The following is a 60,948-nucleotide window of genomic DNA, read 5'->3' on the forward strand; positions in this document are numbered from 1 at the left end:
AATGGGATGCTGCAGCAAATGGCTAAAACCCACATGAGTGTACAGATGATCCTGGCTTTGACCAGAGTTCGTTTGTTTTGAGCCCAAACAATCACCCAGGTGGACAGGCATCGGTCCAGACTGATTGCAGTGAGCAAAAAAATGCTGGCAAACATGTTTAGAACTGACACGAAGGTTAGAACTTTGCACATGAAGTCACCAAAGAGCCAAACCCTCTTGTTAAAGGCATGAACTATGTTGAGGATGATAACTAAGATGAAGATGAAGTCTGCAATCGCCAAGCTGAGAAACCAAATGGAGTTGACGGTCGTCTTCATTTTGTAGCCAGTCACATATATGACAAGCCCGTTTCCAACAAAACCCAGAGCAAGGACGACAAAGTATATGAATATATTGAAAATTTCCATGTTTGAAAACTCTGAGTTGTTGAGCTGTGGACCTGTTATATTCTCAAATCCCGAACTGTTGTTTGCTACACAGAGAAAAGAGAAAGACAATGGTTTATGAGAGAAGTAACATTTCTGATTCTTTTCTTTTGAGTTTTGAACTGAAAATTTAATCTACTAGAAGGATTTGTTGACAAATTCAACTGAGCTCACTCAGTCATCCTGTTAGTGGTTAACTAGGCCCATTACGGCCAACAAATGAAATAAAAATAATTGCAACTTTTTAATCTCACGATTTGTTTGTTGACTTGTTTTTCTTGCAATTCTAAGAAAGAAATCGGAATTTTCAAGATATATAATTGTGAGATATAAACTCAGAACTCCATGAAATAAAAACAAAATTGCATCTTGTAATTTTCTGCCGCGGACTAAAAAAGAATGCAACTGCAATCTAATATATTATTGTGACGAGTGGGGCGGGGCCGAGAGACGTGGGAACAGGAGCGAAGCGACCCACCGGTCTCGAGTCCCACGGAGGAGATGGAAGGATATAAAACTGGAGCGACGACGGTGAAGGACGAGAGAGGACCAGGCCTGGGCTTTAGTTTGTGTTTGCTTTTTATTTGTGTGCGACAGTCATCCGCGAGGGGCTGTTGCGCTGTTTTTTGTGTTTATTTTGTTATTAAAGTTTCTGTTTGATTGTCTGCCGGTTCCCGCCTCCTTCTTCCCTATGATTATGGAGGTTTTATTGCTACAGTGGTGCCGAAGCCCGGGAGAAGGAGGGACGCGCTGCTGAAGATCCCTCGCCGCTGTGTAGAATCCGCGGTGCCATCGAGCAGTGTGCCGCCCTGGACACTCAAGGCGGTGGGCTGGAGTGAGTTTCCGGGGACAGGCGAGCTTGCTGCCGGCTGTCCGGGAGCGGGAGCGGAGGAGCTGGCGCCATTCGCCAGGGAGCCGTAGCCTGCTGCCATCCACTGGAATGGGGAGAAGCAGGGAACGGGGGACTCCTGCCGGCTGCCCAAAACCGGAGGAGCCGTCGCTGTCCACCGGGCGGTGGAGGAGTGTCGTGCCGTCCACCGATGGCCGTCCAGTGCCACCGCCAGGCACCACAGAGGAGATCACCCAGCTGGTGGAGGGCCAAGCGGCAGTGCGTCTGGGAACCGGATTTTTTATTTTATTTTTCTCCTCTCTCCCCTCTCTCGTCTCTGTCACTCCTCCTTCCATCTCCTTTTCTCTCGCCTCATCTGTCCTACCCCCAGGTTCCTGCAGGTCCCCCCCAGAGGGAGGGGGGATGGGGAGTAGAGCGTAGTCTCGTGAGTAACCCCCCGGCCTGCTGAATTTGTTGACGTCTCGCAATTCTAACTTTTTTTTTTCACAGAATTGTGATTTGTTTAAATTTTACAATTCTCAGTTTATATCTCGCAATTTTGTATTTTGTTCTCAATATTCCAAGGACAAAAGCCAGAACTGTGCGATAAAAAGTAGCAATTGCCTTTATAATTTCTTTTTTTTTTATTTTTTTTTTATCCTGTGGCAGAAACAAGCTACCATTGTCAACAGCTCACTGGAAGGAAATAAAATGTTAGTAATGATTTTAATTTCTGCATAAAGCTGTTGTATGACTTCAAAATATGTTTTCATTTTATTATTATTATTATTATTATTATTACAGCTTTGATTTTTTGTATGAATCTTATTATTGTTCAGTTTAACACTTTATTATTGTTCAGAAATCTTACAAATTTCTTGTCATTGTAAACCATGCTCAAGATAAAATCATCTATTTCTCAAAATGATGGGGAACAAATGTTTGCAAATTGAAAGTTTATAATACGAGGAGATACTCATTCTTACACCAGGGGGCATCATGTCCTATTTAATTAAATTACATGTAAAATACATAGTTTATTTTGTAAATCATTTTGTTTTAAAGCAAAAGCATACTTTTTCTCAAATCTTCCACTTTTAACCCAACATAAGTATTATTATTATTATTATTTTAATTATTTTGCTGTCTACAGTTTAAATTACAGATGTTAGATTAAAAAGACTGTCAGCAAAATCTTGCTGCACAATTCACATTAACCGTAAGACTACAAAACACTAGCCAGTATAGAACAGGCAAGACTCTAACTCATAAACAATATTTTATTGATGTTCTGAATGCAATACTGCTTGCAGCCAGTTCTGCATGTAAGCAAATAGTTTTTTGCATTAATACAGTTGCCAAATGTTGCATCCTGTATGACCATAGCATTTTTAACCACTACTGCCTAGCATGGCACACACTGCATGTTACAAAATTTTCAGAAATATTTTGTTTGTCATTTCATCTTAAAATAGGGTTTTACATTAAGGAACAACAACAGGTAAAGATGAGATGGTTTTTAGATGTCAGTTGGATTAGAGTCTAAGCTTTCAACTCCATTGAAGTCTGAATGCTGCTTAATCTTGATCAAATCAACCATTCAGAAGTATTTGAGATAAAGAAACCAAACCAAAGGTTTGGAGTAATCAAAAGATGCATGCCATTTAAAAAATAAATAAATAAATAAATAAAAAAACAGCATTAAAACAAACATAAAATCCCCACATCGGCCGGTTCTTATTTTAAAGAGCGTCACATCTGTCTCAGTAAAACCTAAATTTGCCTGCTATATAGGTTTAAAAAGTGTATCAAACAGGAATATTGCATAGATAAAGGTTCTTACCCATTTTAGTCCTTCCCGTCTGTTCTCCCTTCAAGTGTGTTATCAAAGCTCCTAACGTCTTTGCACGAACAACTGGTGGTTAGTTCCCCTCAACTTATTGAAAGAGAGAGTGGGGAGGAGTGATGATGCAACAAGGGAACTATGCTTCTGTAGAAAGCAATTTTTAAAATCAGCTTTCAAAGGAAAAATCTTCAAAGGGAATCCAGAACAGAAACATGATTATAACTGTTTATTAACACAATAATACAAAAATGAATAAATAAATAAAAAAAATACTTATAACAACAGCGACCAAAATGAAAGGGACAGTAGATAATTCATTCTGCATTTTGGCTCTGGTGTTTTGAGCCTGAAATGCAAATTTGACTGACCACATTTATTTATAATATACATTAGTTTATCTTTATTTTTTAATGTTTAAAGCAGCACAGATAGCGCCATCTAGATGCATTATTTTCTTTCTCCTTATTTGTAATTCAAATTGGATAAAAGCATCTGCTAAATTAATAAATGTGGACCTATGAAAGGGGTGAGCTTTTAAGTCATTCAGGCCAGTTTTTCATCTAATCATATTCAAAATGGACTAAAAGCACCTTAATGGATCCATATGGTTCACTAATAGTCATCGTAAGTCACATGGTATGGATACAGGTATTTGTATTATGATAATACAAGTAAAAACCTGGTTTGTATTCAGGAAAAAAGTTATATGCCCCTGACTAAGACCTGAGGACAGGTGAGGTGATTGATGGCCAGAGCGAGGTTTAATATCATTAAACATTATACATATCTTTAATAAGTTGCTTTCAAGAATTTAATTTTCATTTTCTTATTGTTTAAAGTTATCTAAGTGTTCTAACTTGGAACTTCGGAACACAAAGTTTGTTGCATCAATGACTCATTCTTGAATGCTCACAAAAGAGTTCCAGTCCACAGTCCACTAGAGCATAAATAGTAATGTAATTTCTAGTTTCGTCATGCATATATACAGTCGTGGGCAAAAATATCAGCACCCTTGGTAAATATGATCAAAGAAGGCTTTGAAAATTAATCTGCATTGACATCTTTTACTAATAGAAAAAGTACAAAATGTGAGTATATATATATATATATATATATAATATATATATATATATATATATATATATATATATATATATATATATATATATATATTGTGACGAGCACTCCCAGAGGAATCAGCGTCACCCTGGCAACCAGCAGAAAGCACCTGCATGTCCTCGTCACCGGCTGATTGGTCACAGCTGCTCCCCATCAGCCTGCACACTCTTAAGCAGCACACGCTGCACTCAAACAACAGTCTCGAATCGAATGCAACTCTGGTCTAATCCCTCTCTCATTTCTTCGCAGAAATCAGCCAGTGACCGACAGCCCACTCACTTTGGAGCACATCAGGACACCCACTTTCACCTTGATTGGCACCGAAGAGCATGGAGAGCACACGGGAAGCACCAGCCACCAGAAAGCAGATCGGCACACTTAACCAGGCACCCTACACTTATCAATAAATCCACCCTCCGGGGAATTTCACGCACCTCTTGTCGAGTGATTCTTCACCCCGTGACAGTGGTGGAGAATGCGGGCGCAACAGTGAAGAATTACCAACAAGATCACCGCCCCAACTCCTAATTTTTTTTCCTCTTTCCCTGTTTGTGTCACCAGCACCACGGAAGGTGGCGCGCACGTCCCCGCGATGGAGGACGTCTTACAACGCCTCGCTGAAGTGAGCATCCACCAGCAGCAAATAGTGGAACACCTCGCCACTTGCCTGGGCAGGACCGAGGATGAACTCGCTGCCGTCCGGGCCACCGCAGCCCAGCGCGTTCCGCTACCTGAGCCTCAGGCACAAGCTACCCGCCTGTTACCCAAGATGACAGCCGATGACGACGTGGAGGCCTTCCTTCAGGTCTTCGAAAACACCGCCCACCGTGAGGGATGGCCCGAGGACGAATGGGCACGTGCGCTGGCACCCCTCTTCACCGGTGCAGCACAGAGGGCTTACTTCTCGCTCCCCTTGACGACCGCCGACAACTATGCTGAAGTTAAGCGAGAGATCCTGGCGAGGCTTGGCCTCTCCCCTGTGTGCGCCGCCCAGCAGTTCCACGAATGAGAATACAAGCCCCGGGTGCCAGTCCATGCCGAACTCAGCCGCATCGCCCAGCATTGGTTGCTGGAGGGAGACCCAGGTACTAACACAGGTAGCAGAATGAGTGGTTGTCGATCGCCTCCTTCGCGCACTACCTCGCGCCCACTGACAGGCCGTCTGCATGAGGAACCCAAGTAACGTCCGGGAACTAGTGGAGGCGATTGAGCTGGCGGATGCTGTCCATCACAGCGGGGCAGGCTGCCGCCATTCCCCCGGCGGGTGGTCCAGGAGCCACGCCCACTCAAAGGCACCGCGCGACCAGTCAGCAGGCCAACGGTTCCCCCACCGCAAGATGAGCCCATGCCTAGCGCAGATCCACCATCGCCTCCGCGAGCCTGGCTGGCAGGCTTCATCGTCCACTCAACGCATCCGCGACTGCTGCCACTGGCCGGGCCTGGAGGCCGAAGTAAAGTGGTTCTGCCAAGCCTGCCTGACCTGTCAGGCCACGTCGCCCAGGACTCCTCCCCCCAGCCCGCTCATCCCGCTGCCTATCATCGAGGTGCCCTTCGAGCGGATTGGAATGGACATAGTGGGGCCGTTGCTGAAGTCTGCCCGAGGGCATGAGCACATCCTGGTCATCGTCGACTATGCCACCCGGTACCCAGAAGCAGTCCCCCTGCGGAAGGCCACTGCGAAGTCCATCGCCTAGGAGCTGTTTCTGCTGGCCAACCAAGTCGGCCTCCCCTCGGAGATCCTGACTGACCAGGGAACCCCCTTCATGTCCCGGCTAATGGCGGACCTATTGTGTTTTTCTCTTGAAAATTTTAAATTTTAATTCAATGTATGTCTTTATATTTCTTTGTAATTAATTGGAACTGAGTTTTTTCAGTGTAATATGTGCCCATAATTGCTGTTTGTCATCCACATATGGGAAGAAATGTATGAGGTGAGATTATGTTGCATTAAAATAGCCAACAAGATTTAGCCAGAGTTTCTAAACATTTTCCCAACAGAACAAATTAGTCATAGGTTCAACATTTTCACTTGTATAATGTAGTTCATGACTATTTATACTGTTGAAGGGTGACTATAGTTTAGTTTCCCAAAAAGAGGACATGGTGTCGGCGGGACGGGGCGAGTGGTTGGTTGAGGGTTAGAGTAATGCCCAAAGTGCCCAAAGTAGTGCAATCTCAAATATCAAAACGCAAAATATGTCATTTCCATACCTAATATACATATTTTACAGTCACTGTTAAGCATATTTATCATAAACACTGCTAAAAAGCTTCCATTTTGTGTGTACTGCACTGATCTGATTGCCTATCAGCGCCTGATCTGGGCCAAAACAATTCTCAGCCTTGATTAAACCAGAATACTTGAGCCTTATATAGCCTAGCCCCAACCCAGACAGCAAGCAGTCTTGGCCCAGATCCAGCCCGAATGGATTTCACACGGGCCAGATGCGGGCCGGATCTGGGCCAACATTATATTGCTGTCTGGGAATTTTAATATTTCATATTATTAATTTGTATATTACTATGATCGCAATTATTCATTTTGTGACATGCTTTAACCCACACATCATGTAACTGTGCAATAAAAAAAAGTATTGCATTGGTTTTTCTATTTATTATTATAAAGAACAAATCAACCAATAAAGAGTGAGTGTATAAAGTATACAGTCTATAAGAGAAACTTAACAGATATCGTTAGATACATTTAACTTAATCATAATAATTTATTATAGATTTTTGTAATAATTTATTACAGATTTTTTTTTTTTTGTAACAAAAGAGCAGTACCACAGTAGTCCAAATGACGATGCATTGCAGTTGCAGTCCACTCTGGCAGAATATAATATTAGTATAAGGAGCAGGGCATAATTTAAGTTCTTAAACGCTGAAAATATTATCCCGATCCACTCCCTGAAGGCGCACGTTGCTCATTAAAAACACGCATCACTGGAAACACAGCATGTCTCAATCTCTGATGAAACCGACGAGAGCCAATGAGCGTTTGATATCGCTGCTATAGCGACAGAGGAAGGAGATACATATCGCCAAAGAATGCGGTTTGAATTTGGATCTGTTCCTCACACCAAGTATAATATGGATACAGGATTTAAATAAAAATAAAATACTTTCATGATCATTTTATTTAATGCTTGTGTATGACAGCATTCTAATAAAAATTATGTGACCCCACTCCATTATAGATCAGTGTGTGTCAACCAACTAAATATTACATGACAACGGATAAATATTCTCTCTCTTTCTCTTTCTTTTCATGTAAGGATTCTAAGATTATTTGTACCAAGAATAATAATATAACATTTAATAAAATTATAGTTAAGTACACTTTAATGCACTTGACTGATTTGCTTAATTTTTAAATGGTACGTTTCATTCTGTTTTGACTTGCCATTGCAAAGACTGCATTTTAACAATACTACACTTCATTAAAATCTATGTGATCATTTAACCCTTCTCATTCAATATTGTATTTATCTTGTTTATCATGGGTCACATAATATGCTGCCAGATCTTAGCCTGATTTGGGCCACATATCACTGGACTGATCTGGGCCACACTCCTCCCATCAACAATCGGCCCTCATGTTGTTTGCCAGATCCCCACCGTGCCATCATTACCACACATGGCCCAGCTCTGGCTGAAGGGGTACATGACATTGCCGACAGTTTAGCAGTTGCTGTTTTTTACAAGTTGCTATATAAGGACTATAAAGTATAAACATACTGTATTAGATACAGGTTCATCACTCGAGGACCAGTTTTCTACATATCTAACAACTCTGTTGGGTTTTCATGTCCTGATTGTTCTTTTGCGTCTGCCTTCGGATGTCCAGATGATCTTTGGCAAAAGCCATCTCCAGCACCAGCAGACTGTTTAAGCTTCTTCTTATTTTTATCACACATGAACACATAGAGAATGGGGTTCAGACAGCTGTCACAGTCTTCAGCTGGTGTGCCCAGGATGGCCACCAAATGACATGTCTTTCTGTGAGCACATGGCTTGTGTTGTGTTTGTTTGGTGTCATGTGCTCGCTCTTGTCTGTTGTCTGACCCCGCCCATCTTGTTACCTCATTATTGTTTTACTGTAGTTGCTCCATCTGTGTTTCTCCCTTTCTTCTGTAATCCATTCTCCTAAACTCCACTCACTTGTTCTCTCGTTACCTAATTCATTAATTACTTTGTCCCAGCTGTTCACCTGATTGCCTCTTCTTAATAAACTCCCTGCGTTTTCTTTTCTGGGCTCATATGTTTCACGTTTGTATTGTTTTGTGCCTTTGATGGCTGTATGCACTGTGCTCAGTTTTGTTTCATTGTTGAGGTTACTCTGGTATTTTCCCTCTTCGGGGTGGTTTCATTTGTGTTTTTGTTTATTTTGGTGAGTTATAAAGACTCCTCCTCTGCCTGCACTTGAGTCTTTGCCTCTTATGAGCTGTGACAGAACCAGGCATATACTGACAATCATTGCCATCTTGTATACTTTGGTACTCCTGCCATTTACTATGCTTTTAAAACAAATCTGGCAAACATGGTTTGGAAACCAACATGTGAAAAAAGACAGAATTATAGTTATGACTCTGAAAGAGCCACCCTTTTGAGGTGTTTGATTCGTTCTCCAATCGCTATGTATGAAGATGCAATGATCTTGGCTTTAAGTAAATTTTGTTTATTTTTAGCCCAAACAACCACCCATGTGCACAGGCATTGGTCTAGACCGATAACTGCAAGAAAAAAAAAAAAAAATACTAGCAAACAGATTTAGTGTTAACATTATCTGGAGAATGTATCTCGTGAAGTAAAGGTGTCATTGGCCCAAAACCGAAAGATCTGTGATAGAAGACAACACGAAGAGGAAGTCTGCAATTGCCAAGTTGAGAAACCAAATTTAAGATGATGGTTGTCTTCATTCTGCAGCCAGTCAGAAATATTACAAGCCCATTTCCAATGAGACCCAACTACAATGGTAGAAAATAAAAATATTTGAAAGATATTAATGCTCGTAAAATCCTCTTGCTGCATAGTGGTGTTATGTGTTGTGTCTGCCGTCATGTTTTCGGCTTCAGAACTTGTGTTTTCTGCACAAAAAGAAAGAGAGAGAAAACTTGTAACGACTGATGAGCACCAGCTTATCATTGTGTTTTTTTTTTTCTCATGTGCATTATGTTGTGTGCAATACCCCACACTGAATTTTTCTTTTGCATTTACTACACTCTGAAAGTTAAAACATTACAGGTGTATACTACAGTCTTTCCTGCCACACTAGAATGTTCTTGCTGTTTGATGCTGACTTGGATGGACTAAGAAGTAAAAAATAAGCATAAAAAAATATGCATGTTCACTGTTTATCTTGATATTTCAGTAGCAATACTGAGAACCGGATATTTTAAAATGTAATAATTGTGATCATTCAAAACCTACTGACATAATATATATATATATATATATATATATATATATATATATATATATATATATTAGATGTTGATCTAATTAACTTTTTCTTACATTTTTGATGTGTTAAGAAAAAAAAAGTGAAAAATATACCCACATATAGATGAAACATGTGATCGTTGCAATGCATTTAAGGCAGATCTAACACATATGTTCTGGTCATGTACCAACCTGAGACAATTTTGGTCTTCAATATTTAAAATGTTAAACTCCGCATTTAATTTAAGAATTCAGCCTAACCCAATAATGGCTTTGTTTGGAGTTACAGATGACGACATTCACATAACTAAAGATAAAGAAAATGCCTTGGCGTTTGCAACATTAATAGCTAGAAGAAGAATTCTCGTAGAGTGGAAATCACCAATGCCACCTAAATTGTCACTATGGCTTAGTGATGTAATGTTTTTTCTAAAAACTGAAAAAATTAAATATTTTCTCAGAGGATCAACCAGAACTTTTTACAAGACATGGGATCCTTTAATAATCTATATAGAGAAGAATGTACTCCTCCAACTTTGAGCCAACAACCCCCCCTACACTGAATACATTGACCCCTCCCCTTCCCCTATAGTTTTTTTTTTGTTTGTTTGTTTGTTTTAATTATTTTTTATTTATTTATTTATAAATTATTATTATTATTTTGTTTTTGTTTTTGTTTTGTTTCTTGTTCTTTATGTTGTGGGTACAAAAAGTAAAAATGAATGCCTTTGAGAGTGCCTCTGTCACTGAATACTTTCAAAAAAAAAAAAAAAAAACTCATTTTGCTCTTTATTTGTTGAAGAGGCTGAAAGAATATACACAAAAATAATTAACCAAAATGTCTTTCTGTAACTAAACGTAATCAAAATTTCAGCTTAAATCTGATTAATTTTCAACATACACAAGGTGCTTCAAGTGATGGTTAAGGGCTGTTAAAGGCATGAATTATAACCAATTTAACCCTTGTGCACTGTTCGATTTCTGTGTACACCCTTTATGGAGCGGGTCAAATTTACCCTAATTGGATTCAATACAATTCCTCAAAAATCACACTATGAAAAACAACAAAGATTCAGGTACAAACTGAAAACTTTTATTATCAACATTTGTCAAATAGTCCCCCAAAAATATATCTGAAGGTATGATTTAATGAAAATGTTTTTTAACCATTTTTAAAGATATTTTGTTTTGACAAAATTTGAATATAAACAGTATGCTGACTTGTTTTGCATATACATTTATTTTTTTTTTTTTGCTTTTGTTTTCTTAGAACATCATAATGTAGCTGTATAATGAAAATATTTATTTTCTTCAGTTGGCTGTTTTGTAAACTCATTTCATAAAGTCATGAAGTTACTTTTGACATGATGAGCACACAGCAAATGTGTGCTTTTGGCATATGAATTTCTTGCACTTCACACACATGGTGCTGGTTTTGCTGTTGCACATGAATGGGCACACCTCACATCTCTTCCATTTTTTTTCCCTATCATCTGTGTTCACTCCTTTATTTTCTGTGGGTCTGACTCCAGATGCACGTTTCTGCCCTCCATGTTCAGAATCTCTTTGGGTAGCTCAGGTTTGTCATTTGTAATTTGCCATTAATTTTGAACACCATGATTTAGCTTTTCGAAGTGTGTTTGGTTAGGGTTAGAGCACTTTTAGATACACTTACACTTTAGAACTGGAGCTGATGCCTGACATACATGAAATATTTTTTATTTTTATTTTGTGTCTGTACAGTTTCTTTTGAATGGCTGTCTATGAGGGTCAAACTGACCTACGAACATCACACAAGTAATTTTAATTTTGCGTGTATATGTAAAAAAAACCCAGCATGTTGAAACATATCCATGATGATAAATGAGAAAGAGTCACAAAATATCAATAAAAGAAAAAAAGGTTTAATATTTTTTCAGGTAGCTTGAAAAAATAAATGATAGGTAATTTTTACCATCTGTGGCTTACAAAATATTTTCTGTATTGAAATAAGTGTGGAAATCCTAATTTTTTAGCTTTAAAAAGTAGTAAAATAATAAAATAACAAAATATAACCAAGAAATGTTATTATTTTGGTTCAGTACAGTTTCCTTAGAGCGTTAAAATATGCGGGTCAAATTGACCCGCGAACATCACAAACGTAATAGTAATTTTGTTTGTTCATGTCAAAAAACACCAGCATGTTGAAACTTTGCATGCATGTTCATGATGATAAATGAGAAAAAGTCAGTAAATATCAAGAAAAAAAACATAGGTTAACCAGTATTTCCAACAACTAGAAAATCGAAAAGGGTCAAATTGACCCACAACATAACACAAGGGTTAATTAATTTGCAAAGCATCAAGGAAATAAATGTTTGAAAACTAAAGAAGCTAAGAAACAAAACAAACTCTTTAACAAAACCAAAATAATAAAAAGTTGATAAATTAATAAAAATATATTTCAAGAAATGTTAAACCTGCAAAACTTTTAAATTGAAAAGAGCTTTAAGTAAAAGGTCATTAATCTTACCGGTTTTCTGGATAGTACTGTGAGTTGATTGGACTAGTCACTACTGGTTCCTAACACTTGGTTAAATATCTTCTTAACGGTAAGAGATGATGACTTATTCATATTGACAGGAAACATAGAAATAATTTGGAGAAGTGATGCTCTCTGGAGTCTGTCCAAGGTCACTTTGTAATGAAAAAATCCATTTATCCAAAATGCATTAGTGGGACATTTAGATGTTCAGCTCATTCTCAGTAAATCATGCCATTTTATACCACGTGTTGTCGTGACTTATTATGTATATAATTATAATGAATATCTCACATTTTAATATGAGTTCTTCATGTTAGCTGCCCACTAATTAAGATATATATGTCCCCTTAATCAGTTGTAAGATAGCATCCTCAATTTAGTTTCTATTTTCCTCCACACTTTGCTTTCAACGCCTGCTTTAGCTGCACTCGCCATTAAAGGAAAAGTATTTCATTAATGTCAACTGCTCAATGCATTATTGATTTGATTACACAAACACACGTCAGCCTCTGTAATAGTGCTTTTGGCGCAGGGCTGGTATAGACAGTGACAGACAGACAGATATATATATATATATATATATATATGTATATACGGTATAGGTTTAATGTTGTGACTGTGTTTTATGTCTAATAAAGGTCAGGCAGAATTAGCATACAAATTGTATTCATAAAAAACTGAGTAAGACTGAATGTTTCAGACAGAATATCTTCAGTTTTGTTGATTAAATACACATTAGCAAAATATATTAGAGCTTTTTATTAACAGTATTACAATGTGGCTAAACTTTTGTGTAAAACAAGTCAGTGACAAGATTATGTAAAACTGAAAGATATCTTGAAAATATTTTATAATGTTAAAATATTTCTACAAAGCCACTTTAATAAGCAAAGTCAAAGTCAAGTATAAAATAAATCATTTGTAGGCTTTCCATTAAAAGCATAAACAACACAAACAATTTTCAACCAAACTAGAAGCAGCAACATTGTCCTGACCAATGGCGTGAGTTTGGGGCGTGGCTACCAGTTGTTCCAGTCAGTGGAAAATGGGGGCATGTCAGAGTCAACAATGAAAAGTCATTGTTTTTAGTTTGATGACAATGATGGCACATACATTGCAACATTTAAACCTTAAGACTGTCTTTGAAACAATATGGTTTTGAACCTCTGGAATAAGATGGCAGGCATCATCAACCGTCAACGTAATGCGGCACGAGCTTGCTAAAACACTTTCTCAGATCACTTCAGTCTAACATGGGGAATTAATATCTCTGTGACTGCTTTTCTAACAGCAAGTCTTGCTGTCCTGCCCACTGCCGCATGATGAGATGGTTGTTTCATTATTCTGTTTGAGACCTTGTGATTCTGAGAGGCGTGAACATGTGGAAGCGCGAGATGTTCGGAAAGACAGATGATCTTCAGCAAAAGCCGTCTCCAGCACCAGCAGCAGAGATTGTTTAAGCTTCATTTTAAACTCCTCGCACATGAACACATAGAGAATGGGGTTCAGACAGCTGTTGAGATGAACCAGGCAGCTAACAAATGGAGCCATTTGATTGATTACTTTTTCAGTTTCACTCCACCCATTTTCGTGTGCAATTACGAGAGACAGTTGTTGAACATGAAAAGGAAACCAGCATATGAAAAAGGCCAGGATTACAGATATAATGACCCGGAAAGGCTTTAGCTTCTTTCCTCTTTTGAGACGTTTGGCCCGCACTCCGATAGCAATGTATGAAGATGCAATGATCAGAAAGGGGATGAGAAAGCCCACTATAAACCTGTATATGAACAGAGACTTTGTGATGCTTATATTGCAAACATAGGCACATTTGTAATTCTCTCCTGAGCGGCACATGACAAATGGGATGCTGCAGCAAATGGCTAAAACCCACATGAGTGTACAGATGATCCTGGCTTTGACCAGAGTTCGTTTGTTTTGAGCCCAAACAATCACCCAGGTGGACAGGCATCGGTCCAGACTGATGGCAGTGAGCAAAAAAATGCTTGCAAACATGTTTAGCACCGTCACAAAGTTAGCAAACTTGCACATGAAGTCACCAAAGAGCCAACACTTCTTGTTAAAGGCATGAACAATGTAGAGGATGAGGATTAAGATGAAGATGAAGTCTGCAATCGCCAAGCTGAGAAACCAAATGGAGTTTACGGTCGTCTTCATTTTGTAGCCAGTCACATATATGACAAGCCCGTTTCCAACAAAACCCAGAGCAAGGACGACAAAGTATATGAATATATTGAAAATTTCCATGCTTGAAAACTCTGAGTTGTTCAACTGTGGACCAGTGATATTTTCACATCCCGAACTGTTGTTCGCTACACAGAGAAAAGAGAAAGACAATGGTTTATGAGAGAAGTAACATTTCTGATTCTTTCCTTTGAGTTTTGAACTAAAAATGTAGTCTACTAGAATGATTTGCTTGACAAATTCATCTGATATAGTTCACAAGTGTAACTCACTGAGCTCACTCAGTCATCCTGTTAATTGTTAACTATGGAGGCCCATTACGGCCAACAAATGAAATAAAAATAATTGCTACTTTTTAATCTCACAATTTGTTTGTTGACTTGTTTTTCTTTCAATTCTGAGAAAGAAATCAGAATTTTCAAGATATATAATTGTGAGATATAAACTCAGACCTGCATGATATAAAAACTAAATTGTGAGATTACATCTGGTCATTTTTCTGCCGCGGACTGAAAAATACTGCAGTTGCAATCTAATAAATTTTATCAAAAAAAAAAAAAAATCTTATTTTACAAAACCGACATTTTTAATCTGAATTTGTTGACGTCTCGCAATTCTATTTTTTTTCTTCTCAGAATTGTGAGTTTGTTTATATATTACAATTCTCAGTTTATATTTTACAATTTTGTATTTTGTTCTCAATATTCCAAAGGACAAAAGGCAGAACTGTGCGATAAAAAGTTGCAATTCCCTTTTTCATTTCTTTTTTTTCTTTCTTTTTTTTTTTTTATCCTGTGGCAGAAACAAGCTAACATTGTCAACAGCTCACTTGAAGGAATAAAAAAAAGTTAGTAATGATTTTAATTTCTGCATAAAATATGTTTTAATTTCATTATTATTATTATTATTACAGCTTTGATTTTTTATATTAATCTTATTATTGTTCAGTTTAACACTTTATTATTGTTCAGAAATTTTACACATTTCCAGTCATTGTAAACCATGCTCAAGATAAAATCATCTATTTCTCAAAATGATGGGGAACAAATGTTTGCAAATTGAGAGTTTATAATACGATGAGATACTCATCCTTACACCAGGGGGCATCATGTCCTATTTAATTAAATTACATGTAAAATACATAGTTTATATTGTAAATTACTTTGTTCTAAAACAAAATTATACTTTTTCTTAAACCTTCCACTTTTAACCCAACATAAATATTATGTAATTTAATAAGTAATTTAAATTACAGCTGTTAGATTAAAAAGACTGTCAGCAAAATCTTGCTACACAATTCACATTAACCGTAAGACCACAAAACACTAGCCAGTATAGAACAGGCAAGACTCTAACTCATAAACAATATTTTATTGATGTTCTGAATGCAATACTGCTTGCAGCCAATTTTGCATGTAAGCAAATAGTTTTTGCATTAATACAGTTGCCAAATGTTGCATCCTGTATGACCATAGCTTTTTAACCACTACTGCCTAGCATGGCACACACTGCATGTTACAAAATTTTCAGAAACTATCATTTTAAATATTTTGTTTGTCATTTCATCTTAAAATAGGGTTTTACATTAAGGAACAACAACAGGTAAAGATGAGATGGTTTTTAGATGTCAGTTGGATTAGAGTCTAAGCTTTCAACTCCATTGAAGTCTGAATGCTGCTTAATCTTGATCAAATCAACCATTCAGAAGTATTTGAGATAAAGAAACCAAACCAAAGGGTTGGAGGGATCAAAAGATGCATGCCATTAAAAAAAAAAAAAAAACAACAACAAAAAAACAGCATTAAAACAAACATAAAATCCCCACATCGGCCGGTTCTTTTTTAAAGAGCATCACATCTGTCTCAGTAAAACCTAAATTTGCCTGCTATATAGGCTTAAAAAGTGTATCAAACAGGAATATTGCATAGATAAAGGTTCTTACCCATTTTAGTCCTTCCCGTCTGTTCTCCCTTCAAGTGTGTTATCAAAGCTCCTAACGTCTTTGCACAAACAACTGGTGGTTAGTTCCCCTTTACTTATTGAAAGAGAGAGTGGGGAGGAGTGATGATGCAACAAGGGAACTATGCTTCTGTAGAAAGCAATATTTAATATCAGCTTTCAAAGGAAAAATCTTCAAAGGGAATCCGGAACAGAAACATGATTATAACTGTTTATTAACACAATAAGACAAAAATGAATAAATAAATAAAAAATACTTATGGCAACAGCAACCAAAAATGAAAGGGACAGTAGATAATTCTTTCTGCATTTTGGCACTGGTGTTTTGAGCCTGAAATGCAAATTTGACTGACCACATTTATTTATAATAAACATTAGTTTATCTTTATTTTTGAATGTTTAAAAGCAGCACAGATAGCGCCATCTAGATAACTTTTTCTTTCTCCTTATTTGTAACTCAAATTGGATAAAAGCATCTGCTAAATTAATAAATGTGGACCTATGAAAGGGGTGAGCTTTTAAATCATTCAGGCAAGTTTTTCATCTAATCATATTCAAAATGGACTAAAAGCACCTTAATGGCTCCATATGGTTCACTAATAGTCATCGTAAGTCGCATGGTATGGATACAAGTATTTTTATTATGATAATACAAGTAAAAACCTGGCTTGTATTCAGGAAAAAAATTATATGCCCTTGCCTAAGACCTGAGGACAGGTGAGGTGATTGATGGCCAGAGCGAGGTTTAATATCATTAAACGACTTACATATCTTTAATAAGTTGTTTTCAATTCATTTTTCAATTTGTGTTCTAACTTGGAACTTCGGAACACAAAGTTTGTTGCATCAATGACTCATTCTTGAATGCTCACAAAAGAATTCCAGTCCACAGTCCACTAGACTACAGCATAAATAGTAATGTATTTTTTAGTTTCGTCGTGCATATATACAGTCATGGCCAAAAATATCGGCACCCTTTTAAATATGATCAAAGAAGACTTTGAAAATGCTTCTGCATTGTTAATCCTTTTGAATTTTTATGTAAAAAAATCACAAAAATGTATCCTTTCATTGGATAATGAGAATTTCAAATGGGGGGAAATATCATTATGAAAAAAAAATATATATATATCTTATAGCCTACACATTGGCCACAATTAATGGCACCCTTTTATTCAGTACTTTTGAAACCTCCATTTGCCAGTTTAACAGGTCTAAATTTTCTCCTTTAAAGCCTGATGAGGAGACCAGAGATCATTCCTTCATCCAGAATCACTCCAGACCCTTTAAATTCCCAGCTCCATGTTGGTGCTTCTCCTCGTCAATTCCCTCCTCTGATTTTCCGTAGGGTTCAGGTCAGAGGAATGGAATGGCTATAGCAGAAGCCTAGTTTTGAGCTCAGTTACCTATTTCTGTGGTTTTTTTTATTTATTTAGGTTTGGATTATTTGGATTATTGTACGGATGGAAGATCCAAACATGGCCCATTATATGATTTCTAACAGAGTCAGTCACTTACTGATTTTGTATCTGTTGGTATTTGATAGGAATCATGATGCCATGTGTCGAAACAAGATGTCCAGGACCTCCAGCAGAAATATAGGCCCACAAAACCAAAAATACAGCAGTATATTTCATTGAACATATGGGGTACTTTTTATCTCTGTGTTTACCAAACCCATCTTGAGTGTTTGCTGCTAAAAAGCTTTTTTTTTGTTTTGTTTCATCTGATCATAGAAGCCAGTCCCATTTTAAGTTCCAGTCATGGCTGATAAGCGAATATGCTTTAGTTTGTTTTTGAATGAGGTAGGAGAATTTTTCTTGAAACCCTCCCAAACAACATGTGGTGATGTAGGTTTAAGGTTTTCTGAACCAGAGACTCAACTATTTTCTGCAATTCTCCAGCTGTGACCCTGATTCTTTAGCTACTCAAACTCTCCTTCTCACCACACATTAGGACGGTATAGAAACACGTACTCTTCCAGGCAGTTTTGTAACATTTTCTGTTGGTTGGAAACTCTTAATTATTGCCCTGATGGTGGAAATGGGATTTTTCACTGCTCCAGCTCTTTTCTTAAAGCCCCTTCACCACTTTGAGAAGCTCAATTATGTTTTGCTGCACATCAGAAACATGTTTTGTTTCTCATTGTGATGTCACGCTGCAGTGCTCAAAACTGTGAACATGAATGGTAATATACTTCAGAGATATTTTTGTGAATTTTTAAAATAAAAGATCAAAAGGATTAACAATGCAGATTAATTTTGACAGCCTTCTTTGATCATATTTACCAAGGGCGCTAATATTTTTGGCCATGTCTGTATATATATATTTTCTTCTTGAAAATTTAAAATTTTAATTCATTGTGTGTCTTTATATTTCTTTGTAATTAATTGGAACTGAGTTTTTTCAGTGTAATATGTGCCCATTACTTCTGTTTGTCATCCGCATATGGGAAAAAGGAAAATATTTGTATGATTTTTCATACCTTTATGCCATAAAATGTATGAAGTGAGATTATGTTGCATTAAAATAGCCATTAAGATTTAGCGAGAGTTTCTAAACATTTTCCCAACAGAACAAATTTAGTCATAGGTTCAACATTTTCACTTGTATAATGCAGTTCATGACTATTTATACTGTTGAAGGGTGACTATAGTTTAGTTTTCCAAAAAGAGGACATGGTGCCGGCGGGGAGGGGCAAGTGGTTGGTTGAGGGTTAGAGTAATGCCCAAAGTGCCCAAAGTAGTGCAATCTCAAATATCGAAACGCAAAATATGTAATTTCCATACCTAATATACATATTTTACAGTCACTGTTAAGCACATTTATCATAAACACTGCTAAAAAGCATCCTTGCAGTGGCCGTCCTTCACAAAACTAAACATCTAAGAAGTTTTATCATAGGCAGAATGCTAAATGTTTCAATGCAAGCATTTCTGTCAAAAGTAAATTATACAACATTTTAAACATTTAATCCATGGTGGAAAATCAAGCCATGGCAGCCCAAATCCATCGAAAAATAAAAAATACGGACTTGACAAGCCTGCATCCAACACGAGCTGCAGCAGTAAGATTTGACTGATCATGGGTTGAAATGAGAGATGGCTGACAGACCATGCTGGAGGATTTGCTGCTCAACAGATCCTGAGCTCATTGACAAATCGCATCTTCCTTTACACAGAGTGCATTTGATCTCTAAATCAAAAGTGAATGTCAACAGCAAGCAGGTATTAAAAAAAATATTATATTATGCGCATATTGATGGCGGCCCCCCATGCGCTAAATTCTATCCAATAATGTTTGTTGGAGTGGGTGGGCGCTTTTTCAGGGCTATCATACAAAAATGCACAAAATTTAAAGGCGTCTGTAGAAAGCCAATTTAAAAATCCCGGCTGGACGCATTTTTCAAGGTCCAAAAAGTGGACATGTCCAGGGAAAAGAGGACGTATGGTTACTCTACACTGTAAAAAAAAAAAGTCTGTAAAAATACAGTATAATATACCGTAATAATTTAAAGGAATTTTCCATATTTTCATTTTACAGGTATTTTTTTCCATATTTTTTATAAATAGTCTCTGTCAAAAATTTATTTTAAAGTAGGATTCTGGGTTTGGTGAAATGTTCTTAAACATCCATTGTAAATGATATTTTTTTGTTAATTGTAACAAACTGTAACTTTAACTTAGTTGCTGTCTGGCAAATGATTGTCGGAGCCATCGTATTCAACATTTTCCACATACCGTCACATCTTAACGTTTCTCGACCTGGAAGTACGTTACAGTGCTCAGTTTCAGTTTTATACATAAAAGTTTATTAACTTTTAATTTTTGTTGATGTGGTGTATTTCTTAATGAGTGTGTCATGCATCCAGCATATTAAATTTACTGAGGTGATGTTAAGCAGCTGGGATAATGTTAAATCTGAAGTGCGGTACTGCTGTGTTTAGAGCGCTTTATGCCTTCAACAGGAGCTGGCAGAGCAATTGTGTCAGATGTCCGTCAATGTGAGTCTAGTTTTATAGGGACAGCAGTTCATGACGTTCATGGTGTTTCTTTTCTTTTCTTTTCTTTTCTGACAAGTCATAATTGCTGCTGTACTGTGCATCCCAAGCATCGCCTGCATTCTTATCGTGGGTTTGTAATATGCAAAATGGCAATGCAATATGTAAAATGGCAATGTATTTATGTATTTAAATTTAAGATTTTCCATGTAATATTTAGTGCAAAATGAAAATGAAAAATCTGAAAAGGAAATTCTTTTGAAACGTCTGTAAGAGTCAATGCATTTAAGAAAAATAAAAGACATTTAAATCACCATTTTGCTACCCTTTTGCAGCACCTTTGGCTCAGAATGCATTCTATAATTCTTACTGCATTTTGCTACATTATTCACGCTGTATTATAATGAAAATGAATCCCAAGTGTCATACTCCTAAGACTAAATGCATTTAGGAAAAATAGCAATTAAATTATAATTTTGCTACAGGTTTTGCTTGGACATGTCAAAAATATCTAATCAATTTGAGAAATAAATTTTCATTTTAATTTAGAAACTTATAAAGTGTTAAAACTATTTGCATATTAAAACAAGTGTAAAAAATGGCAAATGTGAATTATGTAACAATTTTAGTTTTGAACAAAATTTTGGACACCTTTATGGTAAAATGTAAATTACAATACAGAACTACGTTACCATTTTACGTATTGCATTGCCATTTTGCATATTTTAAATTAAAAGTAAACAAAAATAACAACTTTATTCAATGATTTCTCCTCTCCTGGGAGAGTCTGCTAACATTAATGAAAGTACCATGACACATGCATTTGCATTAATTTGCCTGTAAACAAAGTGCAGCACATGCGGAGTCTATCAAGAGCACCACACGCATTCAACGTGGGTTAGAGAGCTCTCTAATTTTATCAGAAATATCTTACTTTCTGTTCTGAAAATGAACAAAGATCTTACGGGTTTGGAATGACATGAGGGACAGTTATTGACAATATTCATTTTTTTGGGTGCACTATCGTTTAAGTTTATCATAAAACATTGTTGACAAGATCATGTGACCGATGCAATTGGAGAACACTGGAAATGCAAGTTTAGCTTTTTAGAACTTAAAATGGTAGTTGCATGGGCAGTCGATGGAGGGACAGAAAGCACAGGGATTTCATTAAAAATACTCTTCATTTGTGTTCCAAAGATGAATGAAAATTCTATGCATGTGTAACGTTATGAGGGAGAGTGACTGATGTCAGTATTCACATTTTTGTGTGAACCGTCCTTTTAAATAATGTTGTGTTCTATAGGAAAATGGTTTCATATTACTTGACTATTGACTATATGAACATTTTTTTAATCTGTTGTCTTTGTGACTACTATTTGGTGCAACAAAAATATTGTAAAGTAGGCCTACCTGCTCATGTTTTCTTTACTCTGCATGTAGTTGTTTAAAACTAAAAAGTGTTCTACAATGAAAGCATTTTCAATTTCAATTTTCATAAGAGTGCGGCCATCAAGGTAGAAACATGGTTTTTCATCCTTGCATCTGGCAGGTGTAGAGATAGTAATGTCTTTTGTTTGCTTTGATTCCAGATTATCCTCTGTGAAAGCCGTCTCTAGCAGCAGATACTGTTTGAGCTTCTTCTTATCACACATGAACACATAGAGAATGGGGTTCAGACAGCTGTTTAAAAAATACCAGACAGTTTACTACAGTTTCTTTTTTAATAAAACCTCTTTCGCCGACTCACTCCATTGATTCTCCTGTGCACTTATGTAATAAAACTCGTGGATATGATAAGGAAGCCATGAAAAAGGACCACAGCTATAATAACCTGGTACAGTATGACCTGAGCTTCTCCGCCTTTTTGAGGATTTTGACTCGCACTCTGATAGCTATGAAAATCATAACAATGATCAAAAAGGGAATGATGAAGCCCACCTTTTCAATTGATAGTGAACGATTGATGATAATTTCCCCTTTACTTATTATGATGTGTGATGGTGGGATGGAGTAGGTAGATACATACACTGTTAAAAAATTACTGTAAATTTTACAGTAAAATACTGGCAGCAGGGTTGCCAGCCAGTTACTGTAAATTTTACAGTAGTCGTACTGTAATTTAATTTACAGATTTTTACTGTATTCTCAATTACAGTAAAATTCTGTAAATTAAATTACAGTATGACTACTGTAAAATTTACAGTAACTGGCTGGCAACCCTGCTGCCAGTATTTTACTGTAAAATTTACAGTAATTTTTTATATTTTGTATACTGCATTTCTACAAAAAATATATTATATACTGCATTTTTAATACATTGTATATGGCATTTAACAATTATTTAAATAGCAAATGCACACATTCAAGTAGTTTACTGTGCTATTACGCCCCACGCCTAAGGGTAGTAGAAAACTCTAAATAGGGCATAATAAGACTGGGTTGTGGTGATGGAATCCCAAGAACGAGTCACTCCGGTCGATAATCAAACAGGTACAAGATGTTAATCAGTATAAGTTATTAGATTTATTAAAAGTTAACAAGTGAAACAAAGAGCATCTCTCCAGGGTGTCCCAAAGGCCAAAATAACAAACAAAACAAATCTAGAAAGGAAAAGAGTAATAACTAACCTCAAATAATAAAAGTAAAATACATCTTACTTCCCTAACTTCCTAACACAAAACAGAACCCAAACAAGATAGCCAAAACAAATCGGCGGGACACCCCTTTGCTCCACGTTCTTAACACACAAGGTTGAAAAGGCAAGAACGTGATCACTAGCATTTACTTCACACTCGAAAGTGACAAATTTGATCATCGGCCGGAGAAGGGATCCAGGAGCTCTCAACCCAACCGCGTCCGAACCAATAATGAGCTCCCTGTTGAATGCCGGCAGCGTCCTTTTTAAAGTCCACGCCTTGTCTCCACCACCAATGGCGATCGTACATCCAATCAGTAGGCATCCTATCAGAAACCAGAGAGAGTAAGAGGGAGGAGAAAGTACACACACACACAGCAAGAAAATCAGGTCGTAACAGTGCAAAGCAATTCTTTGAAAAAAGCATATGTGTATTTGCTATATTTAAAGTATGTAAAATGACAGCATACAATATATTTTCCCTATTGCTGACTTAACTTTAACTGCATAAAGTGTTATATAATGCATAACTTAATTCACCAAAAAAATACAAAAAATAACATTTTTAAAATCTAAAAAAAAACTGGTCAAAATGTTATATATCACTTTCAAATTTACATGAAAGAATGACATAAAAAGTATATTATTTTGAACTCATTTTTATTTATTTTAAAATTATTTAATTTTTTTAAATGGATATGAAATTTTGGCATGATTTCTTTTTTATTACTTGGAACATATTGGCCATCATGGACCTAGACACAAATAAATATTCAAACTGCGTTATAACTGAAACATGACCAACATGGTCATATTAAAACAGTTCACCCAAAAGTGAAAATTCTGTCATTTCTCACCCTCATGTCATTTCACACCCTTAAGACCTTTGTTCATCTTCACAACACACATTAAGATATTTTTTATAAAACCTGATGGCCCTGTGATGCCTACATTGCTAGCAAGATCATTTCCTTTTCCAATGCCCAGAAACGTACTAAAAACATATTTAAAACAGTTGATGTGACTACAGTGGTTCAACCTTAGTGTAATGAAGCAATGAAAATACTTTTTGTGTGCCAAAAAACAAAATAATGTCTATTCAACAATATCTTGTGATGGATGACACTGCTTCATGAAGCTTCAAAGCTTTATTAATCTTTCAGTTCAAATCAGAGCATATCAAACTGCCAAAGTCACATGATTTCAGTAAATGAGGCTTCGTTACATCATAAGTGTTTTGAAATTTCAATGGTTCATGTGACTTTTGCAGTTTGATACACGTTCTGAGCAAATGATTTGAAACAAAAGATTCGTAAAGCTTCTAAGCTTCATGAAGCAGTGTTTTGAGATCGCCCATCACTAGATATGGTTGAATAAAATTGTTGTTTTTGGGGGTGGTGGGGGGGGTTTGGCAAAAAAAGTATTCTCGTCGCTTTATAATATTTAGGTTGAACAACTGTAGTCACATGAATTGTTTTAAATGTTTTAGAGGCTTTCTGGGCATTGAAAAAAGAAATGATCTTGCTAGAAATGCAGGCTTCACTGAGCCACATCTTAATGTGTGTTGTGAGGATGAACGAAGATCTTACGGCCGTGGAACGACATAAGTAAATATAGACTTAATTTTCATTTTTGGGTAAACTAATCCTTTAAAAACCACAAAGACATTTTCAGATAGCTTTCATCATTAAAGAATAGACCAATATGGCCAAACAAGTCATACAAAAAAAAGTGCTGCATGACTCACCGGAAGGAGCCGCGCACTTGCAGAAGTCATACAAACTTTCCATCAAACAGATAAAAATCAACCAAATAACAATTATGCTCCAGATGAAGTTCCATCCCAGGATTCAAAGTGTGACTAGAAATATTGAAAAGATTAAAGAGGACAATACATTAGATATATTACAAAACATAATAATACTTTCAGAAACAAATAGGGGGAGGACAGATACAGTTAGTGACAGATACAGGGATGAGAGGTACAGTCAGAGAGAGACAGAGGGATGAGAGGTACAGTCAAAGGCAGATAGAGAACAATAAAAGGAAGACACAATCTTGGTGTGTGTGTGTATCCTTACATTTCAGAAATTCCATTGGAATTTGCACAGAAGAGTGGCAACATGTGGGTTGACTGCCACACATTTTCTTCTGTATCACTTCTCCTGTTTTTATTTCGATGGCACTTTTCCCTTGGCTTTGGATCCTCTCTCTGGATTTATGCCCACAAAGCACCTAAAGGGTCATGAAACAGACAATATGTAATTAAGAGCGGTTTTAGGACCTCCAAGAAAGTTGGAGATGTCCACTAATAAAAAAAAAAAAAAAACATTTAACTCAATAGCTTGCTGGTGTTAAATAGGGAGACAAATATATTCTCTTCTCGAGTTAAGACACATTTTTTTAAAGGCCCCAACAGAAATAACACTTATAACATAACATTATTAAAAGGAATGTTCTGATATACTGTAACTTATCTATAAAATGCTGGTTCTGAAGTTGTTAGAATTCAACCATTACCTTTGAATGAACTCCAAGGTACACACTGCTTCCTCCTGGTACTCAAGATTAAACTAGTAATAAGCAGCAAACAGAGTGGCAAGGCCGGACAGGAAACTGGGCTGAGTGCCCTCACACACCACCTCGCCTTCAATACTCAGCATCCAGTGCCCACTTGTCAAAGTGTCTCCTAAAACAATCAATATCACAATAGTAATTAATACCTATACGATTTTTTTTTTTTTTTTTTTGTATTTCAGATTTTTACATTTACATTATATACTATATTTAGTAGGGGTGGGATAAAAATGTGATTCTTAAATGTATCGCAATGCAAAAGCAGACGATTCTTAATTGATTCACAAATGTCAAAAATAAATTTTCTAAACGTTAATTAATGTAATGTTGACGGAAAGTAAAAGGCGGATCTCTGAAACGCGGAAGTGCATGCCCAGACAGTCTGTGACATGCACATATTTCTTTTACTGTCTATGGTGTGTATCCACTAGCCTGACTACGTCAGACTTCCTACTTCCGCTTAATTTCATTTCGCTTCTGTACTCAGTCTGATACAGCGTCAGAGCTTTCTGTTTGCCACCAGTCTGGAAACAGCCGGGCCAATCAACGAGCAGAGGGCGGGCTGAGAGCCGTGACGTAGATGCTAAGCGCCGAGTTTTACATTGTAGGTTAGAGAAATCGAAAACCGAAACGACCACGGAAATGGGAAACGAGACACGGGATGCAATTCGCTCTGTTATGGAGAACATTCAGCTCTTTTTCAAACTGCAAGTCGTTTACAGCCATGTTCACTCCGGTATTTCGCTCATCATCATGTGTTTACAACAGGTTTACAGTGGAAGTTCAATCATAGATTTGAGTTCGATGCATGATGTCTGTGCTTCGATGCGGCTGTACAGGCGAATAACATACGTCATAACTAAACGTATCTGATTGGCTTACGGGTAACCAATGATTTTAAACTTCAGACAAGCGCCCCCTAGCGAGAGAGAAAACACTTCTCTATTATGCCATTCCAGACTCTGTCTACGAAGCAAAGTGAAGTAGCAGAGTCTGGTATTACCAGGCTATGTATCCACTGGCGCAGAGCAAGCGTTTTGAGACCTATAACGTTACTTGAGCGTTTTCAGTCCATTTAATGGAAGTTGAGCTTCCATAGTTGCATATGGTTTGTGGTGGATCGATTATGCAGCATAATGCCTCCTAATGTGAAACAGACTGCAAGCACTTTGTTTTTTTCTTCCTGAACCTTCTGGTTGTTCGTTCATTTGAAATGACTCGAAAAAAGATTCGTTCATGTTGCTGAACGACACTCAAAAGTCCGATTCGGTAAAATGATCCGAACTTCCCATCACTACAACTGATGATAAGATTCAAGTCATAGACGCAATAAGTCAACTCGTTTGTTTATTGGTCAGTGTCGCGCATGATCAGTTCATTTGTTCAAGTGTCACCGCACTGATAAGGTGCCTTTGTGCACCCTGTGCCAAAATACACACAAGATTTGTCTGCCGACATAAATATAGACACATATCTATAAATAACATATTTAATAATTTCAAGGAAAAAGTATTTGGTCGCCCTAAGGTAATAAATTAGGCTAACTATACAAAGCAGACTTTATATCAAACAGATTTGTTAAAGTTTTCACATTAACGTTACCTGAAGTTAGCAAAGGTTCAAAAAAAATCTACATCTCACTGGTTACGTTAACCTCTTGGAAAAGCACCACTGAGAATTTATATGACACACATCCTCCGTGAGCGGCCCTGACTGACCGCGAGGCTTTAGAAACGCGTTTTATTTTGGCGCCCGTGTTAACAGATGACTGCCTGTGCAAAGTTGTTTTACATCATAAAATAATCACGACGAAGTGTGCTGATAAACACGAAGTTACCGTGAATATAAACTATAAGCACTGAAAAATGTGTGAAATCCTACCGCGACCGCGCTACTGAAACCCCGCGCAATTCGGCCTCGCGCTCCGCGGATGGATGATGCTTGAATCTGGGGTTACCAATATAATCCGCGAATGTAGATGCATTCATATACTATAAACTACCAAACAAGAAATATAAAAAACTGAAGTCACTTACCACAGTTGTGAATCACTCCTCTTGCCTTTAACTTTAATCTCCTCGACCGTTTAAGACCTAACGATGCGGCTCTGAAGATTTGAAATTTACAGCAAAATTCTGTAAATTTGAGTCAGACCTACACGTGACCCCAGAATGCATTGCAGTTTACAGCAATATGCTGTATTATTGAAAAACAGTCCGCGGCTGTAAAATAATGCTGTAATTTTTACAGCAATTCATTACAGTGTATGCTGAAATCTAATTGTGCAATTTTAAGTTCTATTTCTGCAATCTGAAATTCCACCAATTAATCATGAGTGCAGAGAGAAATGTGTTCCCTACCAGGTGACACGTTATCGAAAGACACTATCTTGTGTCACGGGACATCCAGTCAGAAACTTTCACTGCAGGTAATATCAAGAGATTTATTTTTTGGACATTGACTTATCTTTAAATCGGACCTTTGTCGGACTTCTATTCAAAACACAGATCAGATCACACATTGTAAAACAGTAAGCCACTTTAGCTACTTAGAGATTGCTTTTATTGTTGTTTTCTGGTCTTTGCTACTGGTCAAGGAAACACCGGTGTCTTTTCTCGTCTTTGTGATCCAGAAAGTTTCTAGCACCAACAGCAGGGACTGTTTAAGCTTCTTGTTAACCTCCTTGCACATTAACACATAGATAATGGGGTTCAGACAGCTGTTTAGACAAGCCTAGCAAACCACCAAGCAAACCAAAAAAAGATTTTGTATTAGATATTACTTGTCTAACATTGGCTTTCTGCTTATTCTTCACTGCATTTAATGGGTGAAAAATTGGTTAATTTATTCTGAACATAACACCCCTCACCCATCCAATAAGCCAACTATGAGGATCTGTGGATCTTTCCCCAAAACACCTCAAAAAGGATATAGGCCTCTGGTTCCATTTCAACCAAAGAAAAATCATCTGATAGTGATAACGCTAGTTTTATTGCTCAAAGGAATGCAGGCAGAGCAACTCTCACTACATTACCCCATAGAAAAACACATAATTCCCCCAAAAATGGACTCTCTTCAATTAATTCATAGCCTTTTTATGACCTTCCTATATCATGCACATCCCCAGGTCTTGTATTTTGTCTTTTGTATTGTATGCTGTTTTATGCAAGATTATAATAGAATGCATATTTAACATGAACTCACAGCATGTTGTGTGTATATTATATGATGATACCTATGCATCATTGTGTTCTAATAGTGTTTCTAATCATTAACACCCAGTCCAGTTACATATGCAAAACACCATGCTCGGAGACAAAGACTCGTACACATTCCCTTCAAATGTCTTCCTTTTTATCCTCCCTTTCTTCCATCTCTAACTTTAATTTCCTGACTGGAGTATCATTGTTTTCTAAAAAGTTAATTATACATGTCAACTATAAAATAACCAGTGAATGTTAATTTATTGAAAGAATTTGAGTATAATTACTGAATCTTAAAGGTCGACCCACTTTAGCTGAATCCCACCTGAATGGCCAAAGTGGGTCAGCAATATTTAAACACCTTACAAGAAAACAAACAAACATTTGCATTCATTTCCTGTAGTAACTGTAGTAAAAAACAAAACAAAAACAAAGCAGGAACTGTCAGGAACTGTAATATTTGTTACTGTTATAGTTTTCATGAATAATCATTGCAAGATGATAACTTTGTCTAGTGCTCTTATGAATGTTTTTTTTTTTTTTTTTTTTTTTTTGCGTGACTGTGTGAAAATGTAACTACTATACTAAATGAAACAGCATAGACTTCGTCATGGTTGGTCTTTGCATAGTTCCTTTCCTTCTGTAACCTACTTGTTCTACTGATCTGTGTAGCTGCTAGTGTTATGCTGCTGTTTTTGATAACGTTGATAAAGTTTCTGACAGATAATATCTTGTTGTTTTTTTCATCTGCCTTACCAAATGTGGTATCCTGTCACCAATAATCTATCTGTGTGTTTTTTTTTTTTTTTTTTTTGATTACTGTCAGTTTGCAAGTGATGCAGTGTTGCCAAATATTGCCAAAAAAACAACAACAACAAAAAATATATAAAATAAACCGACATTAGTTAAACTTTTGTAAATAAAATAAGATAAAGTTAATCGCTAAACCACACTGTACATTCTCACTTTATTAACTTTATAAATTGCCAAATTAAGTGGAAAAGACAAATCCAAAGACACCTATAATAGCTGGATCTGGTGCCCACGTCCTCACAACTCTCAAACCCAGTTCACTCCGCCAGCGTCTCTCAGCGATCATTTTTATATCATGGACGCTAAAAATTCTTGCAAACGGTCTAAACCTACTTATACATGCAGACACTCATAAGAGGAGTTTTAAACAGCCAATTATTCATCCAAACAGCAAATGTTATTTTTACATGAGGTCCAGACCTCGGTGACCTCATAGCTGCACTTTAGAAAATGGTAGGTTGTTTTAATCCAACTTTGGGTCAAATATGGACTAACCCAACCATCAAATTTTTTACCCAAAGGTTGGGTTAGTCCATATTTGACCCAAAGTTAGGTTGAAACAACCCAGCATTTCTTTTAATTGTGGCAATGGTTATCATTTATGTGTCTATTTTAGTAATTTAGGGTTAGTCTTTACCATAACCATTTATATGATTTTATACACTGACCTAAATTTAAGGTCACAAAAAAAGGTTACTGAATGTGTCTAAAAGAGTAATTAATTTTGCTATATTATTATTATTATTATTAATAATAATAAAAATAACCATATTAAACCATACTGTACAGATAAGACTCTTACCTATTTTCTATATCTTGGTTTTTATTGCGAATGCTTACAACTTGGTCAAACAATCATCAGCTGGAAACAGGATCTCCTCTACATACATGAAAATCGCGTGGGTGGATTGAGGAGGTTGTATGTGAACTTTGTGAACTTTGTGGGCATGTTGTGGTTGATCAACTAAGAAAAACTGCATAGACTGACAAAAAAATATCCCCCACACCATAAACACCAGCTAGACACATGCACGCATAGACATCAAAGAGGGCTCTAGCACCTTCCTTTTTTCTTTCTCTTTTAATAAATAAATATATGTAACTTTGTCTCTTTTTAAATGTCCCTTTCCAGTTGTGTTTGTCTTGTTGTGAAGGTGAGTGGTTAACAAAAGACCAAGCTGCATGTGCCTTGAAATTCCAGCTAATTATCCAAAAAACAAAAGGCAAATATAGTCAATTTATCTTGCTACCTAGCTACCATGCAAGTTAGCCAAAGTTTAAGGCAATAAGAAGTAAGGTTAGACCAGTGCACGTTCTTTCACAGCATGATTTAGTTTTTTAAATGCATTTACAGTAGTATGATCAGAAAATTCATAATATGGGGGCAGAAATATATATTAATTTCATATAGTTAATCAGCATCACGGCAAGACTGATGTTTTTTTTCTACCAAATTTATAATTCCAATTTGTGTCCCTGAACAACATTATAGTGTTATGTTCCTGAATTACAAATCCATCCGAAAATGCTTCTCCCTTTCATTAACCTTAAGTGAATGTAGTCTTGGCCAGGAGGGGTTGATGTCATCAGGCGGTACCCATCGTTCATTGGGTGTTTCAAATCTTATCTGCAACACCTTTCTGATGGTGGGTCAGCAGTGGTGGCCAAGTCACTACCCATCTTCCCCTCCTGGCTTCCAGCTCAACTCCCCTCCCGCTCCATAACCAGCAAGACGCTCTTACCGCTGCCTTCCCCATCCTGCGAGCTGCTGCCTTCCTCTCCTTCCCTGTTATTCCAATGGCTGTGAGCATTCTCCACACCGACTGAGCAGGGAATCCTCTACCGCCGACCTCGATCAGGAAAAGCCAAGCCTGCCATCCTTTCCCCCTACAGTCATGCAGCAGTTCTTAGTATTTGGCGCTCTTTCTTTCAAAGGCCTGTTCACACCCTTCTTCCCATGGGAATCAACCGTTTAAATTATTCGCAATGACTCACCTATTAACAGTGACTTGCTGCCACCTACTGACAGTTTCAATTTCACATTTAAAGTATCTGTTCTTTTATATATACGGTATGCATCAGTTTTAGAAAATAACAAACTAAACATATACTCACAATGCAAGTCTTTGTTAATACAAGAGAGCTACATTACGTCTGCGTATAACATGCAACTGGTACGATCATTATTCTTGTTCAGATGTTCAAGCCATCAGTTAGCTATAGAAATGGGCAGGTGGAGTAATACACCAGTTGCAGAAAGAATATTTTCCGGACTATAAGTCGCACCTGAGTATAAGTCGTGTAAGGTCAAAATGATCAAAGACGGTCAAAAAATGATCAAAAACTTCTGTTTTTCCTGTCCCAAACTATCCTGAGTAACAAAGGGCCCATTTGGCATTCCTGATGACATTAAAGTGATGATATCAATCAAGGCCTGTAGGCCAGCATGTGTTTATATCGGGGGTCTGCTAATTGTCACACCTTTTGCACAATGGGTGAAGCTGTAGTCTGCTGATTGGTCAGGTTGAATGTCTCACATTTGGGTTTCAGTCACATGGTCAAGGAAGGGATAAAAGAAGACTGTGAATGTTGCTCAAGGCTTTTTTCTCTCTTCTGGCTTTTCTTTGCTGAATCTTTCCTTTACTGGAGCTCTCTCCCTCTATTTCTCCCTCTCTCTTTCCTTCTCAGGTAATATTTTACATACATGTTGGGTACAATTAACTATATGTTTTACCGTCCTTCATCTATCTTGTAACCAATTCAAGTGTAACCATAACAAAATATTGTTATTAAACCATTTTAATCATTAATTATGTGCTAACTAGTCTTGACTCAATATTAACTTTGAAGTGCTACCTATTGCAATACAATATAGTCACTTAATAGCAACGCTCTCCCACATATTTAGCTATTGTAACTGCGCTTATTTCCGTCGTTGGTATTGGGTGGTAATAGACTAGAAATGTACAGTTTTATAACATCGTGCTGATAACGTTTCTTTAGTCCTTTTGGCTATCCTACAGCCTGAACCTCTGTAGGCAAACCACCCATACAGTCGCATCAGTCCAAAAATACATCATGATGAGGAAAAAAGCATATATAAGTCGCACTGGACCATAAGTCGCATTCGTTTAGAAGCAAGAACCAAGAGAAAACATTACCGTCTACAGCCATGAGAGGGCGCTCTATGCTGCTCAGTGGTAGACTACAGGAGCACTGAGCAGCATAGAGCGCCCTCTCGTGGCTGGAGAAGGTAATGTTTTCTCTTGGTTCATTTCTCTTGGTTCATGTCAAATTAATTTTGATAAATAAGTCGCACCTGACTATAAGTCGCAGAACCAGCCAATCTATGAAAAAAAGTGCGACTTATAGTCCGGAAAATATGGTATATGGCTGGTTTAAAATGAACCCAAAATATGTTGGAAATTAATATTTATTAATTTGTTTAATAAATTATCATTTATTAATTTGTTTAATAAATTAACATTTATCAATACGGTTAATAAATAATAACTAAATAATAAACATTTATTAAATATCTTATTCATAAATATTCACCTTTTGATTATTGCTGATGCCTGTAGTAATTATATGTCTGATTTTGGGTTCATTGTAAACCAGCCATAAAGTAATTTTTAAACAATAGCTGAGTTAAATAAAACTGCCCAGCAGGTTGGTCACAACAACCTCATCGCTGGATTTGTCCATGTTTAACTTTTTTTTTTTTTAAGCTTTTTCTAAAGTGCACTACCTAAAAGTTGGAGCAGAAATCAAGACTAAGCAGGCCAGGCAACCTTTTTTACATTTTCTTTTGTCCAATTTCAGGTTTTCTGAAATCACCTTTCTTCCCAGTGCTTAATGCTCAGTTTGACCTTCAGCAGATCATCTTGATTATTGGTACACATCAATTTGTAGAATTCCACTTGTACTTGGAAATTGGAAATTCCTAGTTCCCAGAAGGGACTTTTAACTGGAATGCCCTCCCAAGTCGGAGTTCAGACTCAGAATCTCGAAGGAATCTCAACAACTCCAATAAGTGTATCAGCAGAAGAGAAACAGTAGTAGTACATTGTTTATTAGCACTAATGTTTGTCCGTGTCTCAATAAACTCAATAAATCCAACCTCTATTTGTGCACATAATACTATGGCATTATCTGTGCAAAATACAGCTTTTTATGTGTTTTTAATCGACTGGTAGTGCTAACAATGGATGTGTCTGTCTTGGTTTTCTGGCTTCTCTACTGGAACATGGTTCAATTTGTGTGGTGTGACATCGTTCCTAGCTCGGACATCCGACTTCCTTACAGATGAACAGGTATCAAACTTTTGATATGCATCATGCCAGGCCTGACTGCAGTGGTGTAAAATATGATTGGTTCTTCCCTATTTGTCACAGCAAACATCAAACCTGGCATGAAGCGTCTTGCTGTATCTGAAGGGAGTGAAACTGCTTCATCAGAAGGGAACTTGTCTGGAGAAAAACAACTTAAATGTGTATGTCTTTAAAGTCAGTTCCTCTTTTCAGTCTGACATATGTTTTCCACACAGCCATGTGGTCTCAGAGCTTAAGAAATCATGAAACAGCAGTTGGCAGAAACCTAGTTGGCAGACAGTAACTTCTAAAATATTAAAGAAGTTAAACGCCTACTTGTTATAATAACTTTAGTACTGATACCATGATAATAAATCAGAACTTGAACCCCAATCCTGGCACAATGATTCAAATCCACAAAAATATGAAGCAGCACAAATGTTTTCAACACTGATAATGATAAAAATATTATATTATTTCAAATTTTACTGTTATAACAGTTTTTTTAAATCAAATAAATGTAGCCTTGATAAGCATAAAATACTTCTTTCAAACACATGAAAACCTCACCAACCAACTTTTGAAGAGTAATGTATATGGTTATCAGTTGCGTGCATTTTCTTTCATTTATTCAATGCTATTTTTGGCGTCTATTACCCTTATATTGTTTTCTGTTATTGACAAACAGATTTTGTTGTGGTCATGGTTCCCTGAAACGGTCTTACATCACCATAACCACATTTTTTTTTTTTACATGAACTCAAACACACAGTATATTGGCTATAGCACCTTTAAAGAGTTTTATTTGAATTGATTGACTCATTGAGCATCATGTTTGGAATGTGTTTGTTTTTTAAGTACTTTTATTGGTATTATGTTCAGAGAGTCAGAACTCTAGTTGGAGGCGACAATCTGGTCAATCCATTGGCGGAGGTAAGAGACGCGAGCGTAGACGGCTGGGGTGCGAACATTGCAGTCGCTGGTGCCCCAGGACACGATGCCCACCTGATACCAAACACCTGAGCTCTCACACACCAGAGGACCACCAGAATCACCCTGTAGTAGACAGACAAGCATGTAGACACATCAGGACTAAAGCACTCTATATATGCATACACATATTTAGGCTTCTGTCTTCATATACCTGGCAAGAGGAGACACCGGAGGCTCCAGCGCAGATCATGGCATCTGTGATTCTGTTCTGGCCCCAGTATTGCTTGCACTGAGCAGGACTCAATAGGGGCAGCGCGGTCTGCTGCAGGATACGAGGACTTGCTGTAAAAACAAAGCAAAGTGAAGAAAATCAAACCACTTTTGTCCTTGTAGAAGTCATTTGAATGTGACGATAATTATAAATTTACAGGTAGATCCTGTTTTGCCCCATCCAGTGGTGACACAGCGAGTGCCAGAGGGGATGCTGGTGGAGGAGGAAGCCAGACACACAGGAGAGACACGGGACGTCAGCTGGGCTGGAGAGGACAGTTTCAGCAGGGTGATGTCATTGTTGAAGGTATTACTGTTGTAGTAAGGATGGGTGATGGCCTGAAGTGGGAGGAATATTGATTTACTGTATGAGATGTCTTTATAGATTGAGATGTAGAGTAGAGTAGATGGTCTGTTTAATTTGACAATTAAAAGTTTATATTTGTAAAATGTGAGGAGAAGCTGTTCAGTAGGTTTGTTCTTACTTTTCAAAAGTTTGCATTTGGTAAGTTTTTTTTACAGAGATCTCTAATGATCCTCAAGACTGCATTTATTTGATCAGAAATGCAGTAAAAACACAAAACAGTAATACAGTGAAATATTATTAACATTTAAAATACAATTTCTGTTCTGCTGTAGTATATTTTAAAATGACTCAGTCTTCAGTGTTACATGATCCTTCAGAAATCATTATAATAATGCTGATTTGCTGCTCATAAAACATCTCTAATTATTATCAGCATTAGAAACAATTGTGCTGCTTAATACTTTTAGGTTTGTTAATGAATAGAACATTCAAAATAATTAATTTATTTGTAACTGAAATATTATAAATATCCTTACTGTCACTTTTGATCAACTACTGAATACAAATATTAACAACTATTAATATTTATAAATATTAATAGAGAGAAATAAACTAAAAACTAGGGTTTTTCATAGACTTAAATGATATGTCGCTTAAGAAACATTTACAGAAACAATTGAAATCTAGTTACAAACTGGAATAAAAAAGAGCAAGACATGATGCAGTTGCTAAAAGAGTCTGTTTGACGCAAGCATTTGTCATGCAGTCTGGTTCTGAGTAGTAAGCAACCAACATTTTTGACTGTGGCAAAACCCTGTGGCTCTAGAGGTATTGCGATAGATATCATAGAACCACTGCAATGTTATCAGCAGACCGTGACTCAAAATAAAGGGATGCTCAACTCATATCATTGAAGCTGATACCTTGGCAATGCTTTTGACTTGAACCGACTCGGCGCTGGAGCCGCGGTCATGCTCTCCAAGAATAACATAGTGATATCCAGCCCTAGGATAGGAGGAAGAAACAGGAAATGTTGAAAATTGAAGCATGGAAAGGAATCAGGCAGGGTATGTTTACAAAGGAAAACAGAGTCAGAGGTTCTTACTGGACACGGCAGTGGGCAGCAGTGACCACCCAGTACTGGTTGAGCAGGGATCCTCCACAAAAATGGAAGCCATTGGATTGCTGGTTCATACATTATCAAATATAAATGATAGAACATTGTGTGTGGTGAGTAAATCATTGTTAATATTAAATTTACCATGCATTTCAGATTATATTATAAAGTGTAATTATGACTAGTAAAAGTTACCTGGAGAGAGACCTGCCAGGGCCAGGAACCAGACACTGCATTCTCTCCATTAACAATTTTGCTGTAGCCGCTGATTACTGGCTTAATGGCAGGCACTCCACAGCCTATGGTGAGGAAAATAAACACATGCAAAAACATACAATTATGAGTTATTAGTAAGTTATTAATCTGTTTATTATTTTAGTTTTTTTATTGTTATATTGTAGTGTATTATACATTTGCTTTACTATTTATATTTAAACTATATATAGTTTTAATATAAATAGTGAAGTATATTTATAATAATAATAATAATAATAATAATAATAATAATAATAATAATAATAATAAACAACCTGCAACTGCTGGTCTAAAGAATATATAATATCAAAATTTTGTTATATATATATATATATATATATATATATATATATATATATATATATATATATATATTGTAAAAACTCACCCAGAGTGGAGGCCACCAAAGCAAAACAGCTGATGATCCAGAACATTGTGGAGACAAGCACTTTTACGTTCTGCTGCTGTGTCTCCCATGCTTTATATTCTCTTCATCATCTGATAAACCTGGGAATTCTTCAAGGTGCTTCCATGCAGCTGGCAAGATCCCAGAGCTCAGGAACGTTCATATCTTATTTAGTACAGTCATGTGACAAAAATGTATGTTGAAATATTGACAAAAACGTATGGGCCGACTAAAAAAAAAAAAAAAAGGAAAAAGAAAAGTTCAGCTTTCCACCTTTTTTGAAACATGTTAATTTTTTTTTTTTTTACTGAGTGCATTTAGTTTCAGCAATGAGGCACCTGAGATGTTATTCTTTCACCTGTAAATAGTAGGGCTGTCACTTTATGTGTTAACTTAATTAGTTATTCAAAAATAACATGATTAAAATATTTAAATGCAGTTAAGGCACTGGCCTCGCCCCCAAACCTGTACTGTATGTTATCTTACAGTCTATACAGTTGACTGTTTACAAATACGATGTAGATCAATAACTCCATAAATGCATTTATGAAATATGTATACATTAGTTCAGTTAATACGAGAAGTTGATATTGTGCTATATTTTAATCACAATATTATTTGTTTTTGCTCAGTTTTGCAGAGAATTGTTGTGCATCTCTGAGCAACACAGTATATATATTATATACATTAGCCTACTTTCTTTGTCTAACATAAAAAAGGTATTTTGTTGGTAACAAAGCTGTTAAGGTTACCAATGACTTTAATTGTAAGAACAAATAATACAGAGATGTTTCTCAAATTATCTTATTTTATGTTCAGTAGCCTGTTAGGCCTTTGTAGCCTAAATGTTTATGTGCAATCAATTTGATACTGAACCAATTGAAATATTTCTAAAGCTACAATTTGTAATGTCTACTTGATAAATTTACATTTAACACAAAAATTGCTTTAAATAATATTATTTAAAAAATGTATATATATATATATATATATATATATATATATATATATATATATATATATATATATATATATATATATATATATATATTTTTTTTTTTTATTATTATTATTATTATTATTATTATTATTGTGCAGGATCTTTTGTGGTTGACAATGAAAATATGAAAATATATCTAACACCTGTGGTTTCTGGGAAAATGTTTATAAGTTACAAGGTGTAATGCTGACACCCTGGGAATGCTCATAGTCTGCACAGGTTTTGTATTGGAACCATGATCATGCTCAAGGACTACACAGACTAGTAGACAAGTGTAAAATGTCTTTTCTCAATCAATGCAATCGTATGATGTATAGCTTTTGAAACATTATTGGCAAAGTACAGAACTGCAAGAACAGACATGACTTAACAAACTTTTCTGGTTTAGCTGGATTTGTTCCTGAGAAATCCGTTAAGCACACTATATAATTTAAATGTAAAACCTAGCACAGGATTAGGGAACTGATGCAATACATCTGCTCAAAAACAACCAAGTCATTTCAAATTGCAAAGGTCAAGCAGCACCATTTGTTTGCAGATGCCTTTAACTGTAGTTTGATTTCTTCTACTGAACCCAAATTAATATGCTTGTGTAATGTCACAAAAAGTCAAGGCATACCAGGAATGTTTCATTTAATATTTATTCAGCCATAAGTATGTATGCATTCATAAGTTTAGCATAATCAATGGTTAATTAAAATGAATACATAGTAGATATATAAAGTTATTAAGTGCTTTTAATAATTCTGTTGGCATTATGTCTTGAGGTATTTCCAGTTTCAAAGCAGCTGTGTAACAGTGTTATGAAGACACAGTTAGATCACTTGACAGATGACTAAATGTTCAGACACGGGAGATCCTGGAAAACTGAGACATGCTGGTGCTTTAGTTCATTCGAATGATTTCATCGATCCATTTCCGAAAGTAAGAGACCCGGGTGTATGCGACTGGACTGTCAGTGCTGCAGGATTTGTGGCCCCAGGACACGATGCCCACTTGGTACCAAACACCTGAACTCTCACACATCAGAGGACCACCAGAATCACCCTGCAGTGCACACACAGACATCGGTGATTAACATGTCAAGTTTGGACCCTTTTGTACTGTCAGTGAGCTGCTATTTCACATATTTTAATTAAATTAGATTTTTTTTAAATTAATAGCTCATGTGTAAAATATGTTCATGCATATGTCTTTATATATACCTGGCAAGATGAGGCTCCGGAGGCTCCAGCACAGATCATGGCGTCTGTGATTGTGTTCTTACCCCAGAACTGCCTACACTGAGCCTGACTCACTATCGGCAGAGTGGCCTGCTGCAGGAATCGAGGATCCGCTAAATGCAAAAGAATAACATGAGACATTATGTATCTGAATGGTTGAGCAAGGACCAACTGCTGTTTTTTTTTTTCTGTGTGTGTGTTATCCGGGAGACAAAGGCACAACTGAAAATGTTCTGTTATATTTGACACAGGACTTACGGTCATTTTCAGTTACGCCCCAACCAGTGGTGACACAAGGAGTCCCAGGAAGGATGTTAGTTAAGGAGCTAGGCAGACATATAGGAGAGATACGGGGAGTCATCTCTACTGCACTGGACAGTTTCAGTAGTGTGATATCGTTGTGATTAGTCTGTTTGTTGTAGTTAGGATGTGTGATGACCTATGTAGGAAAAAAATTAAACATTTATTCAGCATTTAACTGATCAAAAGTGACAGTAAAGACATATAAACATTTAACTTAGAAACGATCACAAAGATAATAATGTTTCTTAAGTGCAAATCAGCAAATTAGAATGATTTCTGAAGGATCATGTGACATTGAAGACTGGTGTAATGATGTTGAAAATCAGTGATTTATCACAGAAATAAATTACATACAAGTATATTCAAATAAAAAAAAAAAAAACAATATTACTGCTTTTACATTTGTCAAAGAAATGCAGCCTTTTTAACAGGAGTATAATTTAAAGCTTGGAACCTTTGTTTTAAATGCACATTAAAGATGATACCTTTGCAATTTTCTTGACTTTAACAAGTTCATTAGAGCCTCGGTCATACAATCCAAGGACCACATAGTGATATCCAGACCTAGAAAGACAGTGACAGGGAAAGGCATAAAAATCTTAAAATCATTTGTGTAAAAACACCTGAATGGATGGATGGATGGATGGGTTCTTACCGAACTGAACAGTGAGCAGCAGTGAGGACCCAGTTTGTGCTGATCAGGGAACCTCCACAGAAGTGCTCACCTCTGGATGTCTGTATCATATATAAAGAATTTCACAAGTACATCATTATGAAGAGAATGAGGCCCACCACCACTAGGATAGTTTGAGAAATGGATCCACTAGCATAAACAAATATTGTGTCATTAAAACGTACAACACTACCTGGATAGAGACCTGCCAGGGCCAAGGGTGTGCATCATTTCCACGAATAATACCTGCATCATGTCCCCCAACAACACTTGGCTGATCCTTAATGCTAAGAGATCTTTTGGCAATTTCACCTGCCGGGTTACCCACCATCAGTTGACGCACACCACATCCTATCACCATAGTTCATACAGAAACAAATTAGAAAAGTATACATATATATAGATGTCTGAAATTTGTAATTTTTTATCCTCACAAAAACTCACCCAGAGTGAAAGGCACCAAAGCTAAGAAGCTAATGATCCAGATCATGTTGTACACAAGCACCTGATATGCTGATGTTCTTCCCTTTTGGTCTCTCTCCTGTTTTATATTCTCTCTAGCACCTGTTATATTTCGCAATTCAGGTGTTTCCATATGGTTAGGAGGAGCTCAGGAATGTCTGTGTTTGTCATATGAGGAAAAAAATGTAATTATTCTTTTCTTCATACTACTGACTGGAATAGGTGGGTCAGCCAAAGAAAATAAAATAATAATAATAATAATAATAAAATAAAAATCACCTAAGGTACCTTTCTGAAAACAAACTCTTTTCTTTCTCCATGAACTACCTTTCTTTCTCCATGAACATATCCAGTTGCATAAATGAGAATGTTGAAAAATGCTTTCTTTTTTAATTGGGTTTTACAGGAAACACTGAATGAATGAATGAATGAATGAACTAACTGTATAGCATAGGTGTAAACTACCCTCCCTGTAGAATAATTATCAATAATGAGTATAACAGCTAACTGAACAAGTTACCATGCCTCACCTCAGCTATTAATTTTGTTGTAATTATAACCTTGTAACCATTAAATAGGTAAATAGCTTACAGATGGAATTACAGGTTTAGAAACGTGATGCTTAGATAAGTTAATATGCTAATGCTGTTTTTTTTGTTGTTTGTTTTTTGTAAGTGCCATATTGCTTTGGTCACAAGCTAGAAATTGGTCTTATCCGGCATATCTGACCAATGTGAGTTGTTAAGAAACCTGTTTGAGATGCAGCAAGTTGACGTAAATCAAATTTTGCATTGGTTTGTCTGTCTGAACATAGAAGTTATGGTTGTCAAGATTAGTCCAACTCCTCAACGGTAGGACCAGAGGAGGATCTACTTCCTACCCCTCCAGGAAATCCCCCAGGCATCCCACTCGGCATGCCACCAGCACCCTGATAGAGCCTGGTGATGATGATGGGTTGCACACTTTATCCAGCTCCTTCTGTTGGTGTTCATGCTCATCCTTGTCTGTTGTCTGGGGTACAAGACATACTGTAAGAAGAAACGTCTTGGAAGATGCTCTTTGTTCTGTGAGGTGGCTCATTGCTTACAGTATTTCTCAACCCTTTTCCTAGAGCCACAGCAACAGTACATATTTTTTTTTTTACTTTTCTTAATCAAACACATCTGATTCAACTCAGCTCATTAAAAGAAACTCAACAGAAATTGATGCATCAGATAAAAGAGATATGCCAAATGTGTTCTGTTGGTGTGCCTCCAGGAACAGGTTTAAAAAAAAAAAACACTGTCTCAATTATCTCTTTGTTACTGGGTGAAACCTTTGTGTAGCTACCTAAACGGGTTTGACTTGTTCAGGATATAATATCAAATAAAGTTCCATCAGTGACATAATCATAACTGAAAGGGATAGTCTTAATTCTGTGAACAAATGTAATCTATAGATTGGCATGCAATTTACAATTGTTAGCTACCTGGTTCCTGTCCAGCCAGGTTATGACCTCATTGCATTTGTCAATAATATTTTTATTTTTGTCCTCTACCCTGATCTTGTCCTTCAGCTTGTCATCCTCCACAATGCTCTTCATGTTAAAGGCCAGGGACTCCACAGTGTTCTTGGCAGTGATTTTCCTTCTGACCTAGCTCATTTACTTCCTACCTTGCTCAAGGGTACCTCAGTCATGCTATTGAAGCTGGGAGTGAGCACTGTAAATTCACTCCACCCACCTACAATCTCTGCTGGTACGAGCCTCGAACCCACAACCTTCGGATTATGAGTCCGAATCTCTAACCATTGGGCCACAACTTCCCCATATCATAAAGCAAAAGTAATTAATAATCCATCTAGAGTTAGGGTTGATGCTTTTGTTAAGATCTCGGCTGAAGTCCAGAAGCAGCTTTTGGATTTTGGGAATGCGAGTGGAGCCACCAACCAGCACAAAGTCATGGATCTGTGCAGGGGCGGAGCCAGAAGATGTAAACATTCGGGGCTTAGCCCAAACCTAGGGGGCTGCAGGGGTGTACTCCGCAGGGGAGATTTTTTCCCCCCATTTATGTCAGCTAAATGCACTATTTTTCAGGCTGTTTGAGATAACAGAATGCCTAAAAATCTATACACTATCTGGGAAAATGATGGTTACTCAGAAAAAAAAAAAAATATTCACCCAGTAGAGCCTACAAACTATTTTGTATTTAATTGTTCTCCAGCTATATTTCTCAATTAATCTATCTTCTTATCCCACTAATGTGCCGAGAACAGTTGTAAAACATGCCCTGAAATAACTTAGCATTTGATACATTGGGATATATTGCTTTTGAATCTCTCTCTGGCCGGTGAGGTTTGCTGTTACGAGTTCCTTTTAAAAAAAATTGTTATGTCCATAATGTTAATTTCAGGCGGTTAGTCAGTGAGCTCGCTGCGACGGCGGTGAAATAAAAAGCCCACCAGCCCCTAATGACAACGACGAAGAAGATGATTTATATTCTTCTTCGTTAGTTTTTATCAGCAGTTGGCAAACAAGCGAAGTGATGCGTGATGCTTTACCGTCCGCCACAACGCACAGTAATAGAGCTTTTGTTTCTTTTTTTTTGCCGCTCCAGTCTGAGAGACTGAGAGGAAATGAAACAAAGTTGAAGTTATTTTAAAAAAGCTAAAAGATTCGGGGCTTTTGACAAAACATTCGGGGCTTAAGCCCCATTAGCCACCCCCCCGCTCCGCCCCTGGATCTGTGTCTTGTCCATCTTGGCATCCCGCATAGACTTTTCCACTGGCTCCAGTGTACCACGGAAACGGTTGGCATTGAGCTCCTCCGCACTCTGGTGATGGAGGTGTAGAAGTCAGCACCTTCATACAGAGAGTCAATCTCAATGCTGGCTTGTGTACTGGAGGACAGGGTGTGCTTGACATGCTCACATGCTGTCCGCGGGCAACAGACTGCACGTTTATTGTCAGTTATGTCTTTCTTCAACTTGCACTCGAACTTTGCAATGAAGTGGTTGACCATTTTGGTTGTTGAAGTCTTCACCACCCAGATGGGTGTCATCGGCAGTAGCCTTGACCATCCTCAATTGTTAGAATGGACACGTCAAAGGTCCCATCTCCCAAATCAAAGAGGAGGACATTGCGCTCACCACCAACCTGTAGTGAATTGTGACCATAAAGCAGCAGTTTAACTCTACTAACCCTTTAAACTTACTGTGCTAAAAGTTCAGTTGAAGATGCTGGACAGCAACAACTAGATGCAACAATCATTACAAGCCAGTTAAGCAAGTTTACTACCATCAGATATTACCTCATTTATGCAGCTTGAAAAAAAAAACATACTGACTGATGTTTTAGTGCACTTCCTGCAAATATGGAAAAAAATAAAAGGGTCTCATTTAAATATGTGCAGTTTCACATGAATAGTGCATATTGTCACATGACCAGAGCAGCTTATTTCCTGTTTGCACAATGAGAAGATGATGGCTGCATCAAAGCTCCAAAACTAAAGGCTAGTAAAGTATGTTAACATAAATATATGACAATGATTTTTGGTACACATGATCTTTAGGGTGTCTAGTATTAATATATGCATTCACATACATTTAGTTTTGATGAGTGTGGTCACAGAATGAGTAAACATGTTGATGGTCACAATAGTGACCGAACATACAACCCCATTTTTCACACACTTGACAAATCATTTGGACATATATATTTTTTGACATTTGGGATTAAACGGATTAATGAAAGAGTCTTATTACTGTTCTTTGTTCAAAATTAGTTTTGCTCATAAAGTAACAATACACACATTGAGGAACATTTTTAGCAAAATTGGAAGCAGCACAGTTAAATGAAAAAGAGCCTTGCTGACACTAACGATTGCAATCAAGTTCACATACTTCCTGTAACCAGCGTTATCTCCAAATATCTCTCCTACAAAGTGAGGGTATAATTCTGCACATGCACAAAACAAACTTCAGTATGTACTAGATATTGAAAACATGGAATGCGTGCTGCAGAATCAGATATTATCTGTAATGAATTTTTCAAAACCACTTTAACTGCAGGCGTCAATTAAATAAGATAAGATGTGTGAAGCGGTGTTTGCAGAACTCTGACTTTGTGCTGCAGAGAAATGTTACTGTTTACCACAGTATGCGTGTCTCTCTGTTTTGGTTTGACATTTCCTACTACAGTATGTGATAAAGGCTTTATATCCATTATAAATCATGCACAACTCTCCTCGGTTTGCAGTGTTTCAAAGTTCATGGGAAGGCTTCACATGTTGTACAAACAAAATACGGAAGTATAAAAATATGTACCATTTCAAAACAAAGGATGTTACTAAATAAACAGAGTACACAATATTTTCCACTATTCCAGAAGTCACAAATTGTTGATTCTGAATGCAAACACAACACATTTTGTTAATAATCAAGTTAATAATGATGTGATCTCAAGGAAGATGTGCTCTCTTTAGCTTTGCCACCTTTTCCCGGCATGCATGAATGCATATGTGAAACAAATGGGCTTGGAAGGGTCCTAAAACTAAATGTAAAAGATTTAAAAGTGCTTATCTAGAGTGCTTTTGCTTAGTTTTATTCCCCTTGCCCAGGTAAGCCACATATATCTCCTTCATCTTAGTGAGGACCATAGAGGAAACCTCTTCAGGGTAGAAGGTCTTTATCTTGCCTTTGTTCTCCACTTCCACCTTGGGTTCACTACCATCATTGATTACCTTAAAGGGCCAGTGCTTCATGTCAGACTGAACCACTGGGTCGTCAAACCGCCAACCAATCAGGCGCTTGGTATCTTTTGAACCAATAAGATGACAACAATAACAACAAACTGCTGTTGGTCGCTGCTAACAAAGACTTTACAGTATGTACAGTATATCTCGTTTTTAGTTTTATATTTATATTAACCGCACTGCCATCTTATGGGGAACAGTAGCATCAACAAGTGTCAATGTGATATCAATGTATCATGTTTTGGCAAATTATGAGCTGCCTTACCGAACACTGTGTTTGTTGGGGTTCATGGCTACTTGGTTCTTGGCGGCATCTCCGATCGGACTTTGGTGTCTGTGAAAGCAAGAAATCTGGAGGTTGTCCTGTTCCCCTGGTCATTGGCGATGATTTCCACCTTTCCATGCTAGATTCCCACAGTAGGTGTTGCCCAAATCAATACCCACTGTAGGTATGTTTAAATTTGGTAATTTTTAGTAGGTAATATTTTGTATTTAAAAGAAAATTGTGACTCTGTTTTTTTGTGTGTGTGTGTGTGTGTGTGTGTGTGTGTGTGAGAGAGAGAGAGAGAGAGAGAGAGAGAGAGAGATTGACTGTTTTTCATAAAATCATCATCATGTAAATAATTTTCTGTGAAAATGTAACCTTGATATCTTTAATACTCACTCAGTAAGGCCATGTCAAAGACTGAAATCACAGTGAAATTAATGGTTGAAATCAAACTTTGATGTTTGTTATCTCATAATTATATTTTGAGATTTTAGCCTGGATTTCACAGACAGTCCCACAAATTTTCTTATTTTATTTATTTATTCTTTTTTTAAAGAATGAAAGATATTGCATATTCAATCTGGACAAAAATAATCGGTATCAGTAATAACTTGTGTTAGTCTCTAAATAAAATAGGTGTAGAGTGAATGGGGCATGTTTCCAGACATCCACGTTTGTTCTGCAATCATGCCACTCTGAGCGGTCAGCTGCTTTAGAAAACACTAGATTGCCTGATTGGCACAATGCCATGAGTGTGAGTTACAACTGTGCTCTGTCACTGCACACTGCTCACTTAATTCTTAATTCATTATCGTAATTCATTATAAAGATCGAACATTGTCTTATATTATCTTGCAATCAAATATTGTGAAATGCTAAATCAACCAGGTTGGTATACAAAGAGAGCAGAATGTTTCACTCATACCTAATTTTGCAAATCAAATCAAATGAATGATTAGAAAAAAAAAAGACCTGACAAAGAAGCAGGTTGTTTCAACATATAACCTTATTAGAGCAAAAGGGTTGCAAATTTAGCTCAAATAAATTAATACAACTGAATAATATAAATATTATAATGTATATTTCCAATAAATTAAATAAAATATTTGAGAATTTCTTAGAATAACTTAACAAAACAACATTAAACATTTTTAGAAATGTTGGCCAACCGGGTTGTATTTTAAGCATAAATATATAAAACATGTCTTATATTTTGCATTAAATGAATATTTATTTAATAATTTTCAATATTTTCAATAACTTGGGTAACAGGATCAACCCTAAACCTGACAAATGCTGTAACAAAGAAATGAAATAAGACTATCTACTTGTCTTCCCATCATGCTTATGGAAAGGCCCAAAGGATGTCGGTCACTGTATGTAATTAGAGGAAAGAGCCATGAATCATAGATGATGATCAGCTTCAACAGTAAAAGTATTTTAGATTAAAAAAAAAGTCATATATACCTATTCAAATCACCATACTTTATTTCACAAAACATTTAATATAGCAGTCTCTGTAGCAGTAGATTAGGCTAGCATGCATGAGTCTATTCTTTATGAAGTGACTCACTAGAAACTGACAAGTTTAAATGTCACAGTACTCTTAAAATAAAACTCTCAGTTTCTCTCTCTCTCACACACACACACACACACACACACACACACACAGAGAGAGAGAGTTTATCAATGACATGAACAACTCATTTAAAATGTGCAGATAAATTCATTAATTCAGGTTGACATTGCAGTGTCTTTTCATTATTGCTACATTAATTAAAACACAATGAACATGTGCAAAATTTCAGGGAACAGCATCAAAATTACAGTACCCATCCCCCAAAGCGTGTTGGTAAGTGATTTCATATTCCTAGAAAACAACTTCAACAGCATTCCCTCACTAATCATGTCAGCTTCTGACAAATAATAACCAAATGTGCAATATTCCATACTCATATGCCTCTTTCATAATAAATAATGCAGTGTGGTCTCGGAGTACTATTAGTGATCAGTACATACTTAAGCTCGGTTCAATTAGTAAGACAACACCACTGAGGGTCTTCTAGAGCTTCTCAGAACTGAGACTATGTTTCAATTATATTGTGCTCTAATGTGATTAATATGCAGACACAGGATGTTTCTGAGACTGGATTATACTCAAGTCAGATCTTGCTTAGATCACCAATAGGGATTTCTTCTTTCTGTTTCGTACAGCTGTAAAAATCCTGTTTAAACAAAGTGAATTTTGACATTACATGCTGCACCTAAACATGCAATGCATCTCCGCAGTCAGTAGGAATAGTTCACCTAATGATGAATATTTGCTGAAAATGTACCCATCCTCAGACCATCCAAAATGTTTGTTTCTTTGTGGGAACAGATTTTAAGAAATTTAGTATCACTTACTAATGATTTAAAGTTAAAATGCATTAAAGATGGCTTTGTTTCTTATAAACAGGTATTTTTTTCACTTTACATGTAGTGTGGATTATTGTGATGTTTTTATCAGCTGTTTGGACTCTCATTCTCACGGCACCCATTCACTGCAGAGCATCCATTGCTGAACAAGTGATGTAATGCTAAATTCCTCCACATCTGTTCTGATGAAGAAACAAACTCATCTAAAACTCAGATGGCCTGAGGGCGAGTACATTTTCAGCAAGTTTCCATTTTCTGGTGAAATATTCCTTTAATCAAGTCTTCAGTACTATTAAATATCTGTTCAAGCATGATCAGGGTAAAAGTGATATACAATACTTATGTGATGATCTTAGAGTGAATAAATTCGTATTTTGAGCTGTTCTCACATAAATTCTGGCACCATAATAAAAGAAATTGGAAATTAAGATCAAATACTGTAAGAACTGTATGGAAGAAGTCCATCTGGTTCCCACAAAACCCTGGTTAAAAACAGCATCATTCTTTAGAATAAAATGAAAGTCCCACTGGGACATAAAATCACATTTTTTTCAGGAGTTTCTGTCAACAAAACTGTTTTCTGGAAAATTCCATTTAAGGCCGTTTAGTCTCAGGAGAAAAGGTTACGTAGTTGATATAAAAAGTGGTCCTCTTTGCTCTTGCGCATGCGACAGCGGCCTCTCAGATAGTCCCAGGCTGAACGTTTGCAGTAGTTGTAAAAATGTTCCTCAGTTTTTTTCAGGGTGCTGTTCAGGTCCAGCTTGCCCTGCAGACTGACCATGGACAGCATGATTAGATGATTGTACTCCATGAATGAAAACAGTGTATTATATAGTAGCACCATTGCATTGCATTAGATAAAAAAAAAAAAAAAAAATATATATATATATATATATATATATATATATATATAGAGAGAGAGAGAGAGAGAGAGAGAGAGAGAGAGAGAGAGAGAGATATTTAATTATTATTAATTTTTAAGATTTTATTTTTTTTTTTGCTCCAATTGCTCCACTTGGTTTGATATTTTGTATGCAATTAAGACTGTTTAGTGCAGTTTCACAAATAAATTAATGCTTTATCCATACTACTAGAAAAGGTATAAAATATCAAGACAACAACAAATATAAGGTATGGGTAAAAATCCTAAACCACAACCTTGAGGCAGTTTTATTTTAGGTATCATTAATATACTATTATAGTTTTTGTTAATAATTTGAATTAGAATTTATTTGTATATTTTCTGTTTTCAATTTAATTCTTGATGTTTTAGTAATTTTGTTGCGTTTGTCATTTTTATTATTTAATTTTTTTAAGTTTTAGCATTTAATTTAGATAACCTAAACTAGACAAAATGAGAAATATTGCCTTAGCAACCAGCAATAATTTTCAATATTTTATTTCAGTCCATGTTTATTTCAAGTACTGAAATGATTATGGTTCAAGTTTTAGTTAACAATAATAACCATGCTTGTAGAGATCAATGCAGTGTACTTTACAATGAACCATCCCAATCTACTAACTATTCTCCACCACACACACACACACACACACCTGCTGGTAAACTGTATGAGCTGAGCATCGTTCCTGCAGCTGAGTAAAGCTTCTCGGTTCTCCAGCAAGATGGTGGCACACATGAAGAGTTCAAAGGTGAAGTCTCTGTTTACGGCTTGGAGCTCCTTCACAGGTTCATCCTCTGGAGATCACAGTCAAAAATCAAAATCATTTCAAATATATTAGTCTTTATGTTTCACCATTTAGGCTTGATAAACAGCGTTAGAAAGGCATTAAACCTTCAGGTTTCTTAAAAAGCTATTTGAAAGAACTTTTACCCAGGCTGTATTTGCGTGCCAGTCTCTCCTGATATCGAGCCCGATCCACCTGCTGTGAGATGAGCTCCAGATGATCACAGCTGAAAATCTCGAACAGACGCAGAGCATCGCTGTGCTCAAACTCCCGCTGGAAACCCAACAGAAGCCACCTGAATGGAAGACAAGAGAAAGACTTATCAAGTGACAGAAAGAGCAGAGAAGAGAAAAGAAAAAGAAAAATGAAACCCACCTGTGACAAAAAGTGATTTTTTCCATGTTGTCTGTGACCAGATGGGAGTATAGTTGAGGATCAAGCTCTTTTAGTAAAGCAGCTTCCAACTCTGATAAACGCCACAACAGACACAGCATTTGGCCATCGTTACTAATAGATCCAGTTAGAAATTGTACAATTATTACTGCTAATAACAGATCTAAATGGTTTGGAAACGCAAAGGAAACTCACCCATTTTGCGATACAGTCCATCAGCACAGAAGTCTTTGGAAAACTTCTCCATGTAGCATGAGAAGCTCCAGTAAGTGTCCACTTCTGAGTGCAGCACCTCCAGAAAGCGACTGCACAGATCATTCATACCCTGAGCGTAACTTACTTCTGCAGAGACCAGAGAAACAATCTGATGATTAAAAGGTTACTCCACACCAAAATGAAATTTTGACAGTGTATTTTACTTGGCAGTCTATGAGACAGTCACAATCTTCCTGGTTTTCATCCAAAATATATTAAATTGTGTTCTGAAAGCGAACAAAGCTTTTATGGGTTTTGACATTGGGGTAACTTTCATTTTAGGCCTGAGTATTTGCAAACGCAGTGCTTCAGAGTTTAACCACTAGATGTCGCCCAAAAATCAGATCATAAACTTTAAAATAAAAGAGTTCAAATAAACAATACAGTTAAAAAGTTAGGGGTCAGCAAGATTTTATAATATGTCTGCGTTTATTTGCTAAAAAAAAATACAGTAAACATCAATATTATGAAAAAAATATTATAATTTAAAAAATATATTTTTCTATATTGTACATTTTAATTTATTATTGGGATGGTAAAGCATAATTTTCAGCAGCCATTACTTTAGTCTTCAGCGTCATTTGATCCTTCAGAAATCATTCTTATATGCTGCTCAAGAAACATTTCTTATTATTATCATCAATAATGTGAATTTAATGTAATTTGAGAATGAGAATAATGTAATTTAAATATGAATTTATAAAAAAAAAAAAAAAACATATATATATATATATATATATATATATATATATATGTGTGTGTGTGTGTGTGTGTGTGTGTATATAGACTAAAAAGTGTATTTACAACCACATACCTGGGTGAAAAGCAGCATATGTGATTAGGATATCTCTTAAGACAAGCAGGTTACCCAAACCTTCATTCCTGTGAGGAAACACAATGATTAGAAAGTCTTTCTCCAGGCAATACTGTATTCTTCAAAGGACTGATTTCTGAATCAAATCTGCTTTTACTCTGTTAAAACACTACAACTAATTAATTAATCTTTATCATTTTATGTCTGCTGGTATTTTACAATTTTGTCTATTGTTATCAGGAAAAATATGACTGGTATGTAGAAAGTTTGTGTTTGATGTTGCTGCAGCAAAACAGGCTAATGTTATATTAGTTTATATAATTATCATTAGTTTTTTTTTTTTTTTAAATACCATTGTGGCGAGTGGGGCGGGGCCGAGAGGCGTGGGAACGAGGAGTGAGGCCAGGTGTAGTGATTGGAGATGAGCTACACCTGCGCCCCACCGCCGGTCTTGAGTCCCACGTAGGAGATGGAAGGATATAAAACTGGAGTGACGACCGTGAAGGACGAGAGAGGACCAGGCCTGGGACATTATTTTATGTTTTGCTTTTTATTTATGCGCACCAGTCGGCCGTGAGGGGCTGGTGCGCTAGTTTGTGTTTATTTTTCAATATTAAAATGGTTTTGATTGTGCGCCGGTTCCCGCCTCCTTCTTCCCGATGATATGGAGTTTTAATATTATTACAGTGGTGCCGAAACCCGGGAGAAGGAGGGACGCGCTGCTGAAGATCCCTCGCCGCTGTGGTGAATCCGCGGTGCCCTCGAGCTGGCGAAGTATGTGCCGCCATGGACGCTCGAGGCGGTGGGCTGGAGCGAGTTGCCGGGGACGGGCGAGCTCGCTGCCGACCGCCCACGACAAGGAGGGGCGGCTGCCGTCCGTGAGGGAGCGGAGGAGTCGGCGCCGTTCGCCAGGGGGCCGGAGCCTGCCGCCTCCGTGACGGAATCCGGAGGGGCAGGGAACGGGGGACTCCTGCCGGCTGCCCAAAATCGGAGGAGCCGTCGCCGTCCATCGGGCGGCGGAGGAGTGTCGCGCCGTCCGCCGAGGGCCGTCCAGTGCCACCGCCAGGCACCGCGGAGGAGATCACCCAGCTGGTGGAGGGCCGAGCAGCAGTGCGTCTGGGAACCGGATTTTTTTTTTTTTCCTCTCTCCCCTCTCTCGTCCCTGTCGCTCCTCCTTCCATCTCCTTTTCTCTCGCCTCGTCTGTCCTACCCCCAGGTTCCTGCAGGTCCCCGTGAGCGGTCCCCCCCGGAGGGAAGGGGGGGGGGGGGGGGGGGGGGGGGAGTAGAGCGCAGTCTCGAGGGTACCCCCCGGCCTGCGAGGGGCGATGGGGGTATGTGGCGAGTGGGGCGGGGCCGAGAGGCGTGGGAACGAGGAGTGAGGCCAGGTGTAGTGATTGGAGATGAGCTACACCTGCGCCCCACCGCCGGTCTTGAGTCCCACGTAGGAGATGGAAGGATATAAAACTGGAGTGACGACCGTGAAGGACGAGAGAGGACCAGGCCTGGGACATTATTTTATGTTTTGCTTTTTATTTATGCGCACCAGTCGGCCGTGAGGGGCTGGTGCGCTAGTTTGTGTTTATTTTTCAATATTAAAATGGTTTTGATTGTGCGCCGGTTCCCGCCTCCTTCTTCCCGATGATATGGAGTTTTAATATTATTACAACCATATTCCTTCTACAACATCATTTACACTTTTAAACGTCTTTATGTTTTATGCATATGTATTCTGTATTCTGCATGCCTATAATTGCAGTTTATATAATTATACTTTTCTGCTCTTTCTGTGGATTCTCTATGTACTTGGACACTGAAGTATACTTTCAAAGCGAGCCGAGTTGACCGTACTCAAATCGAGTTACTGTTTAACCACAGTAAAATGATGAGACAGACTCCTGCGTGTTATTTACATCGAGCTCCAAGGTTGTCTGATAAATTGGTGTGGCAATGACATGTTTACTTTGAGCTGGCAACTCACATTACTGATGCAAAAAAATGAGGCAACTGTGGTTTGTTTAAACAAACATGAGAACCAATTGACTGTCTACTTTCTTCAGCAGAAATGAAGAATACTGAGGATCTCTGCTTTTTGACAAAATAAAATTTGAAAGAAAACAAAATGGGTTGTAGATAACTATAGAAATGATTTATGTAGCCACAGCGATTAATAATTAAACACGGAAATCTGAACAAGGAACAAGGAAATCTTTCCTGAAAGGAAATAAATCAAACAGTCATAAATGAAGACTGCAGGGTGGATAATGAGCCTGATAAAAAGTCATAACAATATGTTAACAAAAAGAACCAACAAAATATATTTTTGTCACCCTTTTCCCATTTACCATTTGTCAATATACATATATAATTATATGTATAACAATATAATTTTTTTTTTTTAAATTCTAAAAGGATTGGGACCATAAGTGCTTTTCCACTATTTCCATGACTGGGATTTTCTTTATTAAACTGCACAAATGAAACAAGTTCTCACCGGTAGTATGGAAGATCTCGGTCTGTTCGGGGAACATCTTTGTCAATGATGCGTACGGCCTCTTGAAGCTCTTCCAGGTCAAAGGTTACCCGTTTAAATAACACCTGCAAATTAAAGTCAGCATGAAATCAACATGGATCCAACTTCTTATTATGCTTTCTTGGTCTTATTGTGAATTTTTCTCTTTGTAATAACTCTTTGTAAAAAAAAAAATCCAAAGTAATCAAAAGTCCTTTTATTTTTTAGTTCCTCTAACCAACGTCATGTAATTTCATAACTGTATGTATTTCTTTCTTCAGTGGAACACATAACAAGATATTCTGCCAAACAGTTTTGGTCCTCATTGACTTTTATAGTATTTTTTTTTTTTTTTTTGGTAGTCTTTGGAAGTCAATGGAAAACAAAACTGTTTGTTTACCAACATTCTTCAATATCTTCTTTGGTGTTGCACAGAAGACAGATAGTCATACACGTTTGGAACAACACGAGGGGGAGTAAATGATGACAGAATTTGCATTTTTGTCTGAACTATCATTTTAAGCAGGGACTTTTACCTGAGCCTGCAGTTGCAAAAAGGACATCTTCTCTCCAGCCTCTTCAGACTCAATCTGCTGTTTATTCTGCTCTCTGTCCTGCCTCTGCTCAAAATACTTCACTGCTGTCAGCAGTTCAGCTGAAAAAAAAAAAAGGAAAAACAGGAAGAAATAAAGAGAACAAAGGATTTTATTTATTATTAGTTCATCATCAGTTATGTCAGTTATGTATATACCAGAGGTTTTCACTATCAACATCGAATTATATCGAGTTGATAAGGGCAAACTATATCATATTGAAAGTGTTTGTTCTGCTCGAAAATATAATTTACCATCAGTGCCATTAAGACGCAGATGAACGGCTCCAGGAAGCAGCTGTTGCCACTTCCTCTTCATGACCTGATAGCGCACCGCCATCTGCTCCAGCAGCAGGGGGCGCTCCAGAGCCGTAGAGCTGCAGGGGTACATGCCAAACAGAAAACGCCAAACCAGACCACGTTCATCGGGCGACACGCCACCTGAATCACACAAACAGGACACAAATCAACTTCAGCTGAAGATGATATACTGTGAACTATGTCTTGGGAAATGCACTGTTTCACCATGGACCCTTTTCACAGACTGTGATAACACGTTACAGTTATAATAAACATCATAAATCTAGTTTTTTATTTTATAACTAAACTTTATAGCTTACAGAAAACTGGTTAACACTGCTGCACATTGGCTGAGGGAGTGACTGTAAGTTTGACATCGTTCTCATTTCTGACCAACATAACACAGAGACACAGTATTGTGGATTTTTTCTTCCTTTTGCTATTGGAGCAAATGCAAACGCAATTATATTTGATGTAGTTTTCACTCACTACTATAGAAGTTTACCCAATTCTGACAACTTCTCCTGAGAACCTCGGACATGTGAAAATGATTGATTACAGTACCTTTTAATTGACAAGTATATTGACTATTTTTGAGAGCAGATTTTTTTTACAGAATTAATTTTACAGAAATTAAAATAAATTAAATTATATATAAATGTATAACACAAAGAGAGAAAAATATTCATAATAAAATAAAATTGAAAATGCCCTTTTTCTATTAAAGTGAATCAAAATATTAATAAAAAAAACATATTTACTATATTTATAATCTACAATAATGCTGAAAGTAAGTCTATATATATATATATATATATATATATATATATATATATATTTTTTTTTATTTATTTTTTTACTCCCTCAATCACATATCCATTTAAAGTTGCAAACGGATAACTTGCTTAAAAAGGAATGCCAGCTGATATTGTCAGTGTTCTTAAATGCAACTGATTGGAAAGCCACTAGATTAGTATTAAACGAATACACAGTTCAAACAAAAGTACTGACTAAACAAACAATGCATCATCACTTTTAAGATACCAACTTTTAATTGCATCACTTTAAAGAAATGGGTTACACGGTTAACTTCAGCATCCGCATCGCATTAGCAATTCAGCATTTCACAATGAGCTGGCCCAGTCGGCCAAGAGAGAGTTTGAGGGTCCAAGCAGAACAAAATAACTTCTAATCCCCCTCTAGATCAGCTTTATCCTTCTTACAGAGCTGTTTATGTAATATGTTCACTGCAAATTCTAATGTCATCGAATAAGAGGAATGTGCTTTGTAAATGAGAGGCCTTCACACACACAGCAGAAGATATACTGAAGCATGTTTGCTGAAGCTCTGCTAGAAAGCTGGTCCGACTTTTAATCATGTTGTATGCATTAAAAGAAATTGGTGATGTGGTCACATTTGCATTACACTCTTGTGCCACTTGCTTTTGTTGTAAGATTAGAGTGTGAATATTAAGCTATAAATGTGAGTTACTTTACTGAATAGATTACTACAAGGCCATCAAGACAAATCACATCACTTACTCAAAATAAAATAAGCTGATTTAAACAAGATTAATTGAAATAGCCAATTTTTTTACCACTGAAATTATATTCATAAAAGAAAAAAAAAGAAAAAAAACACGAAAATTTAAAATGACTCAAGCCCAACCCATCCAAGATGTAGACAAGTTTGTTTCTTTATCAGAACAGACTTGGAGAAATTTAGCATTATATCACTTGCTCATAAATGAATACAGTGAAAGCAGTGATTGGGTGCCGTCAGGATCATCAGAAGTAACCCACACGACTCCTGTCCATCAATTAACGTAACATGAAGTGAAAATCTTCATGTTTTTAAGAAACAAATCCATCATTAAGATGTTTTTATCTTCAAATCATTGCTCCCAGCCAAAATACAAGCCCTCTTTCTGAAATCTCTAGTAAAAACGTCATCTTGTCTGAATCAGGAGAGAAACATACAAAGATCAAGCACTGCTGTTTGGACTCTCATTCTGACGGCACCCATTAGAGGATCCATTAGTGAGCAAGTGATGTAATGCTAAATTTCTCTGTACCGATAAAGAAACAAACTCACCTACTGTTCATCCTGAGGCCACCTATAAATGAGTTTGTTTCTTTATCGTACATTTTAGGCCTACTGTACTGTAGACTTGTTTAACTCTATAAGAGCACTGAATTCAGCAAGCAACCATACTGTCCGTTGTCACATCTAAAGTATGACTAATCCTGTTAGCAGGAACCATATCATTCTACACAGCAGATTCTATAGCTCTCATGATTACTAAAAAGTAGGGGTATGACGAGAGACACTTATCCCACGAGACGAGACACGAGACTGGATTCATGAGAACAAGACAAGACAAGATTTTTTTTAAGAAATCCTCAATGATGAATTATTTGATTATTAGTTGAATTATTTTATTCAACTGATAAACAAAATGCAAAAATGTAGGAGCATTTTAAAATCAACTTGTGCTTTATGTAATTAAACTTCTATTAAGCTATATATCTATATAAGTGGAGATCACGGAACAAAATGTAAAAAATAAAAAATAAATGAGGGAGTAAGTGTCTCAATTCAGTTCAAGGCTGGCGACAAAACTTGCTTCTCACGCTCCACTTACACTCACGATGTGAAATAGTTGTAATAGACAGTTGAATCTTTGTCTTTCAGGAATAAGGTTGTGTGTGTTTGAATTGAGATGGCAATCTTTGCACGATTAATTGTGCAGCTCTAATGTAAACTGCAAATTGTTTTGCGAGGATATCGTCACGTTCCGACTGGTCTCGCGAGATCTCCACTAAAAAGCCAATCTTCATCTGTGTGTAGGAAAGCAAATCACTTGACTGTCACTTGACAAGAGCAAGCCAGTCATCCAGCTGTTATATATGTTAATTACTTCCCTTTGAATACAATAATATGCAATTGAACTTGATTGCTAGAGATAACAGTATCAGAAAATGCACACATTTGTTTGTTTACAATAGTAAAGACTTTCATGGAAATCTGTTGTTTTTATTTTGACCTAGTTATTGTATTCTATCATAATAATTTTTTTTAATTCTCTACCTCTAAACATAACACTCCCACAAGCCTTTCTGCATTTTTACATTTTCATTAAGACATATTTAATTGGTCGATTTAAGCCATTTAACAAAATTTGCCAAAAAAAAAAAGAGAGAAAGAAAATCATATCTTCATAATTTGAAATAATCAACCCTACAGGCATTAAACAAAACAAGATTCTACTGGATATACTAGTTTTTATTTATTTTATTTTTTTAGAATTTATACGTTTATACTTCATGCATATACACATATATATCAGAATTTATACTTTGTGATTCTAATAGAATCAGTAGCAGAACTGGTTACAAATGTACATGTTATATTAGATGCAATTCTACTATCAAATCATGAGGCTGGTGGTGGTCATTCATTTCTAATGGCTTGACCAGATTATGTCATGATACCGGCTCTGTGAGTATTACCGTTTTTAAAAATATGCATCCTGAGCCTGGATTCGTCCACTCGCCCCTCTGCGTCCATCACGCCTGGAAGCGACATGCTCGCGCAGGCGGACTCAGGTGAGGTCACAGGTGCGACGGACCGACAGACGCTGCACTGTACTCCCTTCAACTTCCCAGAGGGTCCATTACTGTCCAGATGGTTCTTACCTTTCCCTTCTACATGTGATTCATAACAAGATTCAATCATTTTGTCAAATACTTTAAAGACTCTTTCTCACAAGCATTGAAGGTGTCGTGAGGCGATAAAAGCGTCAGGTAAAAAGTTCTCGCTAATGTTTTCGAAAGCTAATTTTAGTCGAATGAGAAAATGTTTTGATAGTTAGCACACCCCTCCTCCCTTGTCATATGACTTAAACCTCTCTCTCTCTCTCTCTCTCTCTCTCAAGGCTTCTCTCTCTCTCTCTCTCTCTCTCTCTCTCTCTCTCTCTCTCTCTCTCTCAAGGCTTCTCTCTCTCTCTCTCTCTCTCTCAAGGCTTATCTCTCATGGCCCTGGAGATGCAACAGCTGTGGCCAAAGGTCAGCAGCTCCCCCATGTGGTGAGTGGCTTTTGCACTTTCACTCTTTAGCCTAAAGACTTTAGCCAAAGGTTTAAGTTGGGTTTTTCTGAAAAACAAATTTATTATCAAACTGTTTCAACTTTAAAAACATCACTTGAGGACAAAATAGTACAGAATTCACAAAAATGCTTCCTCCAGGGACAAAGACCATCCTCTGTTATCCTCTCACATCGACATCCCCCTACATGTTTGTTTAGAACTATGTAAAGGTTTAGACTCTCATTCTGACAGCACCCATTCACTGCAGAGGATCCACTGGATCACAAGTAATGTAATGAAAAATTGAAGAAACAAACTGGGGATGGCCTGAGTAAATCTTCAGCTAATTTTCCTTTTTGAGTGAACTATTCCAATATGCATTAAATTAAACACACTTGTATCACTTTCATTTTGTTTAACCACAACTTATCAATTATAAATTTGCACCCACACAGTGTAGGATTAGGTTGATAACAAGTATAATAATAACAATAATAATAATAATAATAATACTTATAATATAATAGTACATTTAACATCTCACAACTGATTGCCAATGCTGTGTCTATGTATGTCCCACATCTGTTCTTGATGTACCAGTGTACTAAACATTTGGCCTGCTGAAAGTCTCCATGAGTCTGGCAGTGTCTGGTGATGTTTTCACCGGGTGTGCTGTACACTTCACCTGGCCACTGCTTTACCCAGTTTTGAGTGTGAGCCTTTCCTGTGACAAAGAACACAAATGTATTCTACTGATGAGGAAACATCCAAAAGATATTTTAAGTTATTTAATCTTCTCGAGCCAAGTTTCAGCAATCTTGCAAGCTCATATTAATAATGATAATGAAACTGCACATTTTGTCACAACTGGCACACAACATTGTTCACTGCATGAATGCTGACACGTGACACATTTTCACTTTGAATGCACTTATGGAAACAAATGCAAATTGTTTATAATTTGACTTGTTTTGTCTTTAAAAATAATTTAGACTGCTTGGCAATTACTGGCATACAAAGAAGTGAAACCACTACTGAAAATACTGGATTTTTTGTATTAGAAAGTAAATTTTCAGCATAATAGTTTCAGTGAAATTCTTTTTGTAAATTCAAACAATATCATGATGCTTAACATAACAGATGGAAAGGGACATAAAAATTAATAAATAAATAAAATGTATTAAACCTACAAAATTATACCCATCAGAATAGCATTTTTATTTCAAAAATAGCTAAAACATCACTAAAACATCATAAAATTATGATAAGACTATTTTGAGAAATATAGGGGAAAATGTATGAATTTTAGCCTCATGTATACATTTTTAACTAGTTGTCTTAAGCTGAATAAGAAAATTATTAATAATTAAATTAATACATTTAAAATAAATTTAATTATTAAAAATAATAAAAAATAGAAGCACAAGGCTGAAAATAAGAGTACATGTGTTACCTGAGTAAATAGCAAAGACAGCAGCAAATATGAAATTGAAATTTTTAAAACAATGATCTTTTACATGAGCGACGAATCAAATGAGAATCAAATGCCTTATTAGATATAATGTCACTTAATACACACTTATCTGAAGTTAAGATTAAGATTAATACTAACTTGTCTGTCCTTATTCATGACATTTTACAAGTTACATTCGATGCAAGCAACAAAACAGATCATTTAATGTGAAGAATGTTTCCCCAGATAAGCTAATGACACATGAAAACATGATATTTTGCAAAATGATATACGTATAAAATATTTTCAGTCCAGTTTTGCCATTTTGGGTGGGTAAGATCACTGAAAACGTTTGAAATAAATGCTAAATCATTTTGCTTGGTCTCGTGTGACTTACCTCGGAGCTGCTAATCAGGGGCTTCCTACTGTTTTGTTGTTAATATTAGAACATGAATCTGTTCACGTGTCAGAAACAGACTTTCTCACATCTGTTACCGTCTCACTTCCTGTGCCGTACTTATTTAGAAACGATGAAAATCTCACCTGCCAGACTTCAATCAGTTTATTATTTATTATTATTCCATGCTAATTTTGTGTGT

General features: G+C 36.8%; 5 protein-coding genes and 1 pseudogene across 5 annotated transcripts in view; all 6 read right to left on the reverse strand.

The window, feature by feature from the left end:
• Positions 1-407, reverse strand: part of LOC113077775 (C3a anaphylatoxin chemotactic receptor-like) — a 1,431-nt gene extending 1,024 nt beyond the window's left edge. Inside the window, exon 1 of the mRNA XM_026250043.1 lies at positions 1-407. This exon is cut by the window's left edge and continues 1,024 nt beyond it. Coding sequence (XP_026105828.1) covers positions 1-407 — 407 coding nt within the window.
• A 12,628-nt stretch (positions 408-13,035) lies between these two features.
• On the reverse strand, positions 13,036-16,392 carry LOC113077774 (chemokine-like receptor 1). Its single transcript, XM_026250042.1, has 2 exons — positions 16,336-16,392; positions 13,036-14,521 (listed from the first exon to the last, which is right to left on the reverse strand). Exons 1-2 carry the CDS (start codon positions 16,337-16,339, stop codon positions 13,473-13,475), a joined length of 1,053 nt encoding a protein of 350 aa, XP_026105827.1. The 5' UTR covers positions 16,340-16,392; the 3' UTR covers positions 13,036-13,472.
• An 18,299-nt stretch (positions 16,393-34,691) lies between these two features.
• LOC113077803 (chymotrypsin-like protease CTRL-1) lies at positions 34,692-38,547 on the reverse strand. The gene is made up of 8 exons (XM_026250069.1): positions 38,528-38,547; positions 37,167-37,267; positions 36,719-36,822; positions 36,512-36,591; positions 36,330-36,411; positions 35,258-35,438; positions 35,041-35,171; positions 34,692-34,952 (listed from the first exon to the last, which is right to left on the reverse strand). The coding sequence occupies exons 1-8, from the start codon at positions 38,545-38,547 to the stop codon at positions 34,791-34,793; spliced, it is 861 nt and encodes a 286-aa protein (XP_026105854.1). The 3' UTR covers positions 34,692-34,790.
• A 522-nt stretch (positions 38,548-39,069) lies between these two features.
• Positions 39,070-39,548, reverse strand: LOC113077804 (chymotrypsin-like protease CTRL-1). The gene is made up of 2 exons (XM_026250070.1): positions 39,390-39,548; positions 39,070-39,231 (listed from the first exon to the last, which is right to left on the reverse strand). Exons 1-2 carry the CDS (start codon positions 39,546-39,548, stop codon positions 39,070-39,072), a joined length of 321 nt encoding a protein of 106 aa, XP_026105855.1.
• Positions 39,549-41,570: 2,022 nt separating this feature from the next.
• On the reverse strand, positions 41,571-46,021 carry LOC113077805 (heat shock cognate 71 kDa protein-like; annotated as a pseudogene).
• A 2,834-nt stretch (positions 46,022-48,855) lies between these two features.
• Positions 48,856-58,699, reverse strand: LOC113077806 (TBC1 domain family member 15-like). Its single transcript, XM_026250071.1, has 10 exons — positions 58,322-58,699; positions 54,765-54,950; positions 54,454-54,572; positions 53,900-54,003; positions 51,409-51,476; positions 50,535-50,681; positions 50,322-50,412; positions 50,093-50,241; positions 49,815-49,956; positions 48,856-49,033 (listed from the first exon to the last, which is right to left on the reverse strand). The coding sequence occupies exons 1-10, from the start codon at positions 58,545-58,547 to the stop codon at positions 48,871-48,873; spliced, it is 1,395 nt and encodes a 464-aa protein (XP_026105856.1). The 5' UTR covers positions 58,548-58,699; the 3' UTR covers positions 48,856-48,870.
• Positions 58,700-60,948: the final 2,249 nt, after the last annotated feature.

The sequence above is a fragment of the Carassius auratus genome, unplaced genomic scaffold (genome assembly GCF_003368295.1).
Source record: "Carassius auratus strain Wakin unplaced genomic scaffold, ASM336829v1 scaf_tig00023221, whole genome shotgun sequence".
Classification (NCBI taxonomy): domain Eukaryota; kingdom Metazoa; phylum Chordata; class Actinopteri; order Cypriniformes; family Cyprinidae; genus Carassius; species Carassius auratus.

Excerpts from the sequence above, each read along its gene's own strand:
- LOC113077803 (XM_026250069.1), bottom strand. The coding sequence starts at position 38,547 with ATGTCTGTTCTTGCAGTTCT. Across the intron at positions 36,412-36,511 it reads GCTGCCCACTGCCGTGTCCA|GGCTGGATATCACTATGTTA; the intron begins GTAAGAACCTCT and ends CTCCTATCCTAG. Across the intron at positions 35,172-35,257 it reads GGGCAAAACAGGATCTACCT|CAAGTCCTCGTATCCTGCAG; the intron begins GTAAATTTATAA and ends TTGTTTTTACAG.
- LOC113077804 (XM_026250070.1), bottom strand. The coding sequence starts at position 39,548 with ATGTCTCATGTTATTCTTTTGCATTTAGCGGATCCTCGATTCCTGCAG. Across the intron at positions 39,232-39,389 it reads CCGGAGCCTCATCTTGCCAG|GGTGATTCTGGTGGTCCTCT; the intron begins GTATATATAAAG and ends TGTGCACTGCAG.
- LOC113077806 (XM_026250071.1), bottom strand. The coding sequence starts at position 58,547 with ATGATTGAATCTTGTTATGAATCACATGTAGAAGGGAAAGGTAAGAAC. Across the intron at positions 51,477-53,899 it reads CGAGATCTTCCATACTACCG|GAATGAAGGTTTGGGTAACC; the intron begins GTGAGAACTTGT and ends GTTTCCTCACAG. Across the intron at positions 50,413-50,534 it reads TGGACTGTATCGCAAAATGG|AGTTGGAAGCTGCTTTACTA; the intron begins GTGAGTTTCCTT and ends GGCGTTTATCAG.